Source organism: Chrysemys picta, chromosome 2 (assembly GCF_011386835.1).
Source record: "Chrysemys picta bellii isolate R12L10 chromosome 2, ASM1138683v2, whole genome shotgun sequence".
NCBI lineage: Eukaryota > Metazoa > Chordata > Testudines > Emydidae > Chrysemys > Chrysemys picta.
Window position 1 is genome coordinate 162018271 of NC_088792.1, and position 72089 is coordinate 162090359.

The 72089-nt window shown below is 46.6% G+C and overlaps 1 long non-coding RNA gene across 2 annotated transcripts; it reads right to left on the reverse strand.

Annotated features, from left to right (window-relative positions):
* Positions 1-12794: 12794 nt before the first annotated feature.
* On the reverse strand, positions 12795-54573 carry LOC101932393 (uncharacterized). 2 transcript variants are annotated; one of them, XR_006172222.2, is made up of 5 exons: positions 52121-54573; positions 48004-48143; positions 38099-38240; positions 37070-37273; positions 12795-13918 (listed from the first exon to the last, which is right to left on the reverse strand). It is a non-coding gene; the product is annotated as an uncharacterized LOC101932393 (long non-coding RNA). The 2 variants fall into 2 exon arrangements; XR_010598638.1 differs by having other exon boundaries at positions 48004-54573.
* Between the last annotated feature and the right edge of the window lie 17516 nt (positions 54574-72089).

Here is a 72089-nt window from a genome sequence, read left to right on the forward strand (position 1 = left end):
GTTAATCCCTGCCTGATTTCTTTAGGGTGACCAGCTGTCCTGTTTTTAAAGGGACAGTCCTGTTTTTGGGGACTTTTTCTTATATAGGCGCCTATTACTCTCCACCCCTCGTTCCATTTTTTCACAGTTGCTATCTGGTCACCCTATCTGGAGGTGCAATTGCACATGGACCACTGCTAAACCTGCCACTGCAGCTGGCTGAAAAATTTCCCATGGAGCATTTTTCTTTTGATAAATGGTGTTTCACTGAAATCAAAGCTTTCCACAGGAACATGTTGATTTTGATGAAATTCTGTTTTGAAAAGAGCATTTCAGTCAGGTCACAGCATTGACTTTATCCGACTGGAACGTTTCGATTTTTCATTTCAGAATGACTTTTCATATCAAAATTCATTATAAGATTAATTTTTTTAGAGGTCAAGATTGGAATGAAACAAATTAACCCAAAACAATTTTTTTTTTTGAAAATTCATTTCACTGGAAATTTTGAAATTATTTGATTTCACTCCAGTTTGGAACGAAAAGAAATCTGGAAATCTCAGAATTTTCCCCAGGGCAGAAATTTCTTTTTTTGGCTGGCTCTAAAGGGTACTGAGTACTTTTGAAAGTCTGCACCCAAGTGAGAGACTGCCCATGCCCCAAAGAGCTTGCAATCAAAATATGTTCCAACCAGAACTTTGAAACAACCAAAGAAGAGATCCCCACTAGATAATCTATTCCAGGCTTTATTCTGAACCCAGTGCATTCTGGGATGGGACTTTGGAGAGTAGTGAATTCTATGTGGATCATGTGCAGTGTTACAAAGCCTCTGTCTCTGCATCTCACTATCAAATCCCACTGCATTGCTTTAAGGAGTTCCCAGTAACCAGAGAAACAACAATGTGGCCCATGTGGATTAATGGTCATGTTCCTTTAACTGAAATAAGAGGCAGTTCCCATCCTTGCTCAGAGTGCCTGCGTTCTGTATTGTCTCTGCTGGTCTGGACATAGTTAAAAAGTGAGCTGTGTTGTAACACCTGTGTTTACACTGTACAATCTGCAGTTTACTGTAATAAAACCATTTAATACAGTGATAATTTTTTTGGCAAGGCGCATGTTTACCGTAAGTGGCATGGAATGAGGCTGATTGACAGCAGCCTGATTAAAATGAAAAATCAAAAGCAAGTCTGTTTTTAACAGGAATCAACATGAAAATCCAGTTTAAAGCTCATGCTTCAGTGTTTGTGGTGTGGTCGCATTAGAGTCTGCTGATGGGTATGGCTCTCCTCAGAACTCCAGCCAAGCTATGCTGAGCCTCCTGTCTAGAAACCAGGCTTGAAAAGCTCAAGAAAACAAGCTCTCTCTTGAAATCTCAAGCGCTTACTGGCTCTGGCCAAGTAATAAATACCGTGAGAACACCCTGAGGTGGTGCTATCTAGAGATTAGATCAAGGAAATGGGAGTCAGGATTCCGGGGGGTTCTGTTCTAGACTCCGCCACTAACTCTTTGTTTGACGTTGGGCAAGTCACTTCATCTCTCTCTACCGCTGGTTCCCTCTCTTTAAAATGAGTACAATAATGAGACTTACCCTATCTCACCGGAATGTCGAAAGCTAGGCAACTTGAGCCTGATTCTCATTTATGCTAACGCCCCTTTATACTGCTCTGGTAATATAAAGGGGCATTGTGACTGTGCCTCCCATACATAAGGCTTTATGGAAATACGTTTAGAATGTGTTTTATGCTACATATGCCATGTAACATATCTCCGTAAAGGTTATGATCTACTGAATGTATTAATCCTATTTGCATGCATGTATCATTTTTGTATTCGACGTTATGAATGTTATGAATGTTGGCTGTGTACTGGCTTGATTTCTAAATAACCTTGATTTCTAAATAACATTTGGTCAGTTCCTGGAGAAAGGAATGTTGAAATTAAGTACCTAATCAAGAAACACTTAAAGGACAATGGATCTTGGAATGCTCCAATCCACCTAAGAAGTCTACTTGAGGATGTTCAAGGTAGCATGTAAACAATAGATGCTACCTGTAAAAATTGTGAGTCATGCATGGACATGTGACTTGCCCAGATGACTCCTAAACTCCATCTTGGAGCTGGACTTTGCATAGGAGTGAGGAGGGGGTCTCCACCCACAAGAGAAAGTCTATTTAACCCCCTGGAAGACCCCTCCATTTTGGTCTTCAGCTGGCTAAAGAGAGAGCCTCTCCACCCCCCAGGATACTTGAAAGAAACTGGAACAAAGGACAGTGTGCAAGGGGTGTGAGTGATTGCTGGACCCAGGCTAAAAGGAGATTAGTCTGTAAAAGGGAACATTCTGGAACTGGTGAGGATCTTATCTGTATTCAGGTTGATTAGACATAGATTTGTGCATTTGATTTAATTTTGTTTGTTGACTTACTTTGTTCTGTCTGTTATTACTTGGAACCACTTAAATCCTACTTTCTGTATTTAATAAAATCACTTTTACTTATTAATTGACCCAGAGTATGTATTAATACCTGGGGAGCAAAGAAGCCGTGCATATCTCTCTATCTGTGTTATAGAGGGTGAACAATTTATGAGTTTACCCTGTATAAGCTTTATACAGGGTAAAATGGATTTATTTGGGTTTAGACCCCATTGGGAGTTGGGCATCTGGGTGTTAAAGACAAGAACACTTCTGTGAGCTGATTTCAGGTAAACCTGCAGCTTTGGGGCAAGTAATTCAGACCCTGGGTCTGTATTGGAGCAGACGGGAGTGTCTGGCTCAGCAAGACAGGGTGCTGGGGCCCTGAGCTGGCAGAGGGAAGGCAGGGGTAGAAGTGGTCTTGGCACATCAGGTGGCAGCTCCCAAGGGGGGTTCTGTGATCCAACCGTCACAGGCATAAATACATTGACACCCACTTCAAGGCCCCTCTACAATGCCACAGTAGGGTGAAGGGACCTGTGTATAAATAAGAGTCAAGAATCACCTCAATACCACAGTGTTAAGAGCATTAGAAATACAGAGCTAGATTAGATAAAATGCTAATTCATCTTTGGGATCCTTTGAGATGAAAGTGCCTGTTTTTTGTGCTTAAATACTTCAATTTTTTGTTAAATTAAAAAAAAAATGGGGCAATGGATGTTCCAGTGTCTCCAGAGTCTGGTCTTATTTCAGAATAAAAGTGTCCTAATTTGATATTGCTTGAGTTAGGACAGGACTACACACAGACTTGCCATGAAATAAGACCATTCACACACGGACTGGCACTGAAATAACAAGAGATGGGAATTTACACTGATGAAGTTGGTGAGAACACATTGGTTCTGAAATAAATCAATGTTGGGAAATAAAAGAAAGGCAAAGGAATTGCTATACTAGATCAGACTAGCCCAGTCTCCTTCAACAGTGGCCAACACTAGTTGCTCCAGAGGAAGGCGCAAGAAATTCTGCAATAGCAATGATGGAATAACCTGCTCCAGGAAAAGTTTCTTCCTACCCCAAATAGTTAGTTTCACAGCTGTTTTAAAGAAAATGCTAAAAAAGAAAAATTAAACCAAAAAATATTTGAAACCCTCTTCCCCTCCCTAGTGTGAATAAATATTCTATGTAGTTCTCATTATCTCTTAACTGGTTGACTCACCTTCCCTAGTATATTAGCACTTTCGTGCAGGTGCAGAGGGAAAGGGTCATGGTGAAACATAAGGAGCCTGTTGCATTCCTTTTGCACTCACCATTCAGGCAGCATTTATGTGACATGGGGAGATACAGTCTCCCCAAAACTTAGCATGCTGTAGCTGTGCAAATGAACAGGTATGATTTATATATCGACACCGGATATAGAAGAACTAATAATTTACATGTGTGCTTCAAGGTAAATTATACAGGGCCTGGTCTTGGCTTTGAGACCCTTCACACAGGTGGAGCTGCTGGAACTCCTGGGGCAAATCTTTATTTTGCAGCCTATGTTAACTTTTCTTTACCCACCCCACGTAAAGGGGAGAACTCATTTCACCAAAGTCAGATGCCACTCAAAAATCAGGGATTCCGTGTTTAGAACAGAATTTGAAACTTGGAACTGGCTCCTTTCGGCTCTGGCAGCATGTGGGTTGTTCCTGCCACAAGTTTCTTTTATTTTATTCTCCTCCTGGTCGCAGAAGCAGAGGAAGAATAATAAGTGCTTTGCTACATAGAGTGGCCACAAAATAAGCCCAACTGGCAAAGCCTCACATAAGAACAGGTACCACTGAAAGAGTAGAACTGGAAGCCTGACATGTACACCTCTACCTCGATATAATGCTGTCCTCGGGAGCCAAAAAATCTTACCATGTTATAGGTGAAAACCTCGTTATATTGAACTTGCTTTGATCCACCAGAGCGCACAGCTCCCCCTTCCTCCCCCAGAGCACTGCTTTACCGCGTTATATCTGAATTCGTGTTATATCGGGTCGCGTTATATCGGGGTAGAGGTGTATTTGGATTGAAGAGCAATCTGCAAATGCAGTTGATCAGCTGGGTATGTAACTTGTCTACTGAACAGGATGCAAAAGATATTCTTAAATAATTTGATGAGGTGTTTCAGAGGCTGAGATGCATTAAGGATCGAACACACTGATCCATCAAAAATGCCATGCATCATGTAACATCTCATTAGCACTGGCAGATAAAACAAAAGCTGAACTTGACCAGATAGTGAAATCTGTTAGTGAGTGAACTCACACATCAACTGACAGTCTGGTCATTCTAAAAAAAAAAAAAACAAAAACAAACAAATGAAGGATTTGTATGGCTCTAAAAGATTTCACAAACTTTTTTCTGAAAAATATTTCCCAACCAGCTCTGCAGTTCACCACACGGGGTGTATTCACTCCTGGCCTGGATTCAGCAATCATGGAATGGATTGCTGACAACACTACAAGGGAAAAAATTCACAGCGAGGCTTGGGTTTTCCTAGACACTTTGATTCCTTTTTCCATCTCCTCCTGTTGAGTTAAGGGCTGTGGATTGTTGCTTCTTTTTTTCCCCAAGTTAATATGAAATATACAAAGTCTAATTGAATCGTGTAACAGTTTCCTCACCTCAGGACCCAGACTGCTGCATTCTAAAGACTATAACATGCTTTCCAATTAAAATCCCAACCATGGCCTCCCAGACAGAAAGCTTCTTGTATGGGGCTCTCTCTCTTTTTGGCGGCTGTTTTCCTTTTAACTGTCAACACAGTCAGTCATATGAAGCGTTGCTGATTAAGTGGATCTTTAACAATAAATTTAAAAAGCACAGCAGGGAGGGATTGGTAAAATGATAAGCAAGGCAGTATGGCAGACATCTGCAAAGCCCTGCTAGGCCATACCTGGCTGCAGAAAGCTAAAAAGAAGGCTTTCCAGGTACATTAATCTTCAGCTTTCATCAGATCCAAGAAGTTTGGCAAAGAGAAGCAGAGAAGTAAATCAAGAGGCTGGGAGACAAAGGCTGCTCTTAGGAAAGTTATACAAAGTGGGGCCATGGGGCTTGAAAGTATTGGCAAAAGAAAAGGAGAAAAACCAAGTCCTAGTCACTTGCAATGCTTAGTGGTGTGAGCACAAGCCAGTCACCTACCCAAGACCAACTTTTCACAGGGCCGCCCAGAGGGGGGGGGGGCAATTTGCCCCGGGCCCCCCCGAGAATATAGTATTCTATAGTATTGCAACTTTTTTTTTATGGAAGGGGCCCCCAAAATTGCTTTGCTCCAATTGCTGAATCCTCTGGGCGGCCCTAACTTTTCACTGCACTTTTTGCACCCACAAAATCATTCGTTTGCTCCTGCAATCAGGGTAACCGTGGGCCCATTCGCGCACACAGCTTTTCCCTGTCCCTGTGCCAATGTACACTTACATGAAGAGGTTGCATGTGAATTCCCCGCACACCCTGTTTTGGGAATTTGATCCCTCTGGAGTTTAAATTAATCTTTTCTTTCCTTGTTAAAGGGAGACCAAGTAAGGGGAGCTTTCTATTACTGACTATGGGCCTGATTCAACGCCCACGGAAGTCAGTGGGAGTCTTTCCCATGGCTTTGGTTCAAGGCTCAAGTGAGGGAGGAGGGGATGTGGGGGAGCAAAAAGGGGAACGTCAGAGAGAGAATGAGGAGAGGGGAGGAGAGGGGGGAGAGAGAGAAAGGCATGTGTGTGCGACTGTTAAGAGAAACAGGATTCATGGTAATTTCCTGCCAGATGCCTGAACTTCTCCAGCATGCAGACATTTCACATGCTAAATATCAAAGGGTTCCCAATAACAAATGTACTTCCTGCAGCTTCTCAGATCTGCCTCTGTGCCAGCAAGGGAGCTCTGGAACTCAGGGAAAAGGAATGCTCATGTTTTTGCAAAGCAATGTAAAGTTTCCTTGAATTTATATCTATGCATGCGCGTGTGTGTGCGTGATTACATCCCATTCATCAAATTAGCGTTAGCGAAAAGAAACCCTGGTGCATCTCTCTCTTCCTCTGCCAGGTAAGTGGAGGGCACTGGCTGGTTGCACGCTCTCCGGTTTGTTCCACCGCAATCTGTGAAACGTTAGCCTCCTTTTTTCGGAAGCGATGCCTGCGCCTCCGTGAATGCTTTTACACATATTGGTTCTGACAGCTTGAATTAATATGTCAGATTCTATGATCCATATTGGCGACAGGCCTTTTGACCCTATCAGCGCAATGCTTCCCTGGCTGAAAAATCTCTGGGCTTCAAATTGATTCAGAGCTTTGTAAACATCCTCACATTGGGGCTGGAGGAAGGGGGGGGGGAAACCCACCACCAAGAAGCCGCTCAGCAGCTCAGTCCTGTGCCAAGCAGTGTGCGGACTAGAATGGAGGCACGAAAGAGAAAGTTCCTCTTGGCTAAAGGCTGGTGAGTGAAGCCAAGTGAAGTTCAGGATTTCCTTCTCATTGGGCCTCAGCTGCTGCTCCAGTGCCCATTAGCTGCAGAATCATGGGCCACCCCACTGGGGTTTGAATCAAACTAATTTAAAGGGCCACGTCCCTTTCTTAAAAACTAGTTTTTATCAGTGATGTGTTTATGGAATCCCTATGAAGAGGAAACCACAGATTGCCATGCCCAGCAGTTAGAGGAGTCGGACCAAAAAAGCAAGTCACACAAGCCAGGAGTCCTGTTTTGTGGGGGGTGGGGTCGGGGGTTGTCTGCTATAAAGTTGGTCGAAAGTGTCAATAAGAAAAACAAAACAAAAATTGTAAAAAAGGGATTGTTGTTTACCCTGTTTTTCAGACCGTTCTAAATACCACCCTAGTTGTGCAGCTTAATTAATTAATATATGTAGTGTGTTTTGAGATCCACTGGTTGCTGTTGGAGCACTCTTGTGTTATCATCATGTAGCACTGGCAAGTAGAACTGTGGCTCATCACCCACCTTCTTTGCAAGGTATTTGTAACCTTGGAACAAATCTTTTCCCCTATTTGCTTCTCCTGGCATTAACAAGTGTGTAATCCCTGCCTGCGTGAGAAAGTCATGCAAAGGACCCAAATAATCATAAATCAATATTAACTGTACATTGCTTATTATTTTCTGTTTATTATCCATTGGCCTAAGAAGTTAATATTGACTCAGTTGGCGCAAAATGTCAATAACCACAGACCTTGAAGGTCATGTAGCTTGATACTGATTGAAAATAAAGGCTGCTGTTGGATGGATTAATTGGGTACAACTTCTAGGCCAGAAGGGCAGCCTTTGCTTCTCTGGCTGTGCGAGCAACCCACAAGATGCAACTCATTGTGTGCTTCAGAAAACAGATGGGGGGAAGGCCTTGGAGAATTTTGGAATCAGGAAGAAGACACCACCATAACAGCCAGTTTCCAGAGTGAGCTGTGGCATGCCACAAGGTGCAAGAGACCAGGTTGTTGCACACTGACAGTTCAAAGGCACAGCCTCACAAAAGTACTGCTCCTTACCCATTTCTGATGTCTGTGGAAGGCCTCAAAAGTTCTTGAGCTGGAAAGAGGGAATGTTCTTGGGGCACCAAGCTCTGGAGCTCCTGACTGGGTCCGTAAGGGGTTATGATCTCATTGGCCTTAAGATGGACCTGCAAAGCAGCTGGCAGGTTTTCATATACACTAGGGTAAACAAACTAATTTCTCATTAACTCCTGGTCTTGGGTTTTGTACTAAGGCAGAAGGAAGGGGACTTCAGTGTCCCTGCAGGATGCCCCTCGCAGGCCTCAAAGACACTAAGAAAAATGACTCATTGCCAACAATGGCTGTAAGAAACAGGTCCCCTCTGGGGGGCCCTTTGACTGGTGATGAAGCTGGTTTAGTATATGGGTCAAAGCAATTTCAATGCCACTGCAGAGAATGGAATTGGCCCGGGGCTCCACAGCAATGCAAATGATTTGGTTCCATCTACAGTAACAGAAACATAGTTTTCAGCACCATTTGAGGGGAGGCTTTTGCTGAAAACTGTTGTCAGTGACTGGCCATTTCCCTAATGTAGACGGGGCCCTAATTTCTTCCTCCATGCCTGCAAGCTAATATAAGGAACCTTCTGCCAGATAGCCAGAACTGAGCTATGTTGTCATGTGTGAAATAGGCTTTCCCCATGTTCAGACAGGTCTAACCAATTCAGTTTCCACCCCTTTCTCTCTGCCCTGGATAACTTCTGATTGGTGAGCCCCAGAAAGGATACCCTGCATAAGCACCCAGAAAATAAAATGCTTGTTGGAGACTTTTATTGACCAACACGACAGCGTGGGTATGCCAGCTTGCGTGGGCAATCTTGCCGAAGCAACCTTCCTCGTGGGAACAGGCAGTGCCACTTCCAATCCAGATCAGTGCTCAGGTACCACAGTGGTGGGTGCAATATAAGAACCAGAACAGAACATTGCATGCAATAGTTAGGCAGACAGATAGAGGGAGGGAGAGAGGCATAGATGCAATAACAAACTGAGGAAAAGGACACATCACTTTAGGGACAATTAATGGAATGTTCCCAAACTTCAGCTAGTTGAAATTCAGGATGAAAACTTTACACTGATTCTAATTCTTTTCTAGACCATTTTGGCCTGCCCCTGTTTCTAACCTGCCCCCGCCAGTGCTCCTTTTGTGTGTGTGTAGAAAACACAGCACCAGCAGCAATTATTACCCTGCCAGATTTCCGTCGGCTTTCACAGCAACGGCATCACAACAAAGAAACACCACTTCAAAAGCATCCCAGTCTGTTTCCTATTCAGCCCTTCAAGTACAACTCAATAAGGGAAGCTGACAGGCTGCTCTGGTGAGTGATCACAGTGTTTGCCGTCGCACCCCCTTTCTTCGGCTGTCATGTGCACCGTTCTCTCTCCTTCCCCTGCCTCCTCTGCTTTCTAGACGTGTGTGAAGAGGAGTGGGGAGGGGCTCCCCAACTCGCCTGCGAGTTGCTAATCACACTCTTGTCAGGAGCCCAGGAGAGAGGGGGCATCACTCGGAGATGTTACTTTCCTCCCTGAACCGGTTGCTTCCCTTTCTAAACACTGCTCCCCTTCGAAGGCTTTGTTGGGTGGGTTCTTTCTTCAGGAGAGTCCGGCAAGGTCACTTGCAGGGGCGGGAGTGGAGGGAGAGGAATGAATTACAAACACCTTTAGAAAGCCTCCATGTGACAGTTTTGAGGCACAGCTAACCCAGTGATCAGCCTATACACCAACCTTTTATGTCTTGAAAACAACTTCAGCCAGCTATTTGATGGATTGATTTATTGCTTGCTGTTGTTTCTTTATTTGAATTCCCAAGGCCAAGATTTCCACAAGTGATCAGTGATTTTGGGGGCTGACTTCAGACACTGTAGCGAGGCCTGATTCTCAGAGGGCAGGTGCTCAGCACTTCCTACAATTCAGGTCCCTTTAAGGAGTCTCAAGCTGGGGGCCCAAAATCATTAGTCGTTTTGGAAAATTGTCACCCGCTTGTCTCTGAGTTTCCTGAATTTGAACCCAAATCCCAGATGGTGGCAAGAAAGGCAGGTGGTACCGAAAAGCACGTTTGCACCTGGCTGTGCTTCCAACCCAGAGAAAACTTAGATTCGTTTGGATGAGAATTTGGGTACTTTTCCAAAGTGAGCCTCAAGATTTTTTTGAGGCTCACCCATCATTGCGTCTACTCTTGCATGGAGTTTGGTTCTGCATCTGCTCAGATTCTGAGCATTATTTATCTGAGTGCAGTTCATTTTGTAACAGGCAAAGAGTGCTTCCTGTTATTACATAAGTGGCTCTCTTAGCTGTTTCACTACAATGGAAAGAGTTTAAAGTCGGGTCTGTAAAATTTAAATCTGATAAAAGGAAATACTTTTTTACACATCGCACCACGAGGTACCACTGCATCCAAGAGCTCAGCAGGATTTGCCAAAGGACCAGATGTTTATCCAGGGGTATCTGGGTTTTTTAGTGCTTACTTTTATAACTCTGAATGTTTTAGAAGGGCTATAAACTCCTCCCCCTGCTGCAGGGCATGCACCCACCTCTAATTAATGGGAGTGAGGCAAAAATTTCCCCAAGGGGTAAGTTATCCCACAGCTGCTACTTCAGGGTTCCCTGCACCTTCCTCTGAAATAGCTGGTACTGGCCACTGATGGAGCCAGGATACTAGACAGCCTGGCAATCCCCATGTTCCTCCATTTCAAACAGAATACATGATGGAGCTGATGACAGTCTCAGAGGTCTGCACATAGGTTTGGGACCCAGGAACTCCACTTAGGTTCTAAACCCTGATCTGACATTGACATCATCTGTAGCACTGGGCCTTGGTTTCCCAAATAATAACAACAATGTACCTACTGTACCAGACAGGTGGGATTGCAGGGGCTGGGCGCACTTTGAAGTTGAAAAATGCTGTATGAGGATTAAAGTATGATTATTAATATCATCATGTGCACTCCCCTCCCCACTGCAACATTCACATTCAATCACTGTGGCCAGTCCATTTCCATCAGGCAGCTGTGACTGAAACACCCACACACCCACACACACACAGCCACAGTCCCTCCAGCAGAGTTAGGTCCTTACTTCTTCAGCTCTGGGGACCATTGGGGCCAGATCTATTGTGGAGCTTAGCCACTGCAAACGGATGTAGCTTCATTGGAGTCGAGGGAGCTGCGATGGTTTCCACCAGCTGACGATCTTGCCTGAACTTCACTCAACTGGCTGGGCTAGAAGTGCGTTTCCATTCTTGGCCCCACCTCATGATTCTTCTGATCAGTTTTCCATCAACGGCCCTGATTCTCCTCTCACTGACACCAGTGGAGTTATTCCTCATATGCACCAATGCAAAGGAAACCAGTTCAATGGGAGATAATGAAATAGGTCATGTGACGAGCTGTCCAGCCAGAACCACTTGAGTTTTGTATCTCCAAGGCTTGCAACAAACCAGCTGCTAACTATGGGTTTCCCTAAAAGGGCAAGTTTGTCTTTCTTACTCCTTGTCCTTTCAGGGGAAAAGAAAATCTCTTTAACTATGTACCACCCCTATTGGTTCTTCATTCTGTTAATGGACTTTTACACCATGTAAAGCAGAGCCATGGAAACGGGGTTGCTAAATAATACAGCACATGGCTGGCTGTGCTTGGGTGAAGCTTTAAGCTAGAGGACAGAACAAGCCAAACATGTGGTTATTCCCACAGGTTGACTCACTCTAAGCCTGACTGCAAAGTCCATGGTAATTGCTTCTGAACGTATGAAGGGTGGCGGTTTGCATGTCTCTGCAGTTACTGCAGTACTCACGTCCATGTACTGTCGATGCCTGACACTTTACCTTTAAAACTCATCCTACAAAAAAAAGCTTTAAAAAAAAAAAACCACACTCCTCTGAGACTGCAGTATCCTTCTTTGAGCCCGCCCGGTCCCAGTCACATCTGCCACTTCTTATTAGACCCCATCAGCTGGGTAATGTGACTTGACTGATGTAATCAGAAGTGACATGCCAGCAAAAAGGATCTCCAGAAACTTTAAACAAAACCACACTGTCTCCAGCTCTTTCCTGGAACTGGAGTTTAAAGGGAAAGTTCTGCTCTGCACATGCAAAATTGGGGTCAAGTGTTTGCAAATCTAATCTTGTTTTAGAAGCTATGGAAGACTGACTTAGCCACTGCATATTTCACCACCAGCATGGGGAACTAGATTCAGGGCCCTGTCAGAATATGCTGGTTAGAAATGCAGGATGCTAGTTGTAAATTCCCTCAGTCAGACTCTGAGGTTCTTATCCAGTCCTCAGCTCAAGCAAATTTCCCACTGACTTCAGGGGGAGCAGTGAGTGACAGGAACCCAGAATAGGGCCCGTATGGCATTGTAATCCCCCTCTTTCTGTTTTGTACAAAACCTCTGTTTCTGGTGCCCCAGCTAAATAGCAGATTCCCCTTGAAAATACACAACTGCCCAATGGCCAGTGGGGGTGGGTCACACCAGGTTGATGCTCACACCTGTTTTGGACTCAGTGGAGCCTGATATGTAGCTTAAACCATCTATATCATAGCTGCTTTTGGCCCATTGTGTACCTGCCAGCCTGCCTACAGACTAAATAGGTGGGGCAGGGCTGATCTCTGAACAGTGCCCATGGCACATTCTGGATAGAGGGAAGACATGGACTTTTCCTGAAGAAAGACAGCTGAGAAAGGGTTAAAAGTGGGAGTGGGGAGGGAGGGGGGGAGAGAGAGAGAAAGGATATTCAGGTTTCAGAGTAGCAGCCGTGTTAGTCTGTATCCGCAAAAAGAAGAACAGGAGTACTTGTGGCACCTTAGAGACTAACAAATTTATTAGAGCATAAGCTTTCGTGGACTACAGCCGAAGAAGTGGGCTGTAGTCCACGAAAGCTTATGCTCTAATAAATTGGTTAGTCTCTAAGGTGCCACAAGTACTCCTGTTCTTTTTTAAAGGATATTCAAGCAATGAACAAGCTTCCACACCCTAACAGTAACATTATGTCAGACCCCGACTGACTGCAAAATAGTTGGAGTGGAAGTTTCCCAGAACAAGAAGTTAATAAGATCCTCATGAGAACGGCCATACTGGGTCGGACCAAAGGTCCATCTAGCCCCGTATCCTGTCATCCAACAATAGCCAATGCCAGGTGCTTCAGAGGGAATGAACAAAACAGGTGACCGTTAAGTGATCCATCCCCTATTGTCCACTCCCAGGCTTCTGGCAGTCAGAGGCTAGGGACACCCAGAACATGGGGTTCCATCCCTGACCATCCTGGCTAATAGCCAGTGATGGACCTATCCTCCATGAACTTATCCAGTTCTTTTTTGAATTTATAATTTTGACCTTCACAACATCCCCTGACAACAAGTTCCCCAGATTGACTGTACGTTGCATGAAGACATTTGTTTTGTTCCTTTTGTGTTTTTTTAAACCTCCTGCTATTAATTTCATTGAGGGACCCCTAGTTCTTATGTGAAGGGGTAAATAACACTTCCTTATTCACTGTCTCCACACCAGTCACGATTTCATAGACCTCTATCATATCCCCTGTCAGTCGTCTCTTTTCCAAGCTGAAAAATTCCAGTCTTTTTCATCTCTCCTCACAGGGATGCTGGTCCACACCACTAATCATTTTTATTGTCCTTTTCTGTATATTTTCCAAATATATTTTTGAGATGGGGTGATCAGAACTGCTCGCAGTATTCAAGGCATGGGCATACCTCAGGATTTGGCCTGTTGTTAATACAAACAGTCCTTCTGGCTCATAAGAGACAGCCCATGTCAAGAGAGCTCTGAGCCAGTATCCTCAAGTTCCTTGGGGCAGGCACCTCAACTTCCTTCGTCTTCAGACACGACTGAGCAGGATAATGGGAGAGTCTGTTGAGAACCCAGGGCTGGATCCAATGCCCACTGACGTCAGTGTGTGTCTTCCCTTGGGCTTTCCATCGGGATCCAGTCTGAGACCGAAAACAATGCAAGGTGCTTAATCTCAGAGCAGCCAACGGCATCTCTGGACTCCAACACAGCCTGTGGGGATGGACCTGGGGGGTGGAGAAAGGGAGAAAGGAGCCTCCTGTCACACAGAAAATTTACCAGCCTGGGTGCATGACACGCTCTGAGTTCCAGCAGCTCCCTCTGCAACCAGATTTAAGCAACCACACTCACTTCCAGCCATAACAAACCCTAGCGTGTTAAATCCCAGGTAAAACATCATCTCACTGACTCTAACAACATTCCTCCCGGGGTGGGATTGAGGGTTAAAGAATCTTTCTCACACCTCCACCCTGTCCGAGAGCGTGAGGCTTGGGGAGGCCATGGACAGGTGAGACAATGCCTGCTAATCTTTCCTGTCTCAAAGCCGCATGACAAGCTAACACCTTTCCATACCTTGTGCCTCCCCCTGTCTGGCTAAGTGATACCCTGAGCTTTCGGCGCGCCCATTGTTCTCTGCTGCCAGAGTGGGCAGTGAGTGAAGAATCAGTCATCGCCTCAGCTGTGGCTCTGCCAGGCTGCAGAATATGCCAGGGTGCTGGAACTTGGGCGCTGGGGGGGGGGGGGCAGCCGCACCCCTTGGCTTGAAGTGATAATAGTAACAGAATGGCCAGCTTCCATCCCATACGGGGCGTCGGTACCCCACTATAAAAACGTTCTCCCTCTTCGCGCTGCCTCTAATATGTATTACTGGGGCACTGGAGCAAAGTTCCTGCTGGTCATTCTTAGGGCGCGTCCTTACTGCAGCTTTAACGTGAGTTCTCTATGCGCCAGTCACTCCGCTCGAGTTAGCCTAGCTCGAGGGAGAGCAGTTACGTTGCGCCACAGCCCTCGGGCTGCCGTGTCCACACAGCCACGGCACTCACCCCTGCGTGGTGCTAGGACGTCTGGGGGCGCATCCCGTGAGTCTTAGCACTACAGCCAGCTGAGCCCAGCTATGAATTCTTTCCCAGTGAGTGGTGAGAGAACTTTTCTGTCCTTTCTGGGCACAGGGGGGAATTATGGGAAAGCACTGGAGGACTAGCAGCACTCAAGTGGCACTAGCCAGCATTCACCCTATAGAGTGGCAGTGTTAGCAACTGACAAGTTGTGCTTACTTGAGCTATAGCCCCTGACAAACCAGCCAACGAGTGGAAAGCACCATCCCACTTGAGGCAAGGGTTTTTGTGTATGGACAGGACTCAAATTAGGGGAACCCTCAAGCTAAAACTTGAGTTAACTTTGGAATGAAGACAAGCCAGTAAACAGGTCCCAGATTGGATTGTACTCTGTCCTGTTACCTCCTTCTCTCCCTGGGTGCAATTCACCCCTGTGCAAAAGAGCTTAGAACAAGATCTTTGCATCGCTTACACCCACTAAAGCCCTATGGGACTTAACTGCCACCCAGTACTGGCTGTATAGGTTGCAATTCCTGCAAGCTGTGATTACAACTCCTGACTGGGTAAACTGTACACGTCCATTTATTTTCATTACCCCGTCTCTGACCTGCTTGCCCATCTCAGCCACCTGCTATGTCTTGTCTTTTAGATTGTAAGCTCCTTGGGGAAAGGGACTATTATTTAGAATATGTTTGTACAGCACCTAGCACACTGGAGCCCATGTTGGTTGGCCTTTAGGGTCTACCACCCTATATATATTGATAGACCTTATTCTCATTGACATTTACAATCCCATTAAGGTCCTTTTATGCTACCAGAATGGCAAACGAGACTCAAACCCATAAATAATAATAGATGATGCCCAGTGTTTGTGTGAACCCCTCTGCACAGGATGAACAGCTTAAAAACATAAGAATGGCCATACAGGGTCAGACCAAAGGGCCATCTAGCCCAGTGTCCTGTCTTCCGACAGTGGCCAATGCCAGGTGCCCCAGAGGGAATGAACAGAACAGGTAACCATCAAGTGATCCATCCCTTCTCGCTCATTCCCAGCTTCTGGCAGACAGAGGTTAGGGACACCATCCCTGCCCATCCTGGCTAATAGCTATTGATGGACCGATCCTCCATGAACTTATCTAGTTGGGACTTAAGTGGTGCATCCTCTCTGTAAGTTTGTATTTGTACAGCGCATGCCTGATAAGGCCCCAATCTCAGTTGGAGCATCTGAGTGCTACTGTAATTCAAATGAAATACTAAGAATATTGCAGCATCCAGAGGCAGGTAGTCATGGACTGTGGACCATCTCTAAACTTTATTCACTAACACATTATCTGCTTCACATTGCCGTGTCGCTCATCACAACAGACACATGGAAATATAGCAACCTGGTCAAGAACCATGGTAATAGCTCTAACAAAGTATCTGAAATGTCTTTGCCACTAAATTCCCAATCCTTTCAGATCAGTTTATATGGTAAGTTTGTTGTTTTATTTGCCACAAATGCCTTCTAACTGCCAGCATCATATGTAACGAGTGAGCATATCCGGCACTTTGGAAAGATCAATATCTTTGCCGTTGTAAATATCTTGGAAAAATCGATGGGGGACGTAAAATGTATTTTGTCTATTTTCACTTTTAACATCTCTTTGTAATAAAAATGCTATTTTAATAAATGAAAATGGTGAGATTCATCGCTGGACTGTGCTTTTTATCACAGCCACTGTTCCCTGAGCTCCCAGAGCAAAACAATTGCATCCTGGGCTTCAGATTATCCGCTTCCCCTTGCTCACCTCTTGTAATAAGTCAAATGCATCCTATGCTCTTTAGACTTCTATTTCCCCAGGCCATACTGTGGAGCCCTTACTCATGTGGGTAAGCATTTACTCATGTCATTGCCTTTAATGGGGCAACTCATGTGAGTAGATGTTCGCCAGTGGATGGAAAGCACCCAGGAAAAGGCATATGTATTGTTCGAGTGTCACTTAATCCCACAACACAGGCATTTAATGTGAGGCATAGACCTTGTGTTTGGCCCTGTACACTGTCTGTTAACCATGCACCTAACCCCAGTGCTAAAAGAATTGGGATTTTCTCTCCATCAAAGAACTGTCCAATTCTTGCCTCACCCTGGGAATGGATCAAAGCCAAGACAGAATGAGCCCATAAACATAAGTCCTCTCCCCTCTATGTCAAAGTATCATCGACTCACACTCCGGCTGTTAGTGTCCTTGCAAAAAAACCAAAACAAAGTAACTCAACTACAGTGTGTTGGCATGATATATAAATTGAATCTTTACCTCGTCTGTAATTACTGTGCAGTACTGGCTTGGTAATTACTAAATAAAACCTCTTGCTGCATCTGAGATGGATTTATGGAAGAAATTCCCTTATCAACATTCACGGCAATGCCAGTGAGAAATGTGTGGAGTGGTGGGATTTTTACATTATTTGTTGCTGTTGTAATCGTGACTGACCTTGGAATCTGCCAGGGGGAGGAGGGAGGCGGACTCAGGGTTTGGGAAACATTTGCTTTCAAGGAAGACTTCCAATATAGATATTTAGGGAGAGATTTCCAAAGGCACCTAGGTGACTGAATGGGAATTAAGCATCCAAATCCTTGAGGCAGCTTTGGATATTTCAGCTTTGACCCCCTCCCCCCCCCCCCCCCCACACACACACACAGAGGACTAGCCTGAGGGTATGTCTACACAGTGGCTGCGAGGGTGCTTCCCAGCATCAGTCCACATAGGTGCTAGCTGGAGCAGAGCTAGCGTGTCTAACAACAGCAGTGTGGCCTCAGCAACGCGGACTGAATCTGGGGCTCGCTGCCCGAATACATACCATGGAGGTCAGGCAGGTTTGTACTCAGGCAAGTAGCCTGAGCTGCCATGGCCACAATGCTATTTTAATACTGTAGATGGAGCAGATCTAGTGCATGACTGTCCAACCATGCTGGGAAACACCATCCCTGCTGCTCCATAGACATACCCTCAGAGGCAACAGCTCCAATTATCTTTATCATTACATGTTTGTTATAACACATAACCATCTACTTGCTGCTCCAGAGTTTGCTTGGAAGGCCTGTTAATGCTACACCTACTTTGAGATCTTCAGATGACAGGTGCTAGATACTAAAGTGCTTTACAGGCATTACTTAGTCGAGCCTGAGAACAGGTGAGTCAGTTTAGGTGGGTCATTATATTGTTACCCCTTGACTATCTGGCTAAGACTGAATGTAATATCAAGTCATTTGCCTGTGGAACTCATTGCCACAAGATATAACTGAAGCCAAGAGCTTAGCAGGATTCAAAACACAACTGTAATATCTGGAGTCATAACAGTGAATATTGAAAAAATAAAACAAACAAGTGTTTTGCAAAGGCTATAAACCCCCCTACTTTAGGGCACCTCTAGCTATGAGTGGTTAGGAACAGCTATTCCCTAGGGACAGGTTATCCCATAACTGCAGGCTGCAGGGCTTATGGCACCTTCTCCTGAAGCAGCTGGTACTGACCCTAGTTGGATACAGGACACTGGAGTAGTTGGATCATTGATCTGTTCCTGTCTGGCAAATCCTATCTTCTAGTTATTGGACATCTCCTTTCCTGGGGTGCTAGATCCTGCCTTGGCAGGGAAATGGACACACTCAGCACATGAGTCTTCCCCACCCCTGAATCCTACAGTGCTCATTTTACCCCTATGCTACAGACTGGAACGTTGAGGCAGAGAGGGGTGAAGTGACTTGCTCCCAGCCTTCCCTGGGAGTCAGTGTCAGAACTGGGAATAGAATAAACAGGGTCCTGGTTCCCAGCCCATGTTCCCTCTGGTAACCTGACCTGGTCCCAAACTGACCATACAAAGAAGACCCAGTCAGTGAGGTTTACTTCAGACTATGTGATGTTGGGAGAAGGCTCCTGTGCCACAACCATCAGCCCAGTCTGCAAAATGCCTTTTTTTGGTGTGTCTTTTCCCTTCATCTCAACCCTCCCCTCTCCTGTTTCTTGTGAGCCTGCAGGCACCTATTCCTCCTTTTCATCTCCTGGGGAGCTTCACCCATTGTTTTTAGCAACTCAGAGGATGGCCTAGTGGCTAGGGTGTTAGTCTGGAACTCGGGAGACCTGATTTCAACTCCCTTTTCTGACACAGACTCCCTGGGTGACCTTGGGCAAGTCATTTAGGCCCAGATTTTTAAAGTACGTAGGAGTGGCTACGCTCAGCATTGCAACTGCTGATCTAGAGCCGAAATCTCATTTTCAAAAGTGATTTAGGGACTTAGGAGCCATATTCTCATTTACAGTTGATGGGATTTAGGCTTCTAAGTCCCTAAATCACTTTTGAAAAATCTAGTCTCAGTCTGTTTGTGCCTCAGTTCTGCATCTATAATAACACTCCTCTACCTCATAGACATGTTGTGAGAATAAGTGCATTAAACACTATGAGGTTCATAGGTAGCACTGTACTGGGAGCCATAATTGTACTTAAGATGGAAAGGAGACTGAAGTCTTGGCCAGACTGACGAAGCAAGGTGGAGCTACAGTGGTTGTGAATTTGGGTTTGCTCGGAGGCACATAATTCTTCTCCACTTCTCCAGCCCAGATGTCCACAGATCTCACGGTGTAGGAGCGCTATGTCTCAGGACCACCCAAGCTTGCCAATCCCTCAAACACAAGTGAGGAGGGAGTGGGAAAACCCATCTCCTCACCTCGCTCCTGTCTATGAAGAAAAGTCCAAGAGCCCCAAAAACCAATCTCCTGGCAGCTGCCTAACTGTGCAAGTGTTTGATTCTACAAGAGCGATCAGTCAGTGACAGCTGGCTGACATCAGCTTTCATGTCTCTCTAGGAGCGTAGAGTGGAAGGGGGGCCAGGTTAGCCTGGAGATAATTACAGAGCAGAGAATGTCAGTAAGTAGAGCAAAGGTAAGCACAAACCACGAAAGAATACATAAATAAATAAGGTGGTTTTTATAACAGGGTAATTACCCAGCTTAAATATACAATCATCTCGCATTTTGCTAAACTTTATGACACATGATGACAAGTTAATAAATGAGATGTCTTACCAGCAGTTAAACAGCTGTTACCAGCCACCTTGTGCGGATGAGTAGCCCAGAGCAAAAAAACCACTAAGCCAAATGAAAAGGAACTGGTTATTTCTGTTTGTTGAAATAGCCCCTGTAATAAATCACCATTAACAATGCTGTCATTTATCAAAGGGAAAGCTCTCATTGCAAAAACCTTTGAAGTCCTGGCACCCATAATTTCCTACCTATAAAAAGATACCTTTGTGTATGTGTCATACCTTGAACTGACAGAAGCCAGACCCAGAAGGTATTGAGGAGTTCACTGCTGAAACACACCCCTCCTAATGAGCACGTCCAAAGCATCCCAGGAAATTGCTCATATGCATATGTAGGCAGTGAGGTGTTCACTTTGGCTGGCCAGTCATAAAACAACTCCTTCAGAGCAGGAACTCAAGTGGAGTGCATTGCTGTTGTGGAGATGGTCCATCAGATTGTGGAAGGAGCCTCCCTAAAAGATACTCTCTAGTTCAGCCACAAGCTACTGGGAATATGTGGGTGAGATTGCTTGCCCTGTGTTATGCAAGTTAACCTAGATGACTATCATAATCCCTTCTACATTTAAAATCTAGGAATTCAGGGAAGGGTCTCCCAAGAGAAATGGTGGAATCTCCAGTAATCAGGACTTTTAAAATGCTGTAGAATGTACAGTAGGGAACAATCTTGGGCTGGCCAGTGAGAGACTTTTTGAATCTCCAAGCGCCAAATCCTGAGAAGAGAGCTGTGCTTCTGTAACTCCAAGTGAAGCCACCAAACGACTAGCGGTAATCTCATCCCCAACAGATTGAACCAATAGTAAACCTAGTCCAGTGTCCTGCTCCTTGTCATACCAGAACAGTTCCAATCCAGGGTCCCTACTCCAGTACTGGAGGTTACAGAAGAACAGGGGCCTCCTTCCCATAATGCACCTCACCCGCAGTACCACACCACAGCACACAGAGGAAGAATGATGTCATGATCCCCCCCAGATAATCAGCTGATGCTGCAAAGTGAGAGGATGAGCCCCACCTCTGCACCTTTTCATTCTCAGTATCAGAGCTGCAAATTTTATTAATACTTGTGCAATTATCGAATAGTTGCAAATATCCTTGTTTAACGCTGTACCCTGGGAAAATGTGCAGCATCCGTTGCTTTGATAACACGCAGTTTTCCTTTTCATCCCAATATTGTATTGTGTCAAAGGCTAACGTCAGTACAACAGGCGCAAGCAAAGGCAGTTGTAACAAATCCCGGCCCTGTAAATACGGACAGCTTGGCTGTCAGTGGGGATTGAATCCTTCATCACCCAAAAACACAAGCTTCCTGCCACTTGAACTAAAGAAACAACTGTTTTAGATGTGGGAAAGTAAGAGGCTGTTATAGCCGCTGGGGCCAGCCCATAACAGGAGACATGGTCACATGCACTAAGCCAACATATTATACAGTGCATGCTTGATAGAATCCTACCAAGTATTTGCTTACTAACATACATCGTGGGGCTGGACACTCCACTGGTGAAAACCAGCATAGATCTCGGGCCCATATTTTTTAAAGCAGAGAATATTCTACAGCCACCCACAAATATTACAAAGCCAGGGAACAAGTGCAGGGATCAAACTGTTCCAACTGCATAATTTGAGGGCTGAGTTTTCTCCATCTGCTTTGCCCCCTGATTGATGGAGGGTTTGAGAAAACTGAACAATTTAGGCAGCACCTAGCAGCCGAGGGAGTTGTCCTGTATTCTAGGAAGGGAAAGTTTTACAGCGAGCAGGAGCCCTTTGCCAGGAGCCCGGGCCACCTTGCCCTGATGGTGCAGACCGGAACACAAGCTCTGGGTGCAGCATGACCCATTCCCACGCCTTTCAAAGAAAATAAATGTCTCATGGGACAGATTTCACCCCACCTCAAACAGTCATAAATCAGCCTCAATGTACAATGAATGAAACATCTCCTGCCAGTCAACAAAGGTGACCTTATATCATCCCAGTCAGCTGGGAAAACAACACACCCAGTCATGGAGCAAGAGGCAGCTTATCACTGGCATTTAATTGAAGAATATAGACCAGCAGCATTGAAGGTTTATCCTTCATCTGGGAATGCTGGATAGGGTGGAACAGGAAAGCCCAGAAAATTAATTATTCTTACATGAGCTCCAACCTAGACAGACCCAAGGGATTGGATTAGGGTTGTGTAAATACTTGCCATGAATCCTGAAACTCAGCTGGTTTGAAGTTCTGTTACAAACTCAAAGCCCAGACTGTGACTGGGCAGAGATTTGCTCCGGAGCTCAAATCCAGTTCCCAATGATCCTGGGGTTGATTTATGGGTCTGTGAAACATGCATCATCACACAGGTTTGATGGGACACTGGGTGAAAGGCATCACTTTTCAAGTGATTTTTTGCTGAGAGTTTTGGGGCGCATTCAAATCTGAACCTCAGAGCTATCCTCCAAGTGGTAAAACATCTCACGCAGATTGGGATCAAAGGAAACATGCATGGATCCCAGAGCTTTAGAAGAAGGATCCACACTTAGGGGCCCTTATTCAAATGCCATACTGAGCTCTGGCCTGTCTTCAAAGACGACTCAAAGAAGGGCAAAGATCGGGGCTGGGGTTTTCAAAGTAGCCTCAGGGAGTTTGGTGCCCAAATCCAATTCAATGAGACTCCTTTAGGGCTGCTTTGGAAATCCCACTTTGACTGCTTAATGGAGGTGATAAAAGTGGATCAGAATTGCACTGAATGAGTCAGAACCCTGTCTCACTTACGCTGATATAACACTAGAATAACTTTAGTGGAGTCAACACTGGTGTAACCCAGATCAGGATCAAGCCCAGTGGGATTGAGAATTCCTTACCGCAGTCTCTCAAGATAAGAGTTTGTTTGCAGTGTTGTAGCTGTGTTTGGTCTCAGGATAGGAGAGAGACAAGGTAGGTGAGGTAATATATTTTATTGGACCAACTTCTGTTGGTGAAAGAGACAAGCTTCTGAAGTACACAGGGATCTGAAGATGAGTTCTGTGCACCCCAAAAGCTTTTATTGGACCAACTTCTGTTGGTGAGATATACAAGATATTACCTCACCTAAGTTGTCTCTTGCAAGACAGGAGTTGGTCTAATAAGGGTGCCTTCTGGTGCAGGTTAAATTGTATGTGTTCCCATTTTAGCGATGCAAACAATAATTATTGAGACTGTAAACGCTTCAGGGCAGGGACCGTCTCTAACTCTTACAAAGTACAATGGGGCCCTGTTCTTGGCTGGCCCCTACGTGCTACCATAATAAACATGTTAAATAATCAATTCTAAATGAATGCATTTACTCCTCAGAGTATCCATCCATTTAGGAGGACTAGTCTTCTTATTCCAGAGACCCGGTATTTTTTCTTTCCTCAGTTATTAAATGAGGCAGCTCCTGTGTAGCTTTGTCACTTTTCTGCTGCTGAAGAGGCTTTTCTTTTCTTCTTCTCTGAACGGCACGCTCTTCGCCTGCCTCGTAAACATCTGCCACAAAAAGTCGTCACCTGTCACCTCATCCCAAGTGACTTCAGAAAAAAGGATACGACAGCTATAAATAATTAAGGCCCTGTCTTAGGCGGGCGCAACAACCGAGTTTTGAAACTGCCTGTACATCATGGAAACTCACTTGGTAGCCAAATGGGGATCTAACCTGGTGCGGAAGGATGGTGTGAACGGAGCCATGACTATACGCTAAGAGTAAATAAGAGCATGAGCAAACTCTAGCCTCAATTCCTACCTAGTAATCCCTTAGCTAGGAATAACCCGCCCACAGTGGTGAGTCAAATCATGCTAGGACCCCGTTTGGCCACAGCCAAGTTCAGCCTGTGCTTAAGCCTGCAAGAGAAAAGCCCTAAAAGGAGCAATATTTGCTCTAAGCCCAGGATCCCAGGCACATGGCATATCTGTATCCCTTCATATTTCATGGGAAATGAGGAGCTTCTTGCATTTCCACAGCCTCTCTCCATTAGCATGCATGATTTACTGATCAAATCCTCCAGTCATCTCAGAGCGTGTAAGAAGTTAACATCAAAGCCACGGAGGGGAGGGGATGGTGAGAGTTAGAGAGAGATGTCACATTAGTGTCTGGCTCACCGCGTGCTTCTGCATTTTAAACCTTGTTCGTCGAGATTTCAACTTCATCGCCGTGTTTCATAGAAAGAAAACACGCCACACATACTCTAAAGTCGAAACATCCCCCAAACAGCCTCATCTTTTCGGAGGACTGCACGGGTCCTGTACTCAGTGTGCGGCATGCTCTGTGTTCTGCTTTGCAAAGTTTGGCGTTCTGTTCGTGTCTGTTCGGCTTCCCATACTGTGTGGTGTTGGAGCACCTGCCAGTAGGCCAGTGAACAAGGGGATTAGCTTCTATTGTGTGTGTCTCTTTCCTTCTTTTTCTCTTCCTCCCCAAATAAGAGCCTTTGCAAATTTCAACCACTTCCACTAGAGAGTGCTTGGGAAGGCAGCATGATCTAGTGAGCAAGGGACTAGATTAGAACTCAGGCCTGTGGTCTCTACTTGCTTCTGCCACCAACCCATTGTGTTATCTTGGGCAAGTCACTTCCCCGCTCGTCACATTGTTTCCCCTACCACTCTTTGCCTGTCCTTGTCTATTTAGAAGGTAAGCTCTTTGGAGCAGGGACTATTTCTTAGTATGTGTTTGTACTGGGCCTAGCACAATGAGGCCCCAACCTCAGCTGGGTTTAGGTTCCACAATGACATTAATACCCCAAACAAAATGTTAGGATGTAAAGAGAATGGGAGAGACAATAATACTGAGGCGGTAAGAAGGGCATTATGTAATTCTGGAATACTGCGGTCAGTTCTGGTCCCCCTACCCTAAAAGAGAGATGTCTGAAATTAACCAGCTTGCCAGGCATGGCTGAACCTTGTTTGAGTCCTTCTGTGTATAGGACAGAGTGAAAAGTTTGGGACTTCTAGAGAAGGGACATGACAGAGGTATAAAAATAATAAACAGGCTAGAGAAGGTAGGGTTATCATATTTGACAAATAAAAAAAGAGGACCCTCCATGGGGCTCTGGCCCCGCCCATTTCCCACCCCAGCTCCGCCCCAACTCCGCCCATTCCCCGCCCCAACCACGCCCTAACTCCGCCCCCTCTTCCCTCCCACTCCCAGTCACGCGAAAAGGGCTGCCCGAGCGCTACCGGCTTCACGGTTTGCCGGGCAGCCCCCAGAACCTGCGCTCCCGGCCAGCACTTCCCCAGCGCAGCTGGAGCCTGGGAGGGGAAGCGCCCAGCCAGGAGCGCAGGGTCTGGAGGCTGCCCGGCAAACCGTGAAGCCGATAGCGCTTGGGCTTCGGGCAGCCCCTGTGCCTCCGGACCCCAGCCCCCAGCCGGGCACTTCCCCTCCCAGGCTCCGGCGGCACAGGGTCCAGAGGCATGGGGGCTGCCCGAAGCCCCTAGCGCTCGGCTCGTAAACAGAGCCGAAGAGTCGGGGAGGAGCAGAGCCGCCGCGGCCGGAGGCTCTGCTCCTCCCCTGACTCTTCGGCTCTGTTTAAGAGCCGAGCTGCCCGAGCGCTACTGGCTTCGGGCAGCCCCCATGCCTCCGGACCCTGCGCCGCCGGAGCCCGGGAGGGGAAGTGTCAGGCCGGCGGCTGGGGTCCGGAGGCAAGGGGGTTGCCTGAAGCCCATAGCGCTCGGGCAGCTCGGCTCTTAAACAGAGCCGAAGAGTCAGGGGAGGAGCAGAGCAGCCGCGGGAGGGGAAGTGCCCGGCCGGCATTTTCCCGGACATGTTCAGCTTTTTCGCAATTCCCCCTGGACGGGGGTTTGATTGCCGAAAAGCCGGACATGTCCGGGAAAAACCGGACGTATGGTAACCCTAGAGAAGGTAAATCGATTTACCTTTTCTCATAGAACAAGAATAAACTGAGGATTAATGTCTGGGTTTTTTTTTAATTCCTACTCTGTCTGCTTAGTGGGGGAATGAACTAGTTGACCTCTTGAAGTCCCTTCCAGCCCTACATTTCTATTATTTATATTGGACAATGAGAACAATCCACATTTAAATGAGAGGGAATGAAAAAATGTCTAATGAATATACACCCTCCTGCTCTGGGGCATAAACCAATGCAGGGCATAACTGACAAGGGCTAGGTAGAAACTTTGTGTTGGAGCAATTCTGTAATTGTATGCTAGGGCCCTGATCCACCAAAGCATGCTTAACTCCCACTGAAGTCAAAGCATTCACCAGTGAGGATAATTAACCATTGGGACACCTTACCTACGGGCGTGATGGATTTAAATAAAGGCTGTATGTCTTTCAAAACGCTGAGCTGTGGATCAACCAGAAGTCATTAGGCAGAGCTGGTTGAAAATTTCCCGACAGAGCAGTTTTCTGTTGGAAAATGCTGACTCAACCGAATTGAAACATTCCGTGGGAACATATCAATTTTGTCAAAACTTTTGATGGAAAGCAGGCAGGCAGGCTAGCTGGCCCTGCCTGGTTCCCTGCCAGCTTCCCCAGCTCCCAGGATCCCTGGCTCCCCTACACCCTGGCTGGTGGACTGCCTAGCTGGCTGGCTCTCCAGGCTGCGTCTCTGGCAGACAGGCGGGCGGGCTGCCCAGCTCCATGGCTCCCCAGGCATCTGGCTCCCTGGCTCCTCACATGACCCTGCAGGTGACCCACCTCTGAGTTGGCCGGCTCCCTGGACTACCTGCCAGGCATCCAGCCAGTAAGTTGAAAATTTCCATTTTGGTTCTCCAAATCTCTCAGAATTTCTTTCTCATGGAAAATTAGGAATATCTGATTTTTTTGGTCCCAATTTGTGATTTTTTTTTTAATTTTTTTTTTTTTTTTTTTTTTTTTTGCACATTTGAAAATTTTCACATAATGGAAATTCCATTTTCTGGCTACCTCTGTTATCGGGCTAGAGGCTGGAATCACAGTCTCTGCCTGTGTTGTGCAGGAAGTCAGACTCGATGATCACAGGACTCTCCTGACCTTAACATTTATGAACCCTTGCTGATTTGGGACACCTGTTAAATTGCGGCCCTGGAGTTTCTTGCACCTTCCTCTGCAGCAGCTGGTACCAGCCAGAGACAGGAGACAAGGCTAGATCAGTCTGATCCATGCTGGCAGTTCCTGTGTTCCTAGGCTGATAAGATAAATCATACAGTTCTGCCCTAGAACAAATAATAAATGTTCACTTGTCTTATGCAAAAAAAAAGTTATTTTTTGCTGCCATATTTCAATGATGTCTTTTGGCTTTGCACAAACCAGTGAGAGAATTTGCAACAAAGCAAGAAAATACTTCACAGGTTTTTTGCAAATCCCATGATCGGGGGCCACCTTTCAATCCCCTGGTGGTGTGTGCACTTACTGAAGCCTGAGAAGAAGAATCGAGCACTTCAACCCAACATCATCCTGCCTCAGACCCTCCCAGGGATAAATCTTTAGCCCCAGCCCCGGCCCTGTTCATCTGTCAGACACATGCAGTAGGCTCTGGGATTTCTCCCTTCCCACCAGTCTTTATGAAGGGACACCCATTAGCGCAGAAAGCTGCTTTGGTTTGGACTCCATGTTACAGTCACTGGGAGATTTATGACCTGAGCAGCTTTGATGTGGGCCTCTGATAAGCATCAGGAATATGTTTGTTTCATGACAATGTCAGCCAGTAAGCTCTGAATGAAAAGAGTTTATGGGCAGCAATGTTTCCTGGAGCTATTCAGCCGGCCATTAAAACAAAATCATAAAAAAACCCTCCTGGTAGGCTTTGTAAACAGAGCGAGGCTTCTCCTTTAAGGGAGAGGACATGGGAATATTTCCATTTCAATTGGGAGGGGGAAGGGGGGCGGCCCTGGAACAAGACTACAGAAAGGGCTGTGTAGAATTTGTCAGAGGATTAGCTCAGGAAAAGAGAGAGTGCAGGATTCTTCCCCTTCACACTCACTCGGCTGTTATTCCAAATTAGGCTGTTCATGTTCAGCTCGGAGGAGGGATAATGAAAACCAGAAGGGCAGCAGCGGCAGGGGCTGGGTGGAAGGGAGGGGGCAGTTTAAAAGTCGACAGCACATATGGAAACTCACGCTGGCCCGGACTGTCTCCTCCTGTGATTCCTTGACAACCCAATGCAGGAGACCGTGGTGCAACCCCACGCACCAATGCAACACCAGGGGGCACCCACCGCCCTCTATGCCCAGGTTCTCCTGCCCTTTTGAAGTGCCACTGGATCACCATAGTCAATGTTTGGGGAGCGAAGGGCCATAAAGCCAGGATGCATCTGTTAGGGATGGGCGGAGATTGTGGGTGCCGTTTGGGCTGGAGAAACATCAGGTCATTGGGATACCTTGTCTGAAAGTTAGAGGATTCCCCTCCCCGCCACTAAACTCTGTTGCTCACTTGCCCTCACGCCTTGGGAAGGCTCCTCTTTACTTCACACTCTCTTCCTGCCAGGGACGACAGGTTCCTAAATGGGCCACTGTTTATGGGGAATAGAGAAATTATTTTTCCTGCCTCCCTAGTGCCCAGACAGCCTTCTGGTGTGCGTGACCACCTCGTGGGCAACCAGGAAGTGTGTGACCGTTATGAATGTGTTAGTGTCCTGCTCCTTTTTTGCAGCTTTCCTGGAAGGCGAACAATCCCCTGGCTGGGCAATGATACGCACAAGTGGCCATGAAGACACATGGGCAGTGATTAGAAGGGCTTTTTAGGGGCTGGGTGTTTGATCATCAAGGGAAGCCCAGGATACTCTAGCCCTGGTTCAAACAATGCAGCAAGGTTCATATCCAAGGAATCTCACAAGAAAACCCAGTGTCATTTTGCCCTCAGCAAACCACTTGGTAACCAGAAAGTAAGTGACCAGCAGAGCTGGAAACATTCAAGTAACTGACACCCCTGTTTCTCAGCTTTGCATTTTATCCAATCAGGGAACAAAAAACAATACCATGTGACCTCAGTCCAATCCAAACTAACCAAGCAATTCAAATTTCAAAGACTCACAATGAGCAAGAATTATTTCCCCTTCTCCAAAATTAATTCAGCAAATAATCTCCATTAACAAACAAATCAGCGCATGTCATAAACATCTCACAAACACAGGGAAAGAGTCTGAAAACACAAACTAAATTGTCCACCAAGAACCATTCCTACCATCCTGGGCGCTATCTTGAGCATCATCTCAGGATCCCCGAGAGCGAGGCAGCATATTCTCACACAGCTCAGATGGCAGCTGAGGATGGGACAGGTCATTTTTATCCTAGGATCCTCACCCTCACCTGCTGCTCTCCTTCCCTTCCTACATCCCCTGGTTCCATTTTCTAGTGTAATTTATCATAGATAGATTATTTATTATCTGTATTGCGATAGCTTCTAGGAGCCTCAGTCACGGACTAGGTACAAACAGACCAAAAAGACATACATAGATTGAAAGCTCTTCGGGGCAGCGACTAAGGCAAGAGACACAAGATGGGCACTACTGGATTTCTAGGGTCACTCCCTTGCTGAGCTAGAGCACATTTTTAAACAGAGTTCTAATACAGCTTGTTCCTGTTCATCCTGTTCCTGTTCCAGCCAAATTGGGTTAGGAAGCAGTTCGATCAAGGGCAAGGTTTAAACCTGCTTCTGGACAATCTATTCCTAAGCCACACAGGCCTGCGTGGGAGAGGAGCTGGCTTTCCTTGGCTCACTGGGGCTCAGGCCTTGTGGTACCGTCCCCAGGCCGATCCGGCCGCCTGCTTTGGAAGGAGCGGTAATTGCCTGGCGTTCTCCCCACACCAGGCTCTGCTCACTGTCAGCTGTTTCTATTTGATTTATTTGAGGTTTACACTCAACTCTGTAATGTGAAACCACCAAGCACATTTCTTCCTCCTCGCAATTAAGGCCCTCCCTCCCCCCGATGCTGCAGCGCACACCTGGCATAAACAGCTATAAAAAAATATATAGCACCAGCCCAATTTAAATGCTGGCAATGCGTCGTGACACCGAGGTGCACATCCAAGAGCAAGACAAAAGGGGGGAGCTGGCAGAGTTGGAAACAGCAAACAGGACTGGGGGCCTGGGCCGGCTGACAGCGCAGCTGTGTGACTCTCCGAGGAACACAGCACGCTGTCGCTCTTTTGCACCACAAGGGATGCAGGGGCTTCAAACAGCCACCACTGCACATGCTGCCCAGCACCTTCTCCGTTTATACTGCTCTGGCACCCTGTCTGCAGCATAAAAAGGTGGCTCCCCTTTCTTTTCTTTCCTTCTTCACTAGGGAAAGTACAGAGGCTTTCCAAAGGGAGCTAGAGACTTGGCTGTATGCTCAGGGCTAGAATCACAGCTTGAACCCAGCATTATAACAATTCCCTTTTCAGTCCCCACCCCTCCCCACTAGGTATACATACAGCCCTTCCTCTTTACTGCTGAGATTAAAACATGGGACCCACATCTAAAATTAACTCATTAAAACACCCTGGGCAGCAGACTAGTGTCAAATACATCATGCTGTATCTCCCACTGCTGCTGAGACTAAGAGCTGGAGGCACAAGGGAGCTACAGAGCATCTACAGCCATTCAGTAGGATAACTCTGATGATGTCAACTGGTGCCTTCATAAGCCCCCATACTAAAGTTAACTCACTTCCTCCGTAATGGAACCGGACAACGAGAGAGAGCTCACTTCCACTCTAACAGCCATAGGAGAAGCGTTATTAATGTTGAGCAAATTTACCCTGCCTTCGGCTCTCACGGTGCTTGGCTTGCGTCTGGCTCCGACGTTTCCGTCCCCGGCTGTTTTGAGGAAGCAATCGTAGCAAGGAAGCTTCCCTCTGGTGTCCAAGGAGTTCCAAGCCAGCGGGATTGTCATCACATCAGTGTGAACCATGGGCCTGAGTCTCCATAGCACTAGCCCAGTGCTATGCCAGCACAGAACTGGAGGAACTTAGCGGTGAATCAGGCCTCTGACCCCCAAAAGGTACCATTACAAATTCTTCACGTCATGTCGGTTTTCAGCAGAAATGCAGCATCCCACCTTTCCCTTTCCTGCCCCGGCGCTTGGCACCCACTGCTCAAGCAGACTGTGCCAGTTGGAAGTCAGAAGCATCAGGCTTGTTAGAAACTTGATAGGCACTACACTAGAGGAGTTCTTTTCTTACGGGGACTGAACGTTCTTCCTGCCTCCTTGGGAGCACCATGTATCCAAGGCCAAGCTCCAGGCTTTGAAGTAAAGTGATTAATGTTGGATGGGTTTGAACTTCCCAATGGTAAAGAAATCTACTGCAATGGTCTTCCTGAACGTAACTATCATGAGATGAAGCTGCATGAATTCTAAAGCATGCTGTCTGCAGGAGGCTAAGTCCACTTGTCAGGGTGCAGTGGAATGAAAGAATCTCCGTACAGTTTGGAGGAGGATACAGAAGTACACATGCTTCACCAAACCTCTGTCGTCTAGAAATCAGACTGGAACTGAAACCCATAAGAGCCAGGAAACCCATGCCTACAAATCAAGTAGCTAGGGCCAACATTTTCCAACCGGGGTCCTTAAATTTTGGCTCCTAAATCCACGTCTGACCATCTAAATAGAAAGTGGCCTGATTTTTTTCCCCAAAGGTGCTGAACAATGTGCAGCCCCCACTGACTTTCCTGTTTCTGCCTGCGAGTCTACTGTGGATGCAAAACTGCACCATCAAAAATGGAAGCCAGGACAGGCCCTTGTAGAAATCAGGAGCACAAAAAAGCAGACGGCAAATGCTGGAAAATGAAATAATGCAACAAACCACCACACCTCCCCTCTTCCCACCCCTCCCTATCAGATTGCTTAATACCAACTGTCCCTTCCGCCCCATCACTTCCCAGATTCATATAAGTGAAGCAGGCTCTATTTAACAAGGGGAACAAACATATGCAAACAGCCCCTTTTCTTCCTCAGAACCTGTTTAAGCCGGACAAAGGGGCTGCCACTCTGCCAGTGGCTTCCTGACAACGATGCACAAACCCCAGCGTTTGGGCTGCCACTCACCACACCCAAAGCAAACAGAGACCAAGCTGCACAGGAGTTTAAATCCAAGGTTTGCAGAATGGGGCACATGGGTGGCTGGGCTTGCTGTTAATTCTCCACTTAGCCAGAGTTAATAAACCCTTGATGGATTAGAGTCGGGGCAGCTTGTTGTTTTTATGTATAATACAGTAATGCTTAGGGGCTCCATCTGAGATCAGGGCTAGGCGCTGTATAAACACATAGTACGAGACTGTCCCAGCCCCAAAGAATTTACAGCCTAAGGAAGTGCAACAAAAGTCTTTGCTGTTCTAGTATCAGAGGGCCCTGTTGCAGACAGGTGATCCACATGGTCCATTCCTTCAAATGCAGGTGTGCTGGAAATCTGCTGCCCCAATGCCTGGTGAACAGGGCTTTTCATAGCAACAGGGATCCACAAACTCCAGTCAAAACTGATTAAATGGCCGCATTTCAGCCTGTTTTCAACATGGAATCATAAAGCAGGCACAGTTTTATTCACAACGTGGCCCAGGATGGTCATGGACCCCAGCAAAGAGCTTGCACCGAGTTTCAGACTTGTAATGAAATGCAGCGAGGGGAGTTTTGCACCTTAGGGGGTATCTCATTGATATCACTTCAGCAGCAAAAAGAAATGGGCATAAGTCACAGACTTCAATGCTATGTTTCAAGCACCCCAAAATGCAGGGTGTTTGCATCTGGGGATTTCATTCAGATCCATCCCTTTTAGTGCTTTCTGAATAATATATTGTTCAGATGACTGGCCGTTCTGAAAAATAAAAAAAAAAATCATTTTGGTCAACCCCAAAACTGTTGGGGTTTTTTTTTTTCGGAATTTTTGGTAAATTGAAAAGTTAAAAAAAATCCATTTCATGTTGAATGAAAATTTTGTTTCTATTTCAGGCATTTTTAAACTTTTTATCTGGGAACTGTCTAAATGAAATAGCATTGTGACACAAAAGATCAAAACATTTTGTTTCAAAAATATCAAAACAACACATTTTGACTTTTTCAGATTTTTTTTCTTTTAGGTTTTTTCCCACAAAAACAATTAGCTGAAATTGACATGAAATCACCAAAAATTTCACCCAAAAAATTACACCCCAATCTAATGCCTGGCAGCGATGGAGCATGGGCAGTTGCATTTCTAAAACTCCTCAGATTGTTCCATTCTGGCCAAGTTTGCAAAGCCAGGCCAGACATCTGGCAGGAGCAGATTTTCTCGTGAGATTTCTGACAGCTTGAATTCTGCTCTGGTCCAGAAATAAATCCAGTCTGGAAACACCTTAAGAGCAGGCTCTCTCACTGCATTTTTGGCAATTCCAGTCCTTAGCTGGAAGCTCACAGGGGGAATAATGTTGTCCCCGAACACCTCAGAACCATTAAGAAATGCTCGGTTTGAGTCTGGTTCTAAAATAATGGACAAAGACTTGGAGGGAGGAGATGTCCTCCTTTTGCCCTTCATGGGAAACAATCGAACACAAAATAGGAGGCTTCTGAGATGCACCTAATCATTTTGGGTAACCACACTTGAAACAACCTCAAAGCTCCAGCCATGGGGCTAAATCCTGAGGGGTGCTAAGCAATGCAGCTCCAGCTGACTTCAGACGTGGAGAGCTGTGGACTTCAAGATTTCTGATGTGGACCCAGGGCTGCATGCTGTGACAAAGACATGCCCAGGCGTACCCAGGCAAAAATGGTGAATTGAGACTTGTCAGCTGAGGCAAGGCTGGTCTCGGGGCTAACTCAATCAATATTAAGAACAATGGATATTAATGGAGATAGCATTTTGTTTATTGTCTGGACCAGGTGGAGACTGGAGCATTTACAAAGACAAATGAACCCCAGGAGAGTTCTCTGAAGATGGGGCTCCCTGGGCTAAGAGCCAGTAGCCTGTAACTGTAGAAGAGCAGAAGAAATGGCACAAGTGGCTCTCCATTACAGAGGAGAGAATTGGTTAGTGGGGGTGTCTCATGAGACGTGCATCCCAGCTCTCAGGACAGGACAAGTACTGCAAGGACTGGGATCGCTGGGTGCGAAATACCTTGTTAGACAGGAAAGTCACCTGTTAATAAGTACAGGCTACAGAATGCATTTTATGGTGTTCTTTTGACTCTTACCTGAAACCTTTTAGTCTCAAATACTTACACTTGCTTTTATTTGAATCTTTAACTGAAGGTTTGTTAAATAAACTTCAGTTTGGTTTTACTAATGACCAAGTGCCTTGTGCTAAGGAGAGTGTAGAACTGAGGTGAAACCAGTAAACTGGGGGGCCCTGCTTCCAGGAAGGCAGCAGATCAGTGGCCATTGGGGTGTCCAGAAGGCCAAGGACAGGGCACTCGGGGGTAACAAAGTGGCGTGTGTAAACTGCAAGCCTGCAGGAGAAAAGAGTGTGGCTCACAGAGCCCAGAGCACAGGACCTGTGTTACCAACAGCTGATGACTGGGGAGAGTTTTCATTGGTGGGCACAGAGAGGGCTCCCTCCTCCTGTGAGCAGCTGGTAGCACACTGTACACCTGGGGCAACCCTGAAAAGTGTTACACACACCAAGGGACTCTTAGGCCCAACTCCTGTCTCGCTGAAGTCAGTGGCAGTTTTGCCATTCACTACACTGGGAGCAGAATTCGCCCCTGGTGCGTCTGTTTTTGGGATGTAGTCTTTCTTCACACTGGCCTGAGAGCCATGCAGGCAAAGGGAAGGGTGGGTTGCAAGAGGAGCAAGCCCCACAGGAATCTGTTCACCAGGCAGGAGAGCGAAGGTGACCTCCAACTGCATGGCTGGGTTTTGTGTCTGGGGAAGCGAGAGAGTCCCTCCATGTGCAAAAGGAAATCTAAATGCTAATGCAGGCCGAAAGCAAACAGCCAGGGCTTGGTTGGGTTTGCAGAAGTAGCGAGAGCAGGCGCCTGCACTGCTTAGCATTGCATTTTACCCTGGACAGGCAAGATGTCTGACATTCCACCACTCAGCATAAGGAAATGAAACTTTTTAATTGGACTCCGCTTAGCAATCACGCTGGAGGGGTGTATTATATGTACTGCATATATAACAAAAAAAAAAAATCACAGCACATGTTGGTCATAGCAGACACATCTGGGCTGCCAACTTCTGCCTGTTATAACCCAAGGGTTTGCAGTGCACACAAGAGGGGGAGAGAGAGGGAGTGTCTGTACGTGTGTACATGGGATTGGAGTGAGGGGAATATAGTGCAAACACAAATGCAGAGATGATTCCAAATCCTACCCAGCGAGGCTGCAGTTTTAGCTAAGTTTGCTGCGGGACCTGGAGCCTTTTCAAAAGGAAGAGTGCTGCCAAGGTATGAGCAAGTCCCATGGCCTAGGCCCGGTTCCTGTAAACATTCTGCTATGTGCATTCAGGACCCGTCCCTGACAGGCCAACAGTTTCATTGCTCCAGTCGAATGTCCTTGTCATAGCAGTTCACAGCAATGGAGAGAGAGGCAATCTGTCAGGGAGGGCTTTGAATATCAGGACAGAGGCATTTGGCTGGCCAATGTACTCAGTGGAGAACCAATGCAGAGAAGAGAGCCCCAGGGTGATGCAGTTGCATTTTGTGCAAGGGAGTGCAGCTCCATTCCTCCACACTAGTTGCAGAAACCATGCTTGAGGGTCACAAATACATCCATCATCCATGGCAAGCTCTGTGCCTGATAGGATGGTGAGTGCAGGAAAAGAAGCTAGGAGTCCTGCCTCTAACCACTCTCGTGCCTGTTGATAATGGTGAGAAGAAAGCTCTTCTGCGTATTGATTAACCAGTATTTATAGTGACCAATAAAAAAAGGCTGCAATTACCGTATAAATAGGACACAAAAGCTGAATTTGCTTTGAAGAACTCACCCAGCTGAAAAATGGAAGCATCTAATTAAGACTAAATGCTATTTTAAAAAACACACACACATTATTTTTAGAGACTTCTTTCTGACTGTCAAGCCCTTCTGCATAAATTAAAGTGAAAGGAAACAGAAGGCGTGAGGGCATGGAGACTTGTCCCTTTTAAGTGCATCTCAGCCCCACCCCCGTCGATTTCTTCCTGTGTCCTTCAGTTCCCTCCACTTCGTAAATATGCCCAGCTGTCCATCAAACTCATTTATATTATTTGGGCCTAATGCGTTTACCTGGCAGATTATTCCATATGATTCCTAGGAACTGAGGGAGTTCTGCCTGCGTCCCCTGGTTTGTCTCAATTTGCTGTTCTTTAGCGATGATCTCCTGACAGTGCATGTGTACCTCTGAAAGAGCTGCCTGCCTGCCTCGCCCGGCAGAGGGTGCTGAGCACAGAGATACAGAGAGTTGCTGGCCCTGGGAGAGTGCAGACTGCAGCTAGCTTTGAGACGTGAGAGCCAAGGCACCTTCCATTAGTGCTCCCTGAATGACACAGCTCTTGAGCACGTGTGTTGCTGTTGTAGCAATGCTGGGTACTGTCGGTGCAGTACTGGGGTATGCTGTGCAGGGGGGCTGGAACAATGTGTATAGTAGGGGGGCTGAGAGCCATTGAACCAAACTGTAAACTCTATGATGGGAACCACTTTAAGCCAGAGGATGCTGCTGCACCCCCAATCCCTTTGGTGCTATGAGGGAATATTCCCAGCAAGGTGACCCCTGCTCTTATCTAGGGAGCTGATAGCCACCCACACACCCCAGAGAAGAGCATGCCCGGACAGCAGATATGCCAGCCAGCCCCCCTCAGCGTTAAGCTCATCAGCAAGTGCAGATTATTCCCCTCCACCCCCATTATTCAGGGAACAAAACACACAGACGCGCCAGCCCCGTGGGTAATCAAATATGGTTTCTGTTCAGAGTCTAACAAATAAACATTTAATCAAAACCTACTTAAGCACTTTGCACAATTAACCTTTTATAGCCCTCGGGGCTGGTATCAGGCAAACCAAACTGGGGGGAAAGGAAGGGACACAACACAAGCCAGCTGAGGCCAGCCCAGGCCCACGCAACCACTCCTCTGCCAGGAGATTCCTCCTCCTACTATCACCTGCCTGGTGTGCATGGGAAGGAAATCACAATGCCAGGGCATGGAACCCCTGGAACAAAAGGGAACATGCCAGCAAAAACCCCTCCCCGAGGTCAGCCCTGCAGGGTTCTAGGTAACAGGTTATTACTGGGAATCAAACACATGTGTGGGACTGTAAATTCACATTGTGCTTCACGGCCCGGCCCCATGTGCCATGGCATGTCTGAGAAATGAGCACTGCTGGGGCATGCTCCTAATACCAACACACCATGGTGGTGGTGTGAAACAGGGCCCGCGCTCATGGGACTTACACCAGGAACCTACCAAAGCAAGCTACGCGCTGGTGCAAATCTCCCTCAGGTAGGCAGGCTCGTAGTCGGGGCAGGCCCAGCACGATTCAGCCGGGGAAGTCTCTGAGGAGGAGACAACAGGAGGAGGGATTTCCCAAGGAGGTGAGCTTTACGAAGAGAGTCTGCGGTGGATACAGAGGCACTCGGCAGGTGGGGTCAGGGAAACGGCGTGGTCCTGCTGTGATGGTGGAAGCCAAGAACAGGAGTAAGGCAAGAGGACTGGGCGGAGCAGTGATAGGTGGAGGGGGTACAGAGAGAAGGAGCGCAAAGACGGATTTCATCATCTTGCAGGTAAGGCACTGGACTGTGGGTTCAGTTCCTGCATCTGACAGACTCCCTGTGGAGCTTGTGAAGGGGCCCAAGGGGATTGAAACAGAGAGAGCAGTATGGGATGCTGCTAATGCAGAACAAGAAGGGAGCTCACCACTGCTTTAATGGGGAATGCAGGTTTCCCAAGTGAGGCGCTCCATCCTGAGGAGCTGTGCTATCTCTACCTGCCCCCTACTTTAACCCCAGACCTTGGGCAAACGGCCTGTGGACAGATATCCCAGTGCCCAGCACCTACATTTGGGGGCGAGGATTCCAACAGAGCTCTGCACCCGGTGTGCTGCGCTCTGTTAACGACACCTAGGCACCAAAATCCATGGCTAGGTTGTTATGTTCAAGGCATACACACACAGAGGGGTTAGATAAAAACACAGCTCCTCTTGCTGGAAGGTTGCAACGCCACTCGACTTTACTTCTTCGCCTTCAGAACGATAACACACAAGATCCCAAAACCTGAGCGAGAGAAAGCAGGCAGCTGCTTAGCGCAGCGAGGCCCAGCTCACCTCACTTTGCTTGAGGCTGACTCTTTCCAGATTGACTCCGAATGCACCCTTTGCTACACAGGCCCCTAGCCTGCAAGCAGGATCAGGAACCTCTCCCTCCCTACCACAGGTAAAGTGACAGCTTGCATTTCCTCCAAGTGGGAGCTGAGCTTTACTAAAAAATCTGGCCTTACCTTCTATGCACCTCAGTTTTTCCTCTCTAAAACAGGAATAATGACGCCTCTTCCTTTCACAGTGTAGCTGTGAGGACAGATCCAGCCATGCTATTGTTTATGAGTGTCTCAAACACTTCAGTGAAGTGTGCTGGATAAGTACCTAGGAAGAAGTAGATGAGGATGAGGTCATGTGATGCTTTGTAGGCTCTAAGACCTGGCGGCTTAGATGAATTAGTTAATCAACAGCACACCTTGAGCTAATGAATTCCAGCCTTAGAGCTGAGCAAATCAGGCCCACTTCTTCTGTAACCCCAAGTATCAAACATAAATCTTCCTTTCTTACAAAGCAGTTTGATCTCTCTATTGATAAAGAAACACAACCTGGCAACCCCCGCACAACAAATATACAGTAGGAGTTCTGGAGCACAGCTCGGTCATTTAGATAAAAGACATGCCAAAAAAAAATTTTAAAATCTCTTCTTGAGCTAACAATTTTACATTGTGTTACCCGGGAACAATCATTCCCATCATAATAATACCTTGCAATTATATACAGTGCTATTCACTTCAAAATGAACAGCATTTAATATTATTTCACATCAAAGAGAAAGGTGGGGGAATACTATGTAAAGTAACATTTATTTCTCTTCTATAAAGGACATAAAGTCAGAGGCACACAAGATATCAGAGCTCAGCTCTGTTGTATTCACCTAAGGACTTCTATAGCCCTCATGACCATAGTATCCAAGTGTCTCATAGTCATTAATAGAATTTTATCCTCCCAGCAGTCCTATGAGGTAGCAAGTGCTATTATCCCCATTTCATGGATGGGAAACCGGGGCACAGGGCAAATTAAGTAACTTGGCCAAGGAATTGAACCCAGCTTTCCTGCATCCTAGTCCAGGGAGCCATCCACTAGAGCAGGCTCTTTCACTGAGGACTTGTGGGAATACATGGGATTTTTCTAAACTACACCTCTACCTCGATATAACGCTGTCCTCGGGAGCCAAAAAATCTTACCGCATTATAGGTGAAACCGCGTTATATTGAACTTGCTTTGATCCACCGGAGTGCGCAACCCCGCCCCCCAGGAGCACTGCTTTACCGCGTTATATCCAAATTCGTGTTATATCGGGTTGCATTATATCGGGGTAGAGGTGTATGTTATCCTTTGGCTGCCTGTGCCCTTCAGATAACATCCTTCCTGCCTTAGACTCTGGAGAAGCAGACCACACACTTTCATGATCCTTCTTCCTCTTTTGGTGTGATTTCACTTGCACAGGGACATCGGATTCTGACTCTAACTGCAGTGTGCACAGGTGGTTGAGGGAACAACCTGAAGACAGGGCCAACGCTTCCATTTAGGCCACCTAGGCGGTCGCCTAGGGCACCAGGATTGGGGGGGGCGGCATTTTGCCACCCTTGGCGGCAATTCAGCAGCGAGGCGGTCCTTCCGCGCTCCAGGTCTTCGGCGGCAATTCTGCGGCAGGTCCTTCACTCGCTCTGGGACCCGCCGCCGAAGTGCCCCGAAGACCGGGAGCACAGAAGGACCCCCACCCGCCGCAGAATTGCCGACGACAACCGGGAGTGCAGAAGGACCCCCGCCTAGGGCGCCAAAAACCCTGGCGCCGCTCCTGCCTGAAGACATTATATCAGTCAACAATAATAGAGATGTAGAAGACCTATGAGCTCTTCCAGTCCATCTCTCCACTAGATGAGCAGAGGCAGAGCAGAGGCTGTTCCCCTTACTTGAGATGATGCATTTTATATTGATACTACCTTTGATCGTAGCCCAAGGTCGAAGGTCTCACTCATTAGTCACTGAAGGACATATTGACTGCGATGTAAGACCAAGGTACTGGCCACTGGGCCACTGAGATCTTCACGTCCATTCCCCCTTCCAAGGCAGGGTAAAGTCCATCTCCAACTATACAATGTGCCGGGGATTCTACTGACTCCACACCTGATCTTAGCCAAAGGGCTCAGATTTCACCGGTTGCTTATTGAAGGCTTAGGAAGAGGATATCATAGCAGCATCTTCAGAGGAGATGTAAAACTGAGGTCCTGACTTCTTGGTAGAACCTGGCCACCCTCAAGCTACAGGGCACAGGGCAACCTCTCATTATTTGGGGTTAGGAGGAAGTGTCCCCTGGGCAGATTGTTCCACAGCCACCTACTGCAGGGTTTATTGCACCTTCCTCCGAGGCAGCCAGCACTGGCCAATGTTGGAGCTGATACTGGACTAGTATCCTAGTTCCTAAGTCCCTTTGTGTATATGAGGGAGCACAGGTATGCAGAGGGAATGCGTTTGGGAGATGTACCAGAGAATTAAACGGGGGAGGTGTATACACAAGGAGGAGTGGCCTGGGGATCTATGTACACACAGGGCTATTCTCCCCTGTGAGTAGCTGGTGTGAATAAGGGGAGCAGACTGGTTTCCTCATGCTTTGATCATAGGAAATTTCCTGGCCTCCCCACACAAGCAGGACGGCGGGTTAAACAGGCTTGGCAGGCGGCGCAAAGTCACAGGAAGCATTTAATGTCTGAACAAACATTCTCTTTTCTATTCTCGGCTGACGATAACAATCAAATCCCCACCTGTGGGTGACGGAGAGCGCTGAGAACAACAGGATCTCTTCCCCTGGCTGCCACACTGGAGTAGGGTGACCAGACAGCAAGTGTGAAAAATCGGGACGGGGGTGGGGGATAATAGGAGCCTATATAAGAAAAAGACCCAAAAATCAGGACTGTCCCTATAAACTCCGGACATCTGGTCACCCTACACTGGAGAGGATCCAGCCAGTCCATAGCAAGCCATGTCCTCTCCCATTTCCCAGAGGGAGTGACACCCTAAGCCAGACCCCAGAAGCAAATGCTCCCAAACCTCTTGCATCATAATCTACTCCCCACATGCTCAGTAAAGGTTTGTGATGGAGTAAAATTTGGATGCACCATTTCAAGCTGTCCTGGCAGCAATGTTCCAAGGTTTTTGCACCCAGCTTTTGGCTCAGGCCCATCTCTAGCTATTTCAGGTGTGGTTCCCTCACCGGCCATTTCCCCCTCTGTTGCTTGTCCTCGGCATTATGCCCTCCCGGTTGCACAAGCTCCAGGAAAGTAATGGGGAGGGATAAGCTGCTGTGCGGAGTGGAACTCGAGCTAATCTGGTGCAGATGCTCACTTTTAGCATCCCGCTGAGCTAACCCACTTTCTACACCTTGATGTGCCTTTCGCTCAGCAGAGAGCCAAACGCGTGATTATGTTGTAGCTCGGCTGCAGCGAAAAGAGCCGCTAACGCGGCTCATCCGGAAAAAAATAAACACCCCCAGGACCTTTTACATCTCACCTCCAATCTTTACCTCCATCCCTCAAAATTATCAGAGGAGGCTTCAGGGGACCTTGCCCTGAAACTGGGAACATATGTGAATTTTTACCCAGCACTGAGCAGGAACAAATCAGCACGCGGTGTGGCTGTTTGCCAGCAACAAAATGCCTCTTTCAAGGGGGAAAATGGACACACCGAGGTGTCAGGCCTCCTCTAGTACAGCAGAAAACACCTGTTAAGGGCTTAAGTATTAATGACAGGCCTGAGTGAGTGGCATGAAGGCTAACACCTGCATTAGTGCCTGCCCCCCTTTGAAGGTCAATGATGCCAATTTAAATAGCACTAGTGAGAAAAACTTCAATCAAGAGCTGCCGACTCCATCACTTATGTTCAAACTTTCCCCAGTCATCCATGTAATTTAAATAACAGAGGGGATTTTGTACCAGCCAGTGCATGGGAAGGGTTGTTTGAGACATTGTGTATAGGATCTCATAAATGCGCCGCGTTGGGTTGTTTTGTTTTGCTTTGCTTTGCTTTATGCCAGTGTAAGGTTTAACTTTGGAGGTGATGGTAAGAGCTGCAATGCAGGGAGCCTTCCTGCAGGAGGCACTGTGGGAACCCATCCTCCCCAGTGCCACTGGCTAGGGGACAGTTTATAATAGGAAAAGTTTGTACAACACCTGCAGTCAGAGATTCCCCAATATGGGGAAGGATTATCTAATGGTCAAGGCACCAGACTGGGACAACTCAAGAGATCTGGGTTCTATTCTTGCCCTAGACTCCCTGTGTGACCTTGAGCAAGTCACTTCCTCTCTCTCTCCGGCCTCATGCATTCCTCCTCCACTGGAGCAGGAGTCTCCTGTATGCCTTGCCATGAGTATCGCAAGTAGCAAGGTTTCTGGGCCATGATGTAGATAGCAGAGACTCATCCCACCAGCCTGTGAGCCTGCTGGTAGCACATAATCCCCCAAGAGCAGAGCACCACAATCTGCCAACCTGAACGTCCTGTTGTACCTGAGAAGGGAAAGATGCAGAGGCAGGAAGCTGATCTCACGCTGGTGTAAATCAAGAGTAATTCCACTGAAGTCCACATAACCTGGTGTGAGAGGAGTATCTAGCCAATGTCATTGTGAACTCTCAAGACACCTTCTTGTGGCTTCCCAGGAGGACATGTAAGGCTCCATCTTCACCCAGGAGGACCTGTAGCTACCATGAGGCTTTTCCTGTGGGGCTGTGATGCAATGAAATTCCTGGACAACGCAAGTCTAGAAAGCATGGAGGAGAGTTGTGCTGTCCAGCGGGTACCCATTATCCATATTTCACATGGGAGGAGATAACAATTGAGCATGTCATTCCTGAAAACCAGGAACTCAAAGCAATTTTAGGTGAACTTTCAAAATGATGAACAAATAGCCCTGTCCACGTTATACAGCAAATAAATCACACCAAAATGATAGTTGTAATTCCCAAAAGAACACAGAGGATTGATTTTTGCTATGACACTCATCGTGATAAACTGGCACAGCAGCACACAGGCACATCTTAAGTTGCAGCTGGTTAACCCCCATCCATTTATCTCCCATTCCATCTGCACCATCTGTATTTACAGTGCCATTATCACCACTGTTAGCAATGGTCCTGGAAGCCACTCCAACTCATCCTGACACAGCAACCCATCCCCACTGCTTCTCCTTATCAGGGCCGGCTCCAGGCACCAGCCTACCAAGCATGTGCTTGGGGCGGCACCTGGAGGGGGGCGGCGCTCTGGCCGGCCGGGGAGAGCGGGGCCGTGGCCGGGCTCGCCGCCCTCCCCCGGCGCTCCAGCCGGCCGGGGAGAGCGGGGCCCCAGCTGGGCTCGGCGCCCTCCCTTGCTGCACTCCCCGCTGGGGGGCCGGAGGTGGCGGGAGGCTTTTTTGCCTAGGGCGGCAAAAAAAGCCAGAGCCGGCCCTGCTCCTTATCCCACAACAAATAATGGAGCAAGGCCCGAGCTGCACTTGAGAAACTGACCAAACCACATAGAACCATTTTAACCTCCTAGCACATTTATAAGGCACAGGGATCAGATCCTCAGCTGATGTAAATTGTCGTGTCAATGGGGTATGTTTACACTGCAGCTGGGAGCATCCTTCCCTGCGCAGGTAGACAGACACATGCTAGCTCTGCTCGAGCTGGCATACTAGCAAGTAGCTGTGTGGCCAGGGGTAGCACCTGAGAACAAACCCATAGAAATGCCTCAAATGCTTCAGAAGTGTGCTACAATCAGTCCTCCTGCTACTGTCCCATGGTGCTGCACAAATGGCTTAGTGAAATCTCCCAGAGTGCACTGCTTCTAGGAGCTACACTAGGAATTGAAGGATAGGTCCCAAGAGGCCATTTCAATGGCAAAGGTTTAGGACAGCTCTAGTGTGGACAAGGAGAAACCTGCAATGGATCCTAAACAGATTCAGCCTGGCTAGTGTGGATACAACACCATGCTTGTGCTTAAACAGGTTCTATACAACCAGACTAGATCTCTAGTGTAGAGAAGTCCCTGATGACTTATTCTACCATTCTGATATCACTGTTTGCTGGAGGCCTTTGCTTTCATTGGGACAGTCACCCCATTCCTGATACTCTGTTCATCAGATGAGAGAAGCAGTTGGCAACTTGGGTTTTCCCAAACAAAGGAAAAGGAGCCCCTCTTAAGCATGTCTATGTTCCCTGGCTGTACCCAGTGACTTTCATGTTCCCAGGCCAGCCTCAGAGCAGAGAGGCAGAAGATGTAACCTGAGTTCCAAAAGAGAATCAAAGGGAGGTCTAAAATTTTCAACAGGAAACTCAATCCCTCCCCAAAGCACTGGGTTGTTCTCCCAGAAAGAAAGCAGCAGCCATGACTGTGCGATGAAACCAGCTACATGAGGATAACATTGTTTTCAATTTGCAATTGCATTTAAAAAACTACACCCCTTTGTCGGAGCCTCACCAGGCCCTCCCTCCTCTCCTTTATTTGTCTTACTGCTGTTGCAGTGAAAATGTATTGGCTTTTCGGTTAGTGATTACATATCATCACCTACCCAATTTATAACACCATACCCCAAAGAACAGATGTAATAAAGCCAGGCCAGGAAACAGCAACGCTATAAAACAGAGCAGGCAACTCAGAGGTCCTCGCACGTGTGCAGGAAAGAAAGCATTACACACAGGGGTTCAGCAGGGTCTCACTTTGTGCTCAGAAAGTCAGTATAGGATGTGTGTGCGCGTTGGGTTATCTAATCCAGGAGCTCCTAGCCAAGGGGTCGTAAACAGGTATCAAGGGGTCACAGCCACATGGCCCTTCTTGTATTGCTAAATCGGAGGGGGGGGGGCTCCAGGGTGATCCCCAGAATGGAAATGGGGGGGCACGAGGTGAGAACCTCTGATCTAGTCCATCTCCCTGACAATGGAGGATTATGAATGTGTAACCAACACACACAAACAGCAGGAGTCTTTTCTTACCTCCGAATTCTTGGTTTACGTCTCCCTCCCCACACATACCCCACCACAACTTCAACATCCTCTATATTCCCCAAACGTCCCTACAGAACAGCAAATCACCAGAGCAAGTAATATTCTATGCCCTGGCCAGGACGACAGCTGAGTGCCTTCTTCCATGTCACCGTCAAACCACAATTATCCAGTAGGGGGCACTCTAATGAGAGGCTGGCCAGCACCCTTTGCCGGGAACCAACTTTTCAGCTGAGTTCCCTGAGTTCAATCAAATCTGCCTGGTTTGGATTTGGATCATATAAATCCAGCAGATAGGGCTGGGGGGAATAAAGCTGGATCAACTATATCTGGAGCTAAATATGGTCTGTACAATTCCTAGTAGGATACATGTTTTAATATCCTGCTGGCTGAACACCCACTCTTATGAAGACACCACACTGGAGTTAAGCCCAGGATGCGCATTAACTAGGGCCCTTTCTTCCTAGGTCCAACGTGCCCTTTACTCTCTTTCAGCTACTTACTCAGCTCTGATCTAATAGGAAGCGTGATGCAAATGCTAAATAGCACTATCTTCAAAGCTCTTTGTAATGCACTCACTAATCCGCACACCACCCCAGCGAGCAGGGGTGTTGAGCAGTATCGTCCCCATATAACAGGGAAACTGAGGCAGAGAGGTTAAGTGATTTTGCTCTGTCCTGGCCATATAAGGGAGTGTGTTTTAATGCCAGGATTAGACTTGCTCCCAGCCATGTGTTCAGGTCACCTCTCTGTCTCTTAGGTGGCTTGGGATGAGGGGAACTGTTACTGAAATAAAATTAAAATGCAATGGTTCTCCCCGTTCCAAAGCCCTGAACCAAAGAGCTGTTGAATCATGAGAGCCATTTTCCAAGAGGACCTACCCAAAGCAACAATTTATCTTCTATTATTCCTCTTCCAAAGAGACATGAAATCTACCAGCACGACTGACTAATAATAACCAGAGATAGACATAAAACCCCTGGCTCTGATAAACTATGCAGAGGCAAAAGGGTTTAGAACAATGTAGCATCTGTGCATTGATAAAGCCAGCTTAGAAAAGAGCAGGTCTCCATTACGGTGATTCCAAGTTTAAAAACAAATGTGAAGATGCTAACATTTCGTTATCTATAACTGTTTGTTTAATAATCCCAGGTAATAAAATGCATCTCTCGAGGGCTTTGCACAGATAAAGGAATGCAGATCAGTGATAGTTTTGAATCTAGCTACCACGAAGAGTTTCTATTGTTCTCTTTCAACTCATTAAAGGGGGAGAGGGATAGCTCAGTGGTTTGAGCATTGGCCTGCTAAACCACGGGTTATGAGTTCAATCCTTGAGGGGGCCACTTAGGAATCTAGGCAAAATCAGTACTTGGTACTGCTAGTGAAGGCAGGGGGCTGGACTCAATGACCTTTTAAGGTCCCTTCCAGTTCTAAGAGATGGGGGGGAAATTTCCAGCTCTTCCTTTAACATCCTGGGGTCAGGCTTGCACTAAGAGGGTTTTTGCTAAAATCCAGGGGCCGGACTGAGTGAACTGCAGAGGAGAGCGAGGCGACATTTTTTGGACATATAGTTTATTCAAAGAAAAATGCAGTGTCAGTCGACCCAAAACTACTCACAAATTGGACACAGATTGTTTTGACCATTAACAAACCGGCTGGAGGAAGAGGTGGTGCTGCTGCCACTGGTCCCCACATAACCTTAGGTTATAACACTCACCAGGGATGGGAGAGACCTAGATTCAAATCCTCCTCTGGAGCAGACCTGAAATGGACTTTTTCAATTCACTAAAAATTCTGATAATTTTCAGATTCGGAACGACCACTGACCCAGACATTTAGTTATTCACCCAGCTTTGCTGCAGAGACCTGAATCAACGGGCTCCTCTTCACTAGAAAATTAGGTCATGTTAGAGGACGACCCAGAGGAGTCATGTTAACCAGCACAACCTTGCAGCCAGTGTAGGCAAGGCCAGGTCACGCTAAACATCGTGTTAGCTCTACTCCTCAAGGTCATATTAACATGACAATAATTTTCTAGTGAAGGGAAGCCCAATGCGATCAGCCATCTGCCACCAGAGTTCTGGTCTAAAATGTCCTGCTGTTGCCACCACCAATTCAGCTCCACTAGCAGTAGCAATGGTGGGAACTCCACTGTAGACAGGGGTCCGGGCAGCCACTGGCATCTGCACCTCCAAGGGTGGGATTTTCAAAAGCATGTAGGTGATTTAGGAGCACAGGTCCAAGTGTCTTTCCCTGAGATATAGCATTATATAGTCCCACTGATGGTCCATATGGCCTGTGCTCCTAAATCTCTTAAGCTCTTTTGAAAATCTCACCCCACGTCATCTAACCCTGCTCATATCAGGTCTCCACAACATGGTGCTTAAAACCCCTCGTCTGCAGTAGGGAATCCAGTCTTGTTACCCTAGTATAAACAAGGCCACTGCGTGTGCTTCCAGGACAAGCTTGAACCAACCCACCACTTTTCGCCAGCGTGAATTCATGTGAAAAAGTAAACAAAGCAAATCACATAGGAAGGATCAAAGTCCCTGTAAACGGAAACCAAATCTGTCTGGGATGGTGACTTAGGCGAGGAGTGATCTATGGATGATGAAAGCAGTCCCTATTGTGTTATACGACACATACATGCCTACATCTGATATAGGCTCTGGGGAAAGAGTCATATTAAACAGCAAAAAAGTTTGAATAAGTCTTGAGTTCAGGGTCTGATGCATTCATTGACCTAAGCCCTTGCAAATGTTTGGCAAACATGCCCTAAGGAGGTTGTAAATACAATGTAAAATACAACCCTGTACGCAGTACCAACACAAGGCCTCTGGCGCCTTTACACTCAGAGGGTCTAATCCTGGCTCTGTTGATTTCAAAGGAGCCAGGATATCCTCCATAAGGTTTAAGTAGGACTTAAGTGGCACATTAGCCTTCTGTACAGGGATGACTTTCCCCCAGTGAGGAAACCAGCAACAGCCATTCCCTGCCCCCAGCAAGCCCTATCACAGATGCCGATAGGAGGGCCAATCCTGGGGATTGTGTGGGAGACAGGAAGGATGCTCTGTGAGGCAGACATAGGGAGGGACAAGCTGTGGAGGTTCAAACTCACCAGATTTGGACTGGCAAGGGAGCCAGCAGAGGATGCTTTGATTTGATTCCAAGCTGTGCAGGGCTCTGCTCCCCGACACCTGTATGAACCATGTCTTGCAGGGTTGGCACGGGCCTAATTAGATACTAGTCATTGTCCATCTAAAGGGAACGAGAAGGAAATGCAGGTAGATATACGTATGGAGTGATTGGCTGATATTTCATTCAGCCCATCACTGTCATGGGCACCAGTCAAAGCTAAAACCACTTCATCCTTCTGCCCTGGATATACAAGTTGCATTGGCAGGAACATCTCATCATGGCAGCACTGCATCAAGCCAGCTTTTCGGGAAGATTGCAGATCGGGGTGACATGTTTGCTGTTACAGCATTGGCAGCAGGAAACAGGGCCATTAGTTACTGTCAGTCTCTTATTTTAGAGGAATCAATGCTGGGTCATTTGAAATCAAAGCCAAAAGCATAAGAAATTTAAAGTCACTGAAACGGAAAAGAAGCAAAAGTAAGCATTGAAAAATTCACTGCTAATGAGATCATTATGGGACAGAGTTAAAGCCAAAATTAAACGGGATTATAATGTCCCAAGCAAAGCCTATACAAGAGAATGTAAATTATCTAGAAAACATATTTAATCCGTGTGCAAAAATACATATACCCTTACTAGACTGACCTGTGTCAGCTACCCTAGTCAAAATTTTCAAACCTAGCTGCCTACATCTGCACCCATCTTTGAAAACAGTGGGCAAAGATTTTCAAAATTAAGGACCTAAAGTTGGCCTCCATGGAAGCTTCTGGGTGTGGAGTGTTTTTGAACATGTGGCCACTAGGACCAGATATTCAAGGGCTCAGTACAGCAGATGCATGCTGGATGCTAAACTCTTTTGAAAATCTGGCCCCAATTTCCAGTTCTGAACATTTGAAAATCTGGGCCTGAGCAATTTGGAAAGTCCCCAGCACTGCAAACACTGACGCCCATGGTTCACTTTGCACACAAGGAGTCCCAGTGACTAATGGGACCCCATGTGGATGCATGAAATTTAGCATGCGGGTGTTTGCAGGATCAGGGCGTAGTTTCGGTACCTAAATATGGATCTGAGACCCTCACTGTCAGCTCCTATTCTTTAAAACCACAGCCTTGGCTGGTATATATAGTTTAGAAATTGACATTATGCAAATTAGTTTGTTTAAAAAGCTAATCACTTTGAAAGGTCAAAACTCCCATTCATAATCGGACTAAACAAAAAGCTAATTAGAGGCCTTTTGTGTGTGTAAATGAGGAAGGAGAATTCTGCGTACTCTCCGGAGCTTTGATGTTCAGAAGGGCTCTTGGCAGGATTAATTCCATCCTGAGGTATTTACTAGTAAAACACTCTTGCAGAGTGAGTGGAAATAATGACACAGAAATGGCAAGAGTTTTAAATGTGTTTTAATGTAGCATTAAACTGCCATTATGGATTGAAGGATGAATTAGAGAGAGGCCAGAACTGGACCTTCGGCTGGGAGTATTGAGGATAGAGCATGGGAGTCACCATTAGAGATGTTAGAGATAGTTAGACATCTTGCTCACCCTCTCTGGCCAGCCCCCGATCGGTCCCGACACTGTACTCTATCCAGATCCCCATTACCATAGCATCTGAGCACTTCACAGACTTTAATGTATTTAAAGACTCTGAGCACTGCTTTGTCATCCCCATTGTACAGGTAGAGAACTGAGGCCCAAAGAGACTAAGTGACTTGCCCAAAGTCACCCAGGAAGTCTATGGCAGAGCAGGGAATTGAACATGAGTCTCCTAGGCTAATGCCCTAAGCACTGGACCATCCTTCCTCCCCGTTCTCCAGTGCTTTGACCAGTCCATTTTTAAATGAATCTAGCCATGGGGCTTTCACCACTTCCTTTCTGAGATTATTCCAGACCTTGCCCTTAGGAAAATATTCAGAAAATGATTCTCAGAAATGCCAGGTTTCAGAGTAGCAGCCGTGTTAGTCTGTATTCGCAAAAAGAACAGGAGTACTTGTGGCACCTTATTTGTTAGTCTCTAAGGTGCCACAAGTACAGCTGTTCTTTTTTCAGAAATGCCAGTTCACTCCAGTTGTAGATCTGGCCTTTTGGCTTTATAGGAGCTGTGCTGATAACGGAAACAGGAAATCCATTCAGTGACACTATTGTGTGCACAAAATAGCCACGCAGGAGCTCCACGTCTGTCCAGCCTTCTCATTAGCAGCCCCTGATTTGGTGGGGGGTGTCTTCATTCCTGGCTGACCCAGTGCACCCCCTTGCAGGTGGGCGTGGTATTGTGGGTGAGCACGTACTCAATTTTTCCCTCTTCGGGTATTAATTGCTCCAGACAGTTAGATGCTAAACCCGCTTTCGGAGAGCCTCATTTATTAACAGAAAAGCCGACGCAGGACACAAACAAAGCTTTCACCCCAACATCTCAGCTGGAGACCAAGGCATTCTTAATCCATCTGTCCCCCACCTGCGTCCAGTTCTCGCCTCCAGCCAGGCTCTTCACCGGGGGATCTCTCAGTTCCAGTCTCTGCCCCTGGTGTTAGGCTTCCTGCCTCTGGAGTCAGGAGTCCAGGGAGGTCTGTCCACTGCCGCTCTTCTCCATGAATAGTGGCTGATCCTTGCCAGGTTGGGCTTCCAGCTAGTGTCAGGGGCATCCCTGGCTGAGACCAGGCCCTCCTGCCTGCTGACTGCAGTCCTGCATCTAGGAGGTTCCCCCCTTCTGCAGCACCAGTCTGGTGGGGTCCCCAGATAACTCTCACTCTAGACACTTCAGCAGCAGCTTCTCCTGGGAGCTGCTCTGAACAGGAGCTTCATGTCTCCCTTGGGGGCTCCCCTCTAACTGAGCTTGGGGGACCTTTATTAAGTCCAGGTGCTCATTTACTAACCTGCCCTCCAGGGGCAGACTGGGCACTAACTCCCCATAAAGGGCAACCGGTCTATACCCCTCTGATACTTAGCCTGTAACTGGATGCCTCAAGTTTGGGTGGCTGAGGAGAGTCAGTAGAAGTCTCTAAGGGTTACGTCTATGCTGCAGCTGGGAGTGCGCTTCCCAGTGCGGGTAGACAGAAACGGGCTAGCTCTGCTTGAGCTACTGCGCTAAAAATAGCTGGGGAGGTGGGGTAGCACAGGTCAGGGCTCGGACTAGCCCTGCAAGTGGAAACACGCCCCAGCGCCCTGAGTGCGTATTCAGGAAGATAGGCCAAGCCACAACAATGCTGCTATTTTTAGCTCACACAGACCTACACGTCTGTCTAAGTGGGCCGGGAAGCGCACCTCCAGCTGCAGGATATACATTGCCCTAACTGCAGTCCCTCGCTTTAGGTAACCAAGCTCAGTGGTGTTTCGGAAAATGGAGCTGTTAGATCCCAAACCTGTTGAAAGTGACTTCACTGCTGTCTCAGGGTGCTGGGCCCCAGCTTGCAGGATTGGGAGCTAATCAGGCTGTATTTGCATGAAGGCCGAATCAGACACGCCCACGAGTTTGGGATGAGGCGAGTCTCAGCCGTCAGAGGAAAGGCTTTTGAAAAGAAAAGATTAAAACATGGAGCCAGGCAGAAGATAAACTAGGCTGCTGTCATTCTCCCAACAGTCCAACTCACAGCACACAGACTGCTGTGGACAGCACAGGCTGGGATGGAGAAGGTTGATCCCCTTGAAATGGGTTTTCACACGGGTGTAGCACCAGCCTTCCAGCTCTCCCCAGCTGTCATGCAGCGCTGTCACTCCAGCTGTTACACAGCAATGGATTCCTGTTGCCAAGCTATGGATTTGGTTTTAATAACAGTTAGTGCAAACATTGTAAATTTACTGCTGCTAGAGAGAGTTTTTGAAAACGTCCAACTCTGGCTATAATTTTTCAACCGCACCAGCTGTTTGCGCTCTGTTCATACCTGACATGGTGCTTTGAAATAGCAATCACTGTATTTATAAGAAGGGAAGGACTCATAAATATGTCAGGAGTGGAATATACAACGCCATATTTCACCATTTTCTATTTTAAAATTGTGAGTTATGGCTACAGAAATGTGGACCCATTAAAGGTGATATGATGTATTTTGTGTCTTGTTCAGGAGCCCATCCATCATTGAGACAATAAAGAAAACCGCACTTACTTTTTTCCCCTGTCGTCTGTAATTTATGATGCCCAAAAAGCTGTAACCTTTTGGCAGGCTTTGCAGAAACTGCTGCACTGTTAGCAACTAAATAACCTTTTATAAGGTTTTAAATGTGTTGCTGCAGTCTCAATGCACTTGCCATATCGATCCAGAATATCCTGCAAAAAAAAAAGGGGGAAAGGAACATGATCTATAACAGGATCGATAACAGTATATAGATTGTTGAAAGATGCTTCTAATGATTTTTGCCAGCCATCATCTCTGTGTGTTGCTCCCCGTCTTTTAGGCTTCAGCCTTCGCTCAAATTAATTAACCTTGCTGAGGCTCTCTGTGCTCCAGCATTAGTACAGCAGAGACAGGGAGCAATGCAATGTGTTTGCAATGGCATATTTGCAGGCTGGAAATGAACCCAAATAAATAAATAAATAAAAAGTAATTCATCATTAATGAAAGGCAGCAAATAGGGCACTAGTCAGGAGAGCTGGGTTCTATTCCAGCTTTGCCACCAATCTGCTGTTTGACCTTGGGCAAGTCACATCCCCTCTCTGGGCCTCAGTTTCCCCTCCCCCACCTTTGTTCGTGTTCTCTATTTAGACTGCTGTTTTGGGGGGAAGGGCCTATCTCTTGCTATGTGTCTGTACAGCACCCAGCACGATGGAGCTCAAATCTCATCTGGGATCCTTAGGCCAGTGGTTCTCAACCCTGGGGTACTCCGAGGTCTTCCGGGGGTATGTCAACTCCTCTAGATATTTGCCTAATTTTACAACAGGCAACATAAAAAGCACTAGTGAAGTCAGTGCAAACTAAAATTTCATAGACAATGATTTGTTTACACTGCTCTGTATACTAATGCACTGAAATGTAAGTACAATATTTATATTCCAATTGATTTATTTTATAATTGTATGGTAAACATGAGAAAGTCAGCAATTGTTCAGTAATAGTGAGCTGGGACACATTTGTATTTTTATATCCGATTTTGTACGTTTTAAAGTGAGGTGAAATTTGGGGGTACACAAGACCTATCAGACTCTTGAAAGGGGTACAGTAGTCTGGAAAGATTGAGAGCCATTGCTCTAGGCATTACCGTAATACTGCTAATAATTTTGCACATAGGGAACAATAGTTTTATGTCCCCAAGAAGTTTGCTCCAAGATAGTGACTTAGGACCAGTTCAGCCGTGGTACTCAGAGGTACCACTTCCATTTGGACCGTTGTTCTTATGGCCCGAGCCCTGCTTCCATTGTTCTTATGGTCCCTATCATCACAACCTCTCCCAAATATGTAAAAACTGACACCCAGAGTCTCAGCTGTGGCCTAGGAGCATCAGGTAGTTCCAAGTTACCTTTACACTCCACTAATCCTAGGTCACCTGTGAATCAGGCTCGTTCTCTACTGGGAGTGGCCATTCTAACTTGCAATGGGATTGCAGGGTGCAAAGGAGCCCTGAGCATCCCCTCTTTTCCCCAGCCATGCCTCTACAGGAAGGGAGGGTGGGTGCAATAGACGCTGCTGGTCAGGGGTGATTCCCCATCCCACCCCAGGGGCTGCCCTGCCAGCTTTAGAGAGGTTTTGCACTGGCAGTGAGGTGCAAAACAGAATCCAGCTCAGAAAGTCAAGGGTGAAACTCCTGTTGAATTTAACGGGGCAAGATTAGTCCCTTTGATTGCAGAAGCCCAAATCCTTGACAGAAAGGGAGGTCTTGTGAATAAGGCATCGCAGTAGGACTTTGGAGACCCTGGTTCAGTTCTTGACTCTGGCACAGACTGGCTGGGTGACTTTGAGCATGTCACTTCATCTCCTCTGCAGTAGCTTCCTATCTGTAGAATGGCTACGTAAACTGTCTGCTCTTTGGAGCAGGGTCTGTCTCCTACTGTGTCTTTGTACAGCACCTAGTATGATGGGGCTGATCTCAGTTGAGGCCTTTAGGTTCTACTAGTATACAAATAATAAATAATAATGGGCATGAGACAAAACCCCAAGTCAAGTAGCACAAAATGAACACCTGGCAGAAATCGCTTAGTGAAGTGGGATCAATTATGTTACGATACAGCATATTTTTCCAGACTCTCATTTCTCTAGAGATAGGCCTGAGCACCCACACTTTGAAAATCAGGCTATTTAAGGCGTCTCATGCTGGGCACCCAAAATCACTAGCCTCTTTTGAAAATCTTGGCCTGGTGGAATTCTGCTGCTAAGCTAGGTCCACTCACAGACCCACTAGTTTGTAGACATAACAGATCCACTTTACCAGGTTTAATTATTAACATGAGACACTTACAGGTTTTCAAAGTGCTGAGTGGAAAGCAATTATAAGGCAGAAGTCGCCTGGTTCGCAGAGCTAGTCAATCAAACATAAAAGAGAATACAAAATGAACTGAGGAAGAATGTAGCCATGTATTGACAGTACACTGCTCCCATAAAGCATAACTCCGGTTACTGTCCCTTTGTGAATTGGTCTCTTTGTCATTTATGTTCTCCCCCCACAGCAGCCACCAAATCATTATTAACATTATAAATAAAATGAGAGGGCAAGTTATTAAATCTAAAATATGTGGAGTTCTCCTAGAACTCACTGAGTAGTTCATAAATATGATGGCTTAATTTCATCTGTAATCCAAATGGCTGATGAAGCATTACACAGCTCTCTGTTAATTGAAGTTGTTAACAAAGCTGAAGAGAGAGATTATTATGTATAGACTTTTATCCTTCAGGGGTATCATCATAACAGATCGTAAATGGAAATGAATTCATTGCCTTCACATGCCACTGCAGGATCCCTGAACACAGTTTTAACTGAAATGGATGGACACAGACACCCAGCAAGTTTGGCGGATACTGTGCTGCTGGAAGCAACGTCTTTTGGATGGAATGTAAAACAAAGGATTTGGACACTTGTGGTCATTAAAGTTTGTGAAGAACAAGGCTGCCAGCCCCATGTCTTGACCAACTTTCTTTCTCTCTGCTTATCTTAGCTCAGAAGTTTCAGCTGAATAAGGTATTCTCCTTCATTTACTATCCTAAACCCCTGTGAGCCATCAAACAGCTGCCTCATTCCATCCCACACATAGCTGCATTGCAAGGTGATCCTGTGTAGACTTGGTCTATCAGACTGTGATGTTTGAAAAGCTCTTCGAGACCCTTCAGGATGAAAGACTCTACAGAAATGCAAGATCATTGTCATTACAAGGAGTGTACAATACAGGAGTAAAGATGGAAAATCCATTCCAACAGCCCATATACCCTGATAGAGGAGTCTATTGCATTTGGACAGTTCTGAGTTCAAACTGGTTAATCTACTCCAGAGTATAAGCCAAGTTTCTGTGTTCATTGCATACAAACAAAAAACTAGCACATTTTTCCAATTCATAGACAAATGGTCATTATTATCCCCATCTTAAGTGTCTATATTTTCAGCATGTTGCTTACAGTAATAATTGTTTCACTTCTGCAGTAATGGCTTGTTAGTGATGAGCTATTTGTGTTATGGAGAAGAGGCTGCATGCTGTAACTGAGTATTAGAAGTTTATTGATACAACTGTACTTCTTCCAGAAGCTTTTGAATCTTTGTTTCTTAAACTCTGATTCCTTTGGGCACCAGGAGATATTCCAGACACCGAGCGCATACACATGTCACCAGAAAGCAAACTAGCTAATCTAATCCTGCCCATCTCCATAGGATCTATAGCTTCTATTTCTATAGACACACATGTTCTAACCACCTAATGGAACATTTTAAGCCTTATTTGATGTGTTGCATTTATATTGCTATCATGGATTCATATAGCTATATTGGTGTAACAGAGAAAGGATGATCTTCTAGTTAAAGGATTGGACTGGGAATCGGAAAATCTGCATTTCAGTTCCTGGCTCTACCACAGATTTCCCGTATGACCCTTGGACAGTTACTTAATTATTCTGTGCCTCAGTTCATAGACGTTCATAGAATATCAGGGTTGGAAGGGGCCTCAGGAGGTCATCTAGTCCAACCCCCTGCTCAAAGCAGGACCAATCCCCAGAGAGATTTTTGCCTCAGATCCCTAAATGGCCCCCTCAAGGATTGAACTCACAACCTTCCTCATCTGCATAATAATTAATAATGTATCAGAGCAGGAACTGCCCCTTGCTCCATGTACATACAACACATAGCACAATGAGGCCCCAACTGGGTTGGTTGTCACCCCACCCAACCCCACATCACATCACATATACACCCTGCAAAACACCACACTGTCCTGTCACAGGGTCTCTAGCTGGGCCTGTCAGGGTGATACTAATAAAGAAATAATATTGCATCACAGCCAAATGAGTGAGCAGGGCATTTCTGCTGGTGGATCCAGGGCACAAGAAAATTATTTAATGAGGGAGGGGGGATCTCTCCCTTCACTTATTTAAAGAAACACTCCTGTACCCTATAGTAATGGTTCAAAGCACTTTCCGTTCACAATGGTTATAGCTGGTGGCTAAAGGCCAGTTTTCCCATAAAGTTATTGGCTCTTAAGAATAGGTGTGTCTCAAAGTTTCAAAATCCAGCCCTCTCCCCATAGGGATTCCTCTTCTGGCCAACTGCAGCTTGTGTGTTGGGCTGTGACTGAATCCCATTCCATGCCAGAATTCAAAGTAGGGTGCATGAAGGTGGGGGAGGGGCCTTTGGCCATTGTGGGATGCAAAGCCATGTATAGATCCAGCCCATCAAATTTGCTCACTGATCAGAGGATCTGCGCCACTCCATTGTCCCCATTAGTACTGCCTCAACCCTAAGGTTTAATATGGAGCACAGCAGCCTCTTCACTGTTGCTGCTGCTACTGGTATGCCATTGTATTTGCAGCACTGCAGTATGTATTTCTAAGCTGCGCCTATTCCAGGTGGCGTTATGAAAACACACAATGCCTGGATCCCGGCGGCTTTTTCCATCCAGCACATTAGCCAGGAAATTCTCCTCTATACCTTGGAGGACTTACCACGATTATCTGGAATGTGTTACTTGCACACAACAAATGCAAATTAACATCGTCTTCACATTTCGCTGGGGCAGTAAAGGGGGATGTTGACATCAGCCTGAAAGTAGAATTAGCTTTTGCATTATGTGGTGCGAGACGGAGGTGTTGAAACCTGCATGCGAGACTTTCCAAGTTCAGTAAAGAACTGTTCTGGCAGCACTGCAAAAACATTGTACGGCTTCCAAAAGCCAGAGGTAAGCTGAGCGCTCTCTCTGTTAGAGGCTGTATTATTGCTTTTGCTGGCCTTTCAAAACCCTGCCATTTTGTCTAGTTACTTCTAATGTGCTGCTTGGTTTAGTGCAAGCTCATCTCTTTAAGAAGAACAGAGTTACAATGCTGTCAGGCTTGGCTACTCTCTGATAAAGAGCTGCTTTAGTTCCTAGCAACATTAGCCCCCAATTACAATCTCGCTAACGACATTTCTTTTATAACAACCAGAGGAACACTTTGAACTAGACTAGACGCGGACTGTAGGGACTACTTTGGGAGTCTGGCGGTTGCAGGGCAGTCGGGCTCAGTGGTCAGAGTTCATGCAAGGGGTCTGATCGCCAGGAGATCCAATCCAAGGGGAAGGTACAGCAGGGCAGCTGGCAGGGTCAAGGGGTCCACAGAGCAACTGGTAGGCAATAGCTTGTTGCTCAGACAAGGGCAGAAGAGAAGCAGGAAGTTTTATGTATAGTCACCAGCCAATGAAGGCCAAGACCATGTGGCCAATCAGGAAGCGGGTCACGGAACCCCGGAAGCTGGACCACCCACGTCTGTGAATTCCCTGGTAATCTAATGTCTTGGTGTGGCACAGAGGCTAAGCCTGCTTTCCAAAAGTCCAGCGGGCCTGGATTTGAGACCAGAGTCCTGACGCAATCCGGCACTGGCGGAGATGGGACTTAAACAACGGCTTGCACACAAAGGTGATAACACAGACTCACAGAAGTTAGAGCTGGGAGAGATCGATTAAGCTACTGGCAGCTGCTTAAATCAGGGCAGGAAGACTCCATAGTAAGATACAAGGCTATGAGCTTTTCCATGGGCATTCATGCACCAGCGTCTAATCTCCAAGATCCTGTGCCCAGTCCTGGCAGGGATGGTCTCTTTGGCTCTTCCACAGTCCTAGAGGAGATGTCCTCAGGACCCCACCGTGATGTAAAGATGCTGGAATACTAACTCCATCCCACTGAGGGTATTTTCTTATCCCCTGGAGATCAACGCTAACATTTGTGTAACAAGGTGTCTGGTGGTTTGGAGCACCCAAAATGAAGCAGCTTAAAGGGGACTGATTTGCAGACAGTGCTGAGCCCTGACCCTCTGAAAATCAAGCCTCTTTAAGGTGTCTCAAATTGGGAACCCAAAAATTCAAATCACTGTAGAAAAATTTGGGTGGGTAGAAGTCAAATACTTCATGCTTTGTCAAGAGCAGCTGCTGCAGTGAGTACTAGGCTCTGGCCCTGCCCTTTCGATGTACCGAGGACTTCAATAGTGATGGTGGAATGGACATGTATCTGAAGCCATGGCAGGTCAGGGTTTGACTCTGAGCCTGTGAATAGTGTTGGGCAGCACTGCCAATGGGCTATTTTCCCACAAAAGTAGGTCAGTTTCAGTTTTCCACCTGCTGTTTCAGAGCCGTCATATGTGTTGCGGGTTTGACCTTTGGCTCTTTCACTAATTACACTGAGAACCGCTTTACCAGACATGCTGAGAGAGCAGGGGCTAAAGGGAACAGCAAGAGCAAGACACTTACAGGGGACAGGCTTGTGAGGTCAAGTAGCCTTTGCTTGCCTGGCAATTATATTCCGTCCTTCTCTCGAGGCAGAGTTTTGAGAAGAAGGGTAAATTAGGCTGCGTGATTTGAACGAACCCTTCATCTGCCTTTGCCTCACAGGCAGCCTTCAGCACCTGCAAGACGAGAGGTTGTTTGGGGAGCAGCCTGTTTGGGGATCCCTCATAATCCAATCCTTACCTCTGGGGAGGCCTCCCACTGTCCGGTCCCACCCTGCCCAGAAGCAGGCAGCAACTTATCACTGAGTCCTCCTACACAGGGTCCTGATCTTTCCTATAAGTCTACGGCCATGGCTCCTACATAATGGGTGGACCTGACAAGGAACAGTTTTAGTTTTGTTTTTACAGCATCAATTGGAAGGTGCCATTGCAAAGAGCAGGAGAGTTTGCTCTCTGCCTTAATTCTCCAACTGTTAAGTTCCTGGGGCAGAGTTGCTTCCTGGGTGCCAGGCATTGGTGTTTTGCCTGAGATTCCTGAGAGAGGGGATTGCTTGGGTGTCATTTGTGACCACATCTGTTCCAGGACTGGTGTATATAGTGTAAATAAACAAGTTACACTAAGAAAGAACAGAATTATCAGACACACAGATAAACATGATAAGTTGGGGAAGAGTCAACACAGCTTTTGTAAGAGGGAAATCATGCCTCACCAATCTATTAGAATTCTGTGAGGATGTCAACAAGTAAGTGGACAATGGTGATTCAGTGGATATATTGTCCTTGGGCTTTCAGAAAGCCTTTGATAAGGACCCCCACCAAACACTCTTGAGCAAAGTAGGCAGTCATGGGATAAGAGGAAGGGCGTCTCATGGATCAGGACCTGGTTAAAAGATAGGAAATAAAGGATAGGACTAAATCATCAGTTTTCACAATGGAGAGAAGTAAATAGTGGGGTCCCCCAAAGATCTGTCCTCGCATCTGTGCTGTTCAACATATTCCTATATGATCTGGAAAAGGGGGTGAACAGTAAGGTTACAAAATTTTCAGACAATACAAAACCACTCAAAGTATTTAAGTCCAAAGCTGACTGCAAAGCATTACAAAGGGATCTCACAAAACTGGGTAACTGGGCAACAACATGGCAGATGAAATTCAGTGTTGATAAGTGCAAAGTAATGCACACTGGAAAACAATCACAACTGTACATACAAAATGATGGGATCTAAATTAGTTGTTAGCACTCAAGAAAGAGATCTTGGAGTCATTGTGGATAGTTATCTGAAAACATCCACTCAGTGTGCAGCGGCAGTTGAAAAAGCAAGCAGAATGTTAGGAATCTTTAAGAAAGGGATAGATAGCAAAACAGAAAATATCATAATGCCACTATATAAATCCATGGTACGCCCACACCTTGAATACTGCGTGCAGTTCTGGTCATCCCATCTCAAAAAAGATATATTAGAATTAGAAAAAGCACAGAGAAAGGCAACAAAAATACAAGATATGGAACAGCTTCCATAAGAGGAGACATTAAAAAGACTGAGATTGTTCAGCTTAGAAAAGGGATGGCTAAGGGGGATATGATAGAGATTTATAAAATCACTAATGGTATGGAGAAAGTGAGTAAGGAAGTGTTATTTATCACTTCACATAACATAAGAACTAGGGGGTCAACCAACTAAATTAATAGGCAGCAGGTTTAAAACAAACACAAGGAAATACTACTTCACACAATGCACAGTCAGCCTGTGGAACTCGTTGCCAGGGGATGCTATGAAGGCCAAAAGTATAAGATGGTTCAAAAAAGAATTAGATAAATTCATGGAGGATAAGTCCATCAATGGCTTTTAGCCAAGATGGTCAGGGATGCAACCCCATGCTCTGGGTGTCCCTAAATCTCCAACTGCCAGATGCTGGAAGTGGATGTCAGGGGATGGATCACTGAATAATTGCCCTGTGCTGTTTATTTCCTCTGAAGCATCTGGCCACTGTGAGGATACTGGGCTAATGGACCCTGGGTCAGACCCAGTATGACCGTTCTTATGTTCTTACGGAAATTCCCAGATTCCATATCACTGATTTCTCTTCCACCAGAAAACCGACCTGTAAGGCCACCCCATCTGCTACTGATCAGCTTAGGATGAGATTATCAGTGTAAAGGAGAACGCCTCCTGGTTGCCTGGTGATTCACGTTCCAGGCTTCCAGGAAGCTATGTGATTGAGTGGTTAGAGCCAGGGAGGCAGGATTCCTGCGTTCATTCCCAGATCTGGTTCTGACTCACTGTGTCACTTTGGGCAAATCACTTGCCCTGCTTGTGCCTCAGTTTCTCCTTTAGTAAAATGGGGATAATACAGTCACACAGCTCTGCCTCACAGCTGGGCTCATTTCACTTCCCAGGTCCCAGGAGGGGGATGCTGCTGCTGCAGATGAAGGAGCATACCCAGAGCATTCCTCCAGGATGAATTGGGAGCAGTCTTCACACTTTCTGAAGGGAACCCACGTCCAACCTGCTCTAGCCAGAAAGCAGGCATCCATCGTAACAATTGGGGCTGAGAGGTTTGTAAATGGGGAAGGAGGGAAACCCAGCGATGCCAGAAGCAAGTGGAGGAAATGAAGGAGCATTATGTATAATATTAAATGTAATGCTATTCCATTTTCCATCTCAGTTATTATATTAACTGAGAACTTACGCTTGCACTTAAAAGATTCCTGTCACATTTTATGAACGCGATGATCTCAGAGTAATTGGTGCTAGAAATATGTCATATTAAATTACAGATACCAATAAACCTTATTGAAACTCATACACGGTAGATAAAGGATACGGGCCAGATTTTCCATTGTCCCACTCCCTACATAGGTATTTCCATCTGTGCAGAATGGGCATGAAATCAGAGGTAGCATTTCAAAATCTCTGAGCGCTGGGGTAAATATCCACACAACTGGTTGTCAGGGTTTGAGGTTCCTTTGCTTCGATACTTTGCTTCTTACCTTGGGCCACCAGAATGTGCGCGTGGTGACCTTCAGGGCCTCATGTGAACCTAAATCACTTTCGCTTTGCCCCTTGCGTCATCATTTACACAGTGTAAATTGGGCGTAAAATGCTGTACCATTCAGATTTGGTAGGTCTTTGCACTCCCTTGCATGACAACACAAGGTGCAAGTCAGTGGTGATTTGGACCCTTTGGCCAACATTTTCACCAGTGCTCAGCAACCCACACTTGGGGCTGGATTTCAGAAGAGCTCAGTTCCCATTTAGGCACTTAAATAAGTGGCCCGTTTTCCAGCAATGCTCAGCACTTCTGGTGTGTGCTGAGCTCTGTTGACAATCCTACAAATCCAGTCTTTTCTCCCAGGCTTTTCCTGGTTGGGTGGGGCTGAATAGGATTACTGGGGTTCTGGGGTGGAGATTTTGGAAGGAATTTATGCTATCGAGACTTGCCCTGGGACTGATTTCAATTATACCCTTGATGTTTATTGAAGGCATTAGTTAATTATTGTCTCAGGCCTTGGCTACACTTGCGAGTTACAGCACTGTAAAGCCGCCCCCAGCATTGTAACTCACTCCCCGTCCATACTGGCAAGGCATTTGCAGCGCTGTATCTCCATGGTTGCAGTGCTGCATGTACTCCACCTCCGCAAGAGGAATAGCGAGTATTGCGCTGCCGCTGCAGCGCCGCGGCGCCAGTGTGGCCGCCCAATGCGGTGTGAATGGCCTCCAGAATTATTCGGCAGTATCCCACAATGCCTGTTCTAGCCACTTTGGTCATCAGTTCAAACTCTACTGCCCCGGCCTCAGGTAACCAACCATGTGACCCACCCTTTACATTCCCCGGGAATTTTAAAAATCCCCTTCCTGTTTGCTCAGCCCGGCGTGGCATGGAGTGCTATCAGCAAATCTTTCCAGGTGACCATGCCTCCATGTGCCAAGCGAGCCCCAGCATGGAGCAATGGTGAGTTGCTGGACCTCATCAGTGTTTGGGGGGAGGAAGCTGTCCAGTCCCAGCTGCGCTCCAGCCGTAGGAATTACGATACCTTCGGGAAGGTATCAAAGGACATGATGGGAAGAGGCCATGACCGGGACGCCCTGCAGTGCAGGATTAAAGTCAAGGAGCTGCGGAGTGCCTACCGCAAAGCCCGCGACGCAAACGGCCGCTCGGGTGCTCCCCCTGCGTCCTGCTGATTCTACAAAGAGCTGGATGCGATACTTGGGGTTAACCCCACCTCCACTCCGAGCACCACCATGGACACTTCAGAGCCGGTGTGGAGGGGGGAGGAGGAGGAGGAAAACGGGAGTGATGATGGTGGGCCGGATGGAGACACCCCGGAATCCCTAGAGCCATGCAGCCAGGAGCTCTTCTCGATCCAGGAGGAAGGTAGCCAGTCGCAGCGGCCGGTACTTGGTGGAGGACAAACAGAAGAGCAGGTTCCCAGTAAACAGGTTTTTTTTTCGGGAAGGAATTTTTTTGGTGCTGGCTCTTTGGGAGAGGAGGGTTAGGCATGCATGCCTAGATGCGGAATAGTGCATTGATGTGGTTTATCACATCACGGTAATCAGCCTCGGTAATCTCCTCGAATGTCTCATCCAGAACGTGTGCAATGCGCTTGCGCAGGTTTATCGGGAGAGCCACCATGGTCCTCGTCCCAGCCAGGCTAACGTGTCCGCGCCACTGTGCCGCAAGGGGCGGGGAGACCATTGCTGCACACAGGCAAGCTGCATATGGGCCAGGGCGGAATCCGCATTGCAGTAGAAGACCCTCCCTTGCTTCCCAGGTCATCCTCAGCAGTGAGATATCGTCCAGGACGAACTCCTGTGGAAAATGTCGGGACAGTGTTCAGTGTAGGTGCCCCCTGCAGCTGTTGGCTCTCCCCAAGGCACAGAAATCCAGAGGACAGTGCAGCCCTGAAACAATCAGTCCCCCTTACTCACCATTTTGAGGCTCCCGTGGGATATGTGTGCTCTGTTTCGGATGGGAAAATTATGCTAGTGTGTAGACCCTGTGTGTTTTCTACTCCTTAAATGCGGGGGAAATCATTACTCTGTCTGGTATAAACAATGCTGCCTCTGTTAAATGTTGCATTTTGCCTATACAGCAGCATCAACCTTGAGACCTCAGCCATCCCTCTTATCGCCTGCTCAGAGACTGCAAAGACTCAGGAAGAGACCGCGAAAAACCAAAGAAGACATGCTGCAAGAAGTGATGCGGCAATCTATTAAAAAGAATGAGAAAGCACAGAACTGGAGGGAGAGAGAAAGCAGGATCCGCCAGGAAAATGCAGCACACCGGCGGCAAAGCACGGATCGGCTCATAAGCATCCTGGAGTGCCAAGCAGACACTATCCAGGAGCTCGTAGCCATGCAGAAAGAGGAGCAGTACCGCAAACGCAAACGCCACCCCCCCCCAGCCCTTGTCCCAAAACTCTTTCCCTTGTGCCCCACTGTTACCTCCAACCCACTTTCCCCAACTTCCCGGCTCTTCACGCCACCAGCTGCCTCCAACACCAGTATCTTCACCACCCAGCCCTGAAAACCACGACCCTTACCCTCTGCACTCAACCCCCATCACCATGCAGTATAGCTATCCTGAAGTGCAGCACTCACTGCACAGCACACCAGACAGGACATATGCGAATCTGTGATTGTACCGTTCCCCACTCCACCCCCTTGTTTCTTTTCAATAAATAATTTTTTTTTCTTTTCAATAAATGGATTTTTTGGCTTTGAAAACATTCTTTATTATTGCATAAAGTAAAAGACTCCTTAGCCCAGGAAATAAACAGGCACTGCAAGTCTGCTTGTCTGCTTAGCAGACACTGATTCCTAAAGATTGGAACTACTGCACTTCACTCCCATGCAGGGCACCAGATATCACTGCTGGTTTTCAGCCTCAAATTGCTCCCTCAAGGCATCCCTAATCCTTGCAGCCCCGCGCTGGGCCCTTGTAATAGCCCTGCTCTCTGGCTGTGCAAATTCAGCCTCCAGGTGTTGAACCTCGGAGGTCCATGCCTGAGTGAAGCTTTCACCATTCCCTTCACAAATATTATGGAGGGCACAGCACATGGATATAACCGCGGGGATGCTGTTTTCGGCCAAGTCCAGCTTCCCATACAGAGATCGCCAGCGGCCCTTTAAACGGCCAAAGGCACACTCCACAGTCATTCAGCACCGGCTCAGCCTGTAGTTGAACCGTTCCTTGCTGCTGTCAAGGCTCCCTGTGTAGGGTTTCATGAGCCATGGCATTAACGGGTAAGCGGGATCTCCAAGGATCACAATGGGCATTTCAACTTCCCCTACCGTGATCTTCCACTCTGGGAAAAAAGTCCCGGCCTGCATCTTCCTGAACAGCCAAGTGTTCCGAAAGATGCATGCATCATGCACCTTTCCAGGCCAGCCTGTGTTAATGTCAATGAAACGCCCACGGTGATCCACAAGCGCCTGGAGAACCATAGAGAAATACCCCTTCCAATTAACGTACTCGGATCCTAGGTGGGGTGGTGCCAGAATAGGAATGTGCATCCCATCTATCGCCCCTCCACAGTTAGGGAACCCCATTTGTGCAAAGCCATCCACTATTTCCTGCACGTTACCTAGAGTCACGGTTCTTCTGAGTAGGATGCGATTAATGGCCTTGCAAACTTACATCAACATGATTCCAATGGTCGACTTTCCCACTCCAAACTGGTTTGCGACCAACCGATAGCTGTCTGGAGTTGCCAGCTTCCAGATAGCAATAGCCACCTGCTTCTCCACTGCAGCTCTCAATCTCGTGTCCTTGTACCGCAGGGTGGAGGCGAGCTCCTCACACAGTCCCATGAAAGTGGCTTTTCTCATCCGAAAGTTCTGCAGCCACTGCTCGTCATCTCAGACTTCCATGACGATGTGATCCCACCACTCGGTGCTTGTTTCCCGAGCCCAAAAGCGGCGTTCCATGGTGCTGAGCATGTCCGTGAATGCCACAAGCAATTTCGTGTCGTACGCGTTACACGGCTCGATAGCATCGTCGGACTCCTCACTCTTATTGTCACTTTGGATCTTAAGGAATAGTTCGACAGCCAAACGTGACGTGCTGGCGAGATAAGTCAGCATACACCTCAGCAGTTCGGGCTCCATTTCCTGCAGACAGATCGCGCTGCACAGAAACCGTTGAAAGATGGCGCCAAAGGTGAACAGAAACAAAGGGATTTCTGGGATGCAAAGCGATGGGCATTGGGACAGGACCCAGAATGCTCCGCACCTACGCCCCCTTCCCACAACCCACGGCGCCAGAATGGGAAGAGGTGCTCTGTGGGATAGCTGTCCATAATGCACCGCTCCCAATAGCGCTGCAATTGCCGCAAATGTGGCCACGACAGTGCGCTGGGCAGCTGTCAGTGTGGACAGACTGCAGCGCTTTCCCTACTCAGCTGCACGAAGTCAGGTTTAACTCACAACGCTGTACATCTGCAAGTGTAGCCAAGGCCTCACTATTTCCTTGTGCTCCCGCGTCTATCTCCATCTGTCTCTTGATTGTAATCTCTTTGGGGTAGGGACTGTCTTTTTGTTCTGTGTGTACACACCTAGCACAATGGGGTGCTGGTTAATAAGTGGAGCTGCTAGACACTACCACAATAGCTATAATAAATAGCAATAATTAATAATAATTCCCTTGTGCTCAGAGAGCTGGGGGTATCAGATGGTTCTGGGAGTGCCCAGGCTCCTGACTCTCAAAAGGCATTTCACAGGAATCCCTTTTCAAATGTTGCTGTTGCTCTGTGATTGGGTTTTTAAAACTGCGTAAGTGCTGGAAGAACTTGAGAGGGACAGTAATAAACCAGAGTAAACAACAAATACCTGTAAATACCCACACACCTGAATAGGACAGAACGCTTTGCTACAGGAAAATATAAATCAATCCATTTGATAACCTCCACCTCCAAAGCAAACAGAGGCATCTCCCAGGTGCTTTGGTTATTCCTTGGCTGGAATGTCGGTCACCTGCCAAACAAGCTTTTATTCACAGACTGCACCTTACCTCTACTGGGAAGTTTATATAGGTTCTAATCAGCATGAAAATACATCTTTGGAACTTTAAAAGCTCTTATCGCTTGCCATACTTTACCCAGCAACCGGTATCATGATTTGAGACCACTATTCTCATCGTTCTAGGGTAGGTTGTTTTATCTGCTTTGCCAGACAACATAGAACAAAGTTTTATGCACTTATGACACACAATGCAGTGTCTGGAGTGGGACATATACACAATATTACTCATATCCATAATCCAAACAGAGCCTACAGAGGCCTTTGCAGAGGGCTGGCAGCTTATCTGCTCGGAGGGTGTTGCTTGATGGTGTGGCAGAGCGGAGTGATAGCCGTAGGAAAGTGACAGGCATGGATGAAGTGGGACAGGTGGTCTGAAGGGGAATGCTGATGGCTGGGGAAATATCAAGATTTCATTTCTCCGTATCAGAAGCGGAATGATGCAGGTCTGGGCCATATTCTGTGTCACTTCCACCAGCGTGACTCCAGAAGATCTGCTGTACTGTGCACACTCATTTGCACCAGTGCAAATGGGGTGTTAAACACCAACGTTCTGATCTGGTAGCATTTCACACCCATTTGCCCTGGCATCACGGATTCGGACTCCATTAAGCTCAGTGGGCTTACTCTGAATTTGCACCAGTGGAAGGGAGAGCTGAGTTTGGGCAGTTGCTGTTTCCTGGCCAGACTGAGGAACGCCGGAATCCTTTTCTTTATTCCATTCCTGAATCACATACCGATGTCTTGTCTAGATTACAAATTACACCAGTTTCACTAATGGCATGTTTTGTTATTGATTTTAGCTAAATCTGTAGGTACACTTAAATCTGGAGTATTTTAGGTTTAAACTAATTTCAGCACGGCCCACACAGACAGCTTCACTAGTTTAACCAAGGGCTTCTCTACACATGGAATTATTCCAGAATAGTTATGTGAAAGTGGATTAAACTAAACCAGATCAAAGCACTCTTAATCCAGAATGAGAGATTCCACACATATGCCTTGGCTACACTCGGGAATTCACAGCACTGCTGTGGCAGCGCTGTGAAGCGCGAGTGTAGTCGTGCCACCAGCGCTGCGAGAGCTCTCTCGCAGAGCTGTATGTACTCCACCTCTCCGAGGGGAAGAGCGTGCAGCGCTGCAGGCTCTGATTACACTGGCGCTTTACAGCGCTGCACTCGCTGTGCTCGGGGGGCGGGGGTGTTTTCACACCCCTGAGCGCAGCAAGTTGCAGCACTCTACAGCGCCAGTGTAGCCAAGGCCATAGAGTTACTCTGGAATAGCTATTGCACCTTAAATTCACACTCCACCTTAATCCGAATTAACTTTCTAGTGTAGACAAGCACATAATCAATAAAAAACCACCATTAGTGAAAACAGTGCAATTTATAACCTAGACAGAGCCCTATTCCCTCATCTCTCCCCGTCACTCCTCAAACAAGACAAAGCTCACCCTGCCCTCTGCACTGCAGAGCTCTTGATACCATTCACTTTGGGTTGCTTTAGGGCAAATGTAACATTGTCCTTGTTAAGAAAGTCAATTCTCATTAAATAGGACATCTTATCAATTTTAAGCTGCCAGCTCCTGATCACTGCATGGCTCTCACTTCCTTTTTAGCATTGTTCCTGGGACGAAGGCAAGCAGCATAGGGCCCTGTGTTGTTAATAATACTCAGCACTTTATCATGCTTTAAACATTCAGATCTCTCGACAAGCATTATATCATTAATCCTCCAAGCAGCCCTGTGGGGTAGGTAAGAAATGATTATTATCCCCATTTTACAAATGGGGAAATCAAGGCAAAGAGGTTAGCATGTGTCTTGCCAAAGGGGACACAGCATGTCAGGGCAACACTGGGCGTAGACCTGAGGAATTCCTGGCTCATTGTGGAAGCCTGTGTTGCTGGTTGGGAAATGGGCGGAGGGGAAGAAGGAAATTACAAAAATGTTCCCCTCCAAAAACTAAAATCTGCAGAAATGTTCACAAAATGTCATTGCCGTTTTTCACTGAAATGTAAGTTTCCAAACCCCTCTGCTCACATTAAGTTGTGCTGAATATAAACAGTAAGGCTTGATCCTCAGCTGCCAGAGCTCCATTGCCTTCAGCAGAGCTAGGCCAGTGAGTCAAGTACCCGATCCTACACAACTGACACTCCCACTGAGGACCAGACGGGCATGAAAAAGAAACACCTAGAATGCGACTCTTAGGCATCGATTATAAAGACCTTGAAAAGAGTAGCTGCTTGCTATACTGATGCTTTCTCCTCCTTCCCCTCCCTGGACTTATTTTGCCTGCTCTCCCAGCTGCCTGGCAATGCAGCATGCTCTTCTCCCTGTGCCCTGACGGTGGTGGAAAATAATTGGGTGCAGCAGCACATGTTGTATGGCTGCTTTAATCCTGATCCAGGTGGCTGCAATCCAGTGCATGATTTACATTGCCCTGACCCTGAGCTGTCAAGAGGGAACAGCCAGATTAATGGGGTGGGCGGGTTAGTGTAATAATCGTTTGTTTGATGTGACAAGCCTGATAGGCGTTGATTTACTTACAGACTGATAGGCTTTTAATTGAGCACCTCCATCCCAGTCACATCAAAGGCAGAGAAGTTGACAAGAGGCCCCTTTTACTGAAAGCTCTCAATGACTGACAGATCCTGTATGCTAATTATTCGGGGGTTCTCAGGATTGGCCATATTGAGAAAAAGCCCCTTTTCTTGCAGAGGGTGTGTCTCTCCCTGCATTATCCAGTGCCCTCTAGCAAAGTAACACATTCTCTGTGTAACTCAGCAATAGCCTTTTGTCAGCTTCCAAGAGGGCTTTTTAAAGCCCCAGTGTCTCTTTCCTGCTGCTAAGAGAGCAAGACGGATGTGTGGACAGGGAGTGGCATGACATGTTCAGAAGCAGTGCTGTGCTGTAAACCCAGGGATGGTGAGTTTATTTTGACACAAGCAGGAGTGGCAGCTGCCACTTGGTTGCAACTAAAATAATACACATGAGAGTTCGGATAGGGGGACAAGAGGCCAATCGGAAGTTTTACCCATGAGCTATGTACAAGCTCTGAGTATTGGTTGTCACTTTTGGTTTAAAAGTAAAGGGCCGAAGCACCCGCCACTTCCACTAGCGACCAGGGAGCTTACACCACCCAACAGTCAGGCCCTTGTGTCTTGTTATTTGCTGTCTCCAACAGCTCTTTGATTTTGTTTTTAAAAGAGGATTCAGTTTTATACTATTTGGTGGTCACTTAATTCTTCCTTTGATATGATGGGGCAATGTTTTCCTTCAGTACAGGTAGGTCTTATCTGTACTGGAAGATGCCAGCAGCAAACCCCCCTGGTTGAGATGCATCTGAAAGAACTTTTTTCCCAGTATAGTTAGTTTATACCAGTTCCCCAAATAGAGTAAGCTATACCAACAAATGGATTCATGCGTGTGCCATTATTGAGCCTACATTGGGGCTTTTGAGGGCACGGCTGTTGGTCAGGGGTGGGAATAAATCACACCTCTGACTGACAGCGATGGTGCTTTGCCTGGGTAGGGATTGCCGGTTTGGGTTTATGATGAGCCCAGTTTTGCTATCCTTATGCAGCCAGAGTAGTCCCATTGAAGACTCTTCTCAAGCTGAGTAACAGTGGCACAGTATGTAAATATGTGTTTTCCTTATGCCCGTCAGACAATTTCACTGTGGGTCTGGAGATATTTAATCCAAGAGCACACCAGAGCCCTGCAGCCAAATCAGAGGCCTGGCTCTGTTCTGAAAGAAGTTTGTATCCTTTAGCATGAGGGGCCATATTAATGTTTAGAACCAGAGTTCATGCAGTAGGACACAGTAGGTACCTGAAAAGTGTATACTAGCCAGTATTGCCAATCCCAAACATTCAAAAATCATGAGATTGGCTTAAAAAACTCATGAAAGTGTACTTTTTATTCGTCTTCCTGTCTTTGAGCCTTTAGGGGGTCACATGTTCGAGCTTTTCTTCACAACCATGAGGGCTAGATACTTACTCTTTTTAAACAACAATGCAAGCCGAGATTCCCATGTAGTACAGACTCTCCCCTGGTTATGCAAGACCCAATTTACGCAAATTCACACTTACGGAAAAAGCCAGATATAGGATTTTCGAGTTGCGGAAATTTTTGTGCAATGTACAAGTATACGTTTCCGACTTATGCAAGGAAAGCCTTGCATAACTCGAATTTTGCAGATCATGATTCCTGAGCTGGAGTTTTAAAAAAATGCCAAATATCATGAGACTCACGAGAGTTGGCAACATTTGTGAGATCACTCTGAATACTTCAACTCAGCCCACGGAGGGACTTTAAAAATGTCCCATAGAAATATTGTGTAAAATGCAATTAGCCAAGAACTTCTAGAGCTCAGTAATCTGACTCTTCCCTCCACACATACCCCGCCCACCAAATTGAGCCAGATGCTTGAGTCTTTCTCGTCCTTCACTGATGTATTAAATATTTGACACAAACCCAGTCGCCCACTAAACATGGCTAAGCTTGTGGTTCCATCTGTATTAGATCATGAACAAAAGATGGTTTAAAGGATGTGAGAAGAGGGGGAGGGGAGAGCAGGAGCCAATATGCAGTTGTTTTATAGCTGATTTGTTATGTATCAGTTACTTTAATCTTTTTTATCTGGTGTATAGTATTTGTTGGGATTTGGTTACTCTGCTGAAAAATAAATATTGTGAATTAGCTAGAGATAGGTAAAGACAAAGAAAGTAATACTGTATCTGTAAATGAGAAAAGTGTAGGAGTATAGTGCATGTATACTTTGTGTGTTCATGTGTAATGTGTCTATGTGTACATTTTCATAAAATACTGAATGTGGTCTAAAAAAACCAGATACTTTATGTGACACTTAAGGGAGATTATACTCTTATTGGGAAATTTAAGAAACTTGATATAAATCACTGCTCTTTTATCTAACCTACAGTACAATATATGCCTGAGTCTTTGGGGTAGGATTAGCTATGTATATTTATGCTTTAAAGTCTGATGTGTTTTTCAGTATCTAAATATAAATTATTTTTACTGTATCAATGATTAAATATTTTTCTTTGAGATCACAGAGTCCAAAAAAACAAATGTTTCTGAAAAGGCATTCAAAAAAACAACTGAGAGCCTCTTTTGTCATTGGCAACCAATAAAAATGCCTATTGTTATGAAGGGCTCATAAATAATCTGATTTTGGCATGCTTTCCTACCATACAGAAAATGAATAAA